The sequence below is a fragment of the Lepidochelys kempii genome, chromosome 6 (genome assembly GCF_965140265.1).
Source record: "Lepidochelys kempii isolate rLepKem1 chromosome 6, rLepKem1.hap2, whole genome shotgun sequence".
NCBI lineage: Eukaryota > Metazoa > Chordata > Testudines > Cheloniidae > Lepidochelys > Lepidochelys kempii.
Genome location: NC_133261.1, coordinates 15,821,618 through 15,891,051, shown reverse-complemented (window position 1 = coordinate 15,891,051; position 69,434 = coordinate 15,821,618). Strand labels below are relative to the sequence as shown.

The window sequence follows — 69,434 nt, the reverse complement described above, 5'->3', positions numbered from 1 at the left end:
AGTCACTGCGTTCTGTCTGAGTCAGTGTTGGAACAGGGCTCTGGCGTGGTGCCAGGGGCTGATGGAGGTGCCATTGTTCTGATGAGGTGTGGAACTGAGGCCCATGATTGTTAATGATTTTACAGCTCTTTTAAAATAAGATTAAGGGGGTTAGCCCTAGTGGCCGGTGCAGAGTGCAAGTTAGGGGTGAAACTAGTCATAAATTAGGGAGGCCTCATACCAGGCCTTGAAGAAACCTAACCTGGCCAAGTATGGAGCTCCACAGACCGAGGCAGGCCTCAGCCTGAGCTGTGTGAAACCTGAGGATGCGCTGCAAGGACACCTCAATAGGCTTAGGCCTCTTGAGCTTCTCTTGCCTGGTGGTTTTCCTAGGCTCCATCTGTCTTTTTCTCATGGCACTGCTACCCCTCAGTACGTTTACAGTACAAAATTATTTCAAAATTATTCTATTTGAATTTTCGGAAGCTATTTTATACATTCGGTCTTCTGTGTCCCTACTAAAGCGGGTGAATTTGGCAGATTGCGTCCACAGTACCAAGGCTGGCATCAAATGTCAGAGCGGTGCACTGTGGGTAGCTATCCCACAGTTCCCACAGTCCCTGCCGCCCATTGGAATTCTCTGTTAAGCTCCCAGTTAAGCATGATGGGGTAAAAACATTCTGGCGGGTGTTTCTGGGTGTGTGTCACCAGAAAGCTACAGCAGACAATCGTTTCGCCCCTTTTTGGCATGCAGACGCCATACTGCTTTCAGCAGACGGTGCACCGCTGCTCTCCTGCTACGATGAATCCACCTCTCCAACTCAACTCTGCTCGGCCATTGTGAATCGAGCAACACAGCTTCTGCCGCCAACTCTGCTCTCCCGCTATTGCCACGCTTGCAAGCTTCTCCATGTTGTCTGTCCTGGGCTCCCACCTCTGTGAAAGCCACAGAAGACAACCATTGTCAGTCTTTGTTCGGCTACCGTGACCCAAACAGCACAGCTTCCGCTGCCACTCTGCTCTCCTGCGTTTCGCACCCCTTTTCCAGGATTACCCATGCGAGCACCATAGCCATGGAGCCCGATCAGATCTCTGCTGCATTTTGACCATTGTAAATACCTCATGCATTATCCAGCAGTATGTGCAGTACCTGCAAGACTGGGCAAGGAAGTGATGACAGCACGATTACTATACTGATGAGGACACGGACACAGATGGCACGGCATGTGGCGATTGGGAGATCATGGTGCTAATGGGGCAGGTTCATGCGGTGGAACGCCGATTCTGGGCCCAGGAAACAAGCACAGACTGGTGGGACCGCATAGTGTTGCAGGTATGGGATGATTCCCAGTGGCTGCGAAACTTTCATATGCGTAAGGCCACTTTCATGGAACTTTGTGACTTGCTGTCCCCTGCCCTGAAGCGGAAAGACACCAAAATGAGAGCAGCCCTCACAGTTGAGAAGCAAGTGGCCATAGCCCTGTGGAAGCTTGCAATGCCCGACAGGTACCGGTCAGTCGGGAATCAATTTGGAGTGGGGAAATCTACTGTGGGGGCTGCTGTGCTGCAAGTAGCCAATGCAATCAATGACCAGCTGCTATCAAGGCGAGTGACTTGGGGAAACGTGCAGACCATTGTGGATGGCTTTAATGCGCTGGGATTCCCTAAGTGCGGCGGGCAATAGACGGAACACATATCCCCATCTTCGCCCTGGAACATCAGGGCAGCCAGTACATAAACCGCAAGGGGTACTTTTCCATGGTGCTGCAAGCACTGGTGGATCACAAGGAACGTTTCACTGACATCAATGTGGGATGACCTGGAAAGGTGCATGACACTCGCATCTTCAGGAACTCTGGTCTGTTTGAACAGCTGCAGGAAGGAACTTACTTCCCAGACCGAAAATTACTGTTGGGGATGTTGAAATGCCTATAGTTATCTTGGGGGACCCAGACTACCCCTAAATGCCATGGCTCATGAAGCCGTACATAGGCACCCTGGACAGTAGTAAGGAGCAGTTCAACTCTAGGCTGAGCAAGTGCAGAAAGGTGGCAGAATGTGCATTTGGACGTTTGAAAGCACGCTGGTGTAGTTTACTGACTCGGTTAGATCTCAGCACAACCAATATTCCAATTGTAATTGCTGCTTGTTGTGTGCTCCACAATATCTGTGAGAGTAAGGGGGAGACATTTATGGCGGGGTGGGAGGTTGAGGCAACTTGCCTGGCGACAAGTTTCACACAGCCAGACAACAGGGCGATTAGAAGAGCGCAGCAGGGCGCGCTGCAGATCAGAGAAGCTTTGAAAGCCAGTTTCATGACTGGCCAGGGTACGCTGTGAGAGGAGTTGTTGTTTCTCTTAAAGTTACCTGCCCCCCCCCATATATATATATGAAAGGAAATAAAGTCACAATTGTTTAAAAACCGTTCTGTATTAGTTGTTGCACAAAACATTGAGAGAAATCAGAAGCTAGAGGGGGGTATTGGGTTAGGGGGGTGGACGAGGAGGAGGGAAGGACTAGTCCAGAAACCAAATCAAAATTTAGGATATGCCAGCTTTCTGCTGCTTGTGCAATCCTCTGGGGTTGACTGTGTTGGTCCCCGCAGCCTCCCCCCCTCCCCCCCGCCATGTTCTTGGGCATCTGGGTGAGGAGGCTATCGAACTTGGGGAGGAGGGAGGGCGGTTATCCAGGGGCTGCAGTGGCAGTCTATGGTCTTGCTGCCTTTCCCGCATTAGATCCACCATACAGCGGAGCATATCAGTTTGCTCCCCCATGAGCTTGACCATAGCATCCTGCCTGCTCTCATCGCCCACGTCCTTCCTCTCTTCATATTCATGTAACGCTTTACACGACTCTGCAATTGTTTGCCTCCATACACTCAACTGGGCCCTATCAATGCGGGAGGACTGCAAGAGCTCAGCAATCGTTGTCCCGAGTTCATTTTTCCACCTTCTAATCTGGGACGGAGTAGATAGGGGCTGCATTGAAACATTTGCGCCTGCTGCAGGAGAAGAAAAAGGGAGGGTAGTATTTTAAAAGATACAGTTTAGAGAACAAAGGGGACGCTGTTTCTCAGTGAAACAGGCAATTCATAATACACAGCACGTGTTCTTTCTGTACAAGGTCTCATTTTGCCTCTCAGACTGAAGTGCTTGCCACTTTGGTGTGAGTAAGCCATCACATGCGGCCGGGCAACAGAATTCAGCTTGCAGCTCCTTGATTTTTTTTGTACGACACTGTTCTGTTTCCCTGGAGTAGCCTCTTTCCGTCATGGCAGTGGAGAGTTTAATGTACGTATTTGCGTTCCTTTTTTTGGAACATAGTTGTGCCAGAAGAGATTCGTCTCCCCAACATGCAATGAGATCCAGTACCTCCCGTTCAGACCAAGCTGGAGCTTGTCTGCGAATCCTGGACTGCGTGGTCTCTTGAGATGGTGGACTCTGCACGGTCTCCTGTGCTGGTGGACTGTGCTGATGGTGACCAAACAGGAAATTCAAAAGTTCCAGGGGCTTTTACTGTCTACTGACTTGTGCATTGGAGTTCAGAGAGTTGTCCGGAGCGGTCACAAGGGAGCATTCTGGGATAGCTCCTGGAGGCTAATATTGTCAAATTGCGTCCACAGTACCTCTAACCCGGAACTGCGATCTCAGTTTTAGTGTTACTCCACTTGCCAAGGTGGAGTACAGAAATTGGAGTAAAGAGCCCTTTAAATTGAAAAAACTGGTTTGGTCGTGTGGATGGAACCAGTTTTATTTCGAGGTAACTCGCCTAATTCTGAAATAACTGCGTACTGTAGACCAGGCCCAAGTCTCCCTACTTCAGCAGGAGAAACATTTGGCCATTTTTCTATCATACTCAGCACTTTTCCCCTAAGTGGAGAAGTTTCATCCTCTCCTCCAACTCTCTCCTGTCTGGTGTCTCTGCCCCAGAAGTCAATGGAAGGATTCCCATGGACTTTGAAGCAGACCTTTTCTGTCACGGGAAAATCATCCCTCACCTTCAGTGTCTGGAAGAAACCCCACGCAATGACGTTTTACACATCTTCAGAACTGGCCTTTCAGTAGACTACTGAGGCCTCCCTTCTTCTTCACCCTGCCTTTAGAATTAGGGATGGCCAGGTTTTTCCGTTTAAAGATTTTTATAGGGAGCAGTAGCAGAAATACAGAACTTACACCCTTGTGTCTGAAACTTGTTCTTCTGCTGCCACCCTATTGTATTGGCTCCAGGGTAGTTTGGTTAGCTAAGCCTTCCCCTTCCATCACTGTAGTCCTGGAAAGCACACTGCTGCCCCCTCCCCATAACTGCCCATCAGCCAGTATTGACCCCCAGTTTTGCATCATTTAAATACACCATTGAGTTGTTGGAGGAAACAGCTTATTGCTATTGTTCTATCCTGGCACAGATCAGTGCTGGCAATCCTCATTCAAACATTGTAGCTTGCACCACTCCCTTTGGATTGTTTCTGGTACCCTAAGGCAATTATATGTCTTACTTCTGTGCCAAGATGATACCAAGTCTTTCATGTGCAGGATTGTCTATGCTGACTGCATTGTCACATCATTTAGCTGGTAGAAGGAAAGTCACAGGCACCCATCCAGCTGCATGCAACTTGTATCTCCAGTGTTGCGTTACTGCTTATAGTTGGCTGTCCGCTGCCACTATTGAGCTTTCAGGGAACCCCCTCTCTTCTGTCACAGACTTTAAGGCCAGAAGGGACCTGAGCTCCTGAGTAGTCTGAGCCCCTGCACATTACAGGCTACAGAACCTCACCCACCCACTCCTGCAATAGACCCATGACCTCTGTCTGAGTTAGCGATGTCCTCAAATAATGATATAAAGACAAAACTAAACAGAATCCCCACATTTACATTAGTTTAAACCTGCAAGTGACCCGTGACCGGTGCTGGAGAGGACGGCAAACCCCCACCGACAGGGTCTCTGACATGGGGGAAATTACTTCCCAATCCCCAAAATGGTGATCAGTGAGACCCTGAACATGTGAGCAAGACCCACCAGCTAGATACCTTGGGGAAAGAATTCTCTATAGTAACTCAGAGCCCTCCCCATCTGGTGTCCTTTAAACCAGCCCTTGGAGATCTTTGCAGCTCGCAGTCACAGAGCGCTCGTGTGCCATTGTAGGCAGTCTCATCCTACCCTCCCCTCCATAAACTTATCAAGCTCAGTCTTGACGCCAGTTACGCTTTTTACCGCCCCCCCACTCCCTTTCAAAGGTTGCTCCAGAATCTCACTCCTCTGATAGAGAAACTTTTGTCTAATCTAAAGCCTAGACTTGCTTATGGCCAGTTTATATCCATTTGTTCTTGTGTCCACGTTGGTGCTTATGTTAATTCCTCTCTGATAGTAATCCCTCTGATGCATTTAGAGAGAGCAGTCATCTATCTCTCCTCAGCCTTCTTTTGGTTAGGCTAAATGAAAGTATTTCAGTCTCCTCTCCTAAGTGAGGTTATCCATTTCTCTGGATATACTAGTAGCCCTTCTCCATATCTGGTCCAGTTTGAATTCATCTTACACATGGGAGACCAGAATTGCACACAGTATTCCAGATGAGGTCTCACCAGTGCCTTGTATAATGGTACTAGCACTTCCCGCTCTCTACTGGAAATACCTCACCCGAGTATCCCATGACTGGGTTAGCCTTGTTGCCAGCTGCATCAGAGTGAAATCTCAGAGCGATCCTGTGATCAAGTAATACACCCAAGTCTCTCTCCTTCTCTGTTGCTTCTAGGAGATAAGTGCCCAGCTTTCAGCAATAATTCTCATGGTTAGTCTCCAAGTACATGATTTAAGCACAGAAGCAACGGCCTTTACAACTACAGCACGATCTTTATGCTACATTGAAATCTTAGCAAATGGCAAATTCATTGTCTCGTGCCTATAAACCACCAGGCTTCCATTCATTATTGTGCCAAGCCATCACACAATGCTTTTTGCAGAGAGTAACAAAAAGCATGATCCCTGCTGCCATCTTCTTACAGTCCAAGACTCTGACCTTGCAACACTCCATTTTGGGATGCAGGAGTACACATGTGCACCCAGTCAGGCAGAGCAGGGACTCAAACCAATGTCTCCTAGATCTCAGGCGAGTGCCCATGCATTTCTTGGATACACATGCCTTTCTGCTTTTTCCATGAAGAGTTTTGAGGCATTGGTTTTGCCTACTGCAGGATGAACATTGACATTTAATGAACAGTTTGTGTTGCTTGGCCAGCCCTCAGCACGTGCTTAACTCCATGCATGCGTGAAGTCATTACCACCTGCACATTAAGTGTTTGCAGGATCCGGTCCCACAGTAGGCTACCCTAGAAGATGGTAGTAGAGGGGTTAGAACAGTTACACCACGTTAGCGTGACAGTCCCTGTGGGTTCTACAGTAGGTGGAGGGTGTTGATGTGGTAGGAGCAGTGGGAGAGAGGATTTTAGCTGTTGGAAGGGGATTTGGAGAGGAGCTGGAGGGCTGTAGTTTCCCCAGGCGAGATAGAAGGAAACTAATGCCAAGGGAGAAGGGTAGATTGCCGTGTAGACAGAGGTGAGTGCGTAGATGTAGCCGAGGTAGCTTTGGCCTAGCCAGATCAAGCAGTAGAGCAACAGCAGCACAGGCTACCCACTGGAGTACGACCCAGAGTCCCAGCTAGTCTTGTATAGGCCATGCTTCCACTACCGTTATTTCAACTAGCTTGATGAAAGCTAGCTCACTTGGGTCTGTGTGTGCGCACTACAGCCATGCTTTGGAGTGCCCCAGAGATATAGCTTAAGGGTCAAGAAGCAGGAGATACCAGTTATGGGGCAGATCCCAGCTGTCAGGGAGGATGCTTAAGGTCTTGAAGCATCAGGTTTCCCAGTCACTAACACAATAGGGAAATCTTCTCCACCTCCTGCCAGCTAGGGGCTGGCCAGAGCCCCCACAGAAGACACAAGGGTTTCTAGTTACCAGACTTAGGCGTGTCCCCCAGCTGGCTCACATGGACTTCATGTGAGACTGGCAAGCGCCAGTAGTTCTTATTGCGTGCCCAGGGGAGTTAGAATCCAGCTATTCACAGTAAAGTTAATCAAAAAGTCTCTAGTTCGGCTGAGTGGCTTCCTCTCCCCCCAGATAGGACCCCAGGAGTGAGAGAAAGCCATTTGATTTACCTTGTCTAGTGCTAGCTTGCAGTCTTCTTCCTGTCCTCTATGCCACATCCTATTCTGGTGTCTATCCCTGCAGAGAGGTCTGTTCTGCTGCTGAATGGGGAAGAGCTACAAGGCTAGTAGCAGACCCCTGGCCTCAACAACTGCTGTTCCCTCCCCCAGAGGGACACACGCTACCACAAGACATTAGTGCACTCCAGAGATTTTATTTCTGCTCCTCTCCCTTATTTTACAGTCATCTGCCATGGAAGATTTGGGACCTTGTCATCCAGCTGCTTCTCCTATGGAGTAGTGTCACAGTAACGAGAGAAGCCACAGCCACCAATGAAAGCATGGCCAGAAGCACCAGGGTCAGGTCTAGTCTGGAGACAGGGTCTGAAGGAAGAGGAGAGGTTAAGACAATCCAGATTTCTGTAGGGTCTAAAGTGTGGAGATGACACCTAGACTTCCCTGCCCCAGTGGTGCTCCCCCTACCACTTAGGCCAGCCTTCATCAGAAAGATACTTGAATTGTCAACTCACTTTTTAGACTGTGAGCCAGCACCACCATCCCATTGATAGCCATCCAATAGAGGGCAGAGGCAATGCTAGCCCCAGTGCATTGAGTGCCACAGAGGCTCAGGGCATACAAGTCACCACTGAGGTGCCATAGTGTCCCCCCCGCTTCCCCCAAGTTTGCTGGTTTTTGAGACATCCTATGAATGTCCATAGGATAAGGATATAACCCAACATTGGCCCACTCATAGGAAGCACTCACAGGTATGGTGTCAGCCAGCATTAGCTTACATATGGATCATCAAGGAGTGACTTCTGCATGTAGCCCCCCTCCCCCCATGAACATTTATATTTGAACCCCCTAGACAGCATTGACTTGCTGTATTCCAGGTTACTGTGCAAGATGCCAGTTGTCCTACTAGGGTTTAACAGAAACCTCACCCTTGTTCTCATAGACGTGCTCTCTCCACGGCTCAGGGCTCTCCTGGAAGATCACAGGGCCAGGAGAACTCACCAGGTCCTGGGGCTCTCCTGTCCCATTGTTGATATCCAGGAACCGGCGGCCTCCTGGCAGATGGAATGGAGAGTTAGGGAGCTGTCTGTCCAGCGCACTCACAACCAGAGGGCCCATCGTGATGAAATGCAGCGTCACCATGGACTCAACCATGAGTCCTTACAGGCCTCCTGACAGGTTGTGGTACCAGGTATTAGATCTTCCTGAATTGCTTATTTGAAGTGTGGGAGAAGTTGGGAAGAAAGGCCATTTCATCAGGAGCAGCAGACACTCCACTCTCCAGAGGCAATTTCTAGTATTGTCTCCTACATAGGGCAGTTGTAGGAGATTAGGCCATTTACCTCTTCGTCTTAGCCCATCATACCCTAGCTAGCGCTACAGGACATGGTAGAGGTACATAACGAGCTGGGCTGAACGCCTTGCAGTCAGTGTATAGCACAGGGCTGGGCAAACTTTTTGGCCTGAGGGCCACATTAGCACTGTAAAACTATATGGAGGGCCAGGTAGGGAAGGCTGTGCCTCCCCAAAGAGCCTGGCTCCCTCCCAATTCCTGCCCCCCGACTGCCCACCTCAGAAACCCCCTCTGCCCCCCAACTCCTTGTCTCCTGACTGCCCCCTCCCAGGACCCCTGCCCCTAACTGCCCAATGGGACCACACCCCTATCCAACCCCCCGCTCCCTGACAGCCCCTGCTGGACTCCAATGACTATCCAATGCCCCCTGACTGCCCCCCCGAACCTCTGCCCAATCCAACCAGCCCCTGCCCCGACTGCCCCCTGACACCCTCTGCCCCTTCTCCAATCCCAACCCCCTTATGATGCTGCTCAGAGCAGTGGGAGCTCACAGCTCCTACCGGAGCAGAGTGCTGGAGGCGTGCTGAGGCTGCGAGGGAGAGGGACAGCACAGGAGGGGCTGGGGGCTTGCCTCCCCGGCCGGGAACTCAGGGGCTGGGCAGGATGGTCCTGTGGGTGGTAGTTTGCCCACCTCTGATATAGCAGGACAGGCAGATCTCTGTTCACTATGAGTCCTCTGGTATTTGGGATGGGAGCTTGTAGAAACCCACATGGATTTCAGACCACTCCGACTTACTTGTAGCAGCTCCTGATGGGCACAGGGTCCTGCAGGGCTCCAGCCGGGAGGGGTAGCAAGCTGAGGCGCTACAGTAAATGTACACCTAAAATCCACACAAGTGAGAATGGAGTTAGTGAGTGACTGGCCAGTGCTGGTAGGAGGCAGGAAGTAGATCCACAGCTATCGGTTTGGTTCTGCATGTGCAGCGCCTCAGCAGAGACTGAGGAGGTCAGGACCTGACTAAAATAGGAGCTCCTGCCCCTGCACTCCGACTTCCCCCTCCTCACCCGCTTTATATGTGGGCCCCTTCTCACCTCTCCCTCAAGTGCCACCTGGGAGGCGGAGTCCACAAAGGCAAAAGTGGAGAGGACGAAGCGCTGGTGGTGAGTCGGGAAGGGCAGCTCAGATGAGGCAGGGCCCACGGGCACAAGCTGGGTTCTGTAGTTGTCTCCCAGGAACGGGCACCTGGGAGCAAGACATGAGAGAAGGGTGGACCAAGGAAACCGCCTTCCTCCTCCCCAAGCCATGCTCCCCCTCCATCCCAGCCACTCACCCGTCCACCAGGATGGGCCACTGCGGCTGCTGCAGGGGGTTAGCGCTTGGGGTGGCCCAGCACTGGTGCAGAACCAGAACCAGGGACGGGTCTGTTCTGTGCAGGATGCGAACCTCCATGTAGACAGGGTCCCTGAGCACCTTCACCACAGGGTAGTCTCTCTCTGAGAGATAGGATCTGTAGCTCGGGTCTGTGGGGGAGAGGGTAGGAGGAGAGCAGAGCTGAGACACCTGTGGTCCTTCAGGGGGATGGGATCTCCGTGCTGGAGTGAGGGGTCACCTACCTGTGGCGATGCGCAGCTCAAGCCGGAGGGGTCCTGCCTGGGTGACTGGAGCAGGTGTGGGGGGCAAGAAGACCTCGACCTGGACTGGCAGAAAGTCACTGGCATTGTAGATGCAGCGAGCATGGAGGCTGCACAGGAGAGAGCAGAGGGAGGAGACAGGGGCTGATGCTCTGTGACTTCAGCTTGAGGCCACGTGGTGTCTGGCAGTGACCTTATTAGTGCTCGAGACAAGCAGGATCAGGCCCTATCAGTACTTGGATGGGAGACATCCAAGGATGCTAGTGGATCAACCCTTTTAGCAACTCAGATGTTCTTCCCTCCAACTCAGGGACTCAGCAGGAGTGTCTGAGCACGGCCACATGGGGGCCTTCTCAGACAGGCTAGAAGCACCTGCTTACTTGTCCTCACATCTCTTTTGGCAGCATTCTCAATGTAAGCAGGGGAATAGTCCTGCTCTTGTGGGGAACTTTCCTGGCTTCTGCACTACCCCGGTGAAGTGGGCTAGCGAAAGGATCCGAGTCCTCGCTCCCACTTCCTTTATCCAGTGGCCTCCCTGCCCTTCAGGGCTCCCCTCCACTCTCCTGTCTGGCAGAGTCCTCATAACCCCAACAAGGCTAGGCCCAGGATTCGGAGGGGGGGGGGGCTCGACCCCCAACCCTGCTGTGGTCACCTAGGACTGGGGCTAGGGTGTCCCCACTCCGGGGTACTCTCTGCACTGGGCACTTCTGAACCATGAGCATTGCATTTGCTTTACCTTGTATGGAAGTTATCTAATCAACTATTTTAGAAAGAAGGAAACATGGGAAAGGTTAAAGGAAACACATGACCTGACTCTGTGACCCAGGCAAATCCAGCTCACATGGAGGACAGGACCTCCCTGGCCTCCTGACTCTGATTAGCCTGCCCACCCTGTCAGTCAGGCTGACCTGGAGCATTGGCCTCTCCCCATTGTTCCTGGGGACTGTCACTCTCAGGGTCCTGATTTCCCAGAGATCCTTCCCCTTTTAGTACTGGGAGCTAGCCAACCAGTACACCTCACTGAATGTTAGTAAGGGGGCAACAGTCCCTACATCAAGCTTTCTTTCTACCAACCCTGTAGGGAGTTATTAGTCCCTCAGGGTGGCCCCATGGAGCCCTTCTCGGGTCAGGCTGGCTGTGCCTACTTGTCATTGGAGATCGCACAGCAAGTGGCATTTACAATCATAAGATTAGGATTGGAAGAGCCCTCAGGTGGTCAGCTAGTCCAACCTGCTGCTCAAAGCGGGACCAACCCCAACTAAATCATCCCAGCCAGGGCTTGGTCAAGCCAGGTATTCAGAACCTCTAAGGATGGAGATTCTGCCACTTCCCTAGGTAACCCATTCCAGTGCTTCACCACCCTCCTAGAGGGATAGTCCCGTCCCCAATAGCCATCCTAGACCTCCACCACTGCAGCTTGAGACCATTGCTCCTTGTTCGGTCATCTGCCATCACCGAGAACAGCCAAGCTCCATCCTCCTTGGAACCCCTTCAGGTAGTTGAAGGCTGCTATCAAATCCCCCCTCACTTGTCTCTTCTGCAGACTAAATAAGCCCAGGTCCCTCAGCCTCTCCTCATAAATTATGTGCCCCAGCCCCCTAATCATTTTTGTTGCCCTCTGCTGGGCAATCTCCAAATTTTTCCACATCCTTTCTGTTGGTGAGGGCCCAAAACTGGACACAGTACTCCGGATGGGCTTCACCACTGCTGGTGAGAGGGGAATCACTTCCCTCCATCTGCTGGCAATGCTCCTACTAATGCACCCCAATATACCAGTAGCTTTCTTGGCAAGAAGGGCCCACTATTCATTCGTAGCCAGCTGCTCGTACACTGTAATCCCCAGGTCCTTGTCTGTAGAACTGCTGCTTAGCCAGTCGGTCCCCAGCCTGTACCAGTGAATGGGATTCTTCCCTCCTAAGTGCAGGACTCTGCACTCGTCCTTATTGAAGCTCAGATTTCTTTTAGCCCAATTTTCAATTTTTCTAGATCTCTCCCCCCAACTTAGTGTTATCCATTAACTTACACCCTCAGCAAGCCATCCCATCATCCAGATCATTAATGATAATGAACAAAACCAACCCCAGGACAGACGCCTGGGGCATGCCGCTTGATACCAGCTGCCAACTAGACAGAGCTGTTGATTGCTACCCGTTGACCTTGATGATCTAGCCAGCTTTCGAGCCACCTTTAATTCATTCATCCAGCCCCTACTTCTTTAACTTGCTGTCAAGAACACTGTGGGAGACTGTAACAAAGTTTGTTAGAGTCAAGGTATATCATGTCCACCGCTTTCCCCACATGCGCAGAGCCAGTTCTCATCATAAAAAGCAATCAGGTTGGTCAGGCACGACTTGCCCTTGGTGAATCCATTTTGGCTGGTCCTGATCACCTTCCTCTCCTCCGAGAGGTTCAGAATGGATTCCTTGACAACCTGCTGCAGGATTTTTCCAGGGACTGAGGTGAGGCTGACCAATGTTGGCATTTGATCAGACAACGTAAAACCCTGACTCTTGGACAGTCAGCTGCACAGAGTGTCCTTCCCTTCACAAAGCAAGATTTTGCCCCATGCCCCATTAGGGATCAGGTGCATTCCCCCACTCAGAAAAGGGGATGTCTGTGACTGCAGGGAATCCATACCTGTAGAACATCCCCTAAGTCCTTTGGTGGTCAGGAGAGGCTGCTGGAAAATTGATGGATCAGATCTTTGCCAGGGGAAAGGATCTGGCCTCACGCTTCCACTGCGGAAGGGCTGAAGACTGCTCACCATCACTTCCTTGCTAGTCAACAGAGCAGGCCAACTTACATGAAGGTGCTGTCCCAGCCCTTCCACAGTGGAAGCGTGAGGCCAGAAGACTGCTCACCATCACTTCCTTGCTAGTCAACAGAGCAGGCCAACTTACATGAAGGTGCTGTCCCGGGTGATGGAGCCGTCCGGCCCAGTCCGGATGTCGATGCCAGAGATCAGCTGGTTCTCATAGATCAGTTTGTCATGGATCACCTGGAAGAGTGGAGACATGGGGCAGGTTAGTCCCCCAAACCCCTGAGCAGAGCACTCACCCTGGCTTCCCGTGGGTGTCCCCTCACCTGGACTGTGGTGCCGCACTGCATGAGGGGGAAGCGGAAGATCACAAAAGCCTCAGTCATCCTGATGGGGTCACACCCTGCCTGGGCATAGGCTAGCCGGACACTCTCCAGGATGATGGGGTGATCAGACATGTCCCTGGAGACCACCAGAACAAAGTGACCATCCAGGAGGCACTGAACAGTGACTGCAACACAAAGGAGCAGGATTAAGTATAGATGTTCCTGGTAGAGGAATTGGGCAAGAGTTCCATGCCACACTCAGGATGATAGATTGGAGAAGAGCCATGAGAAATATTAGAAAACAGGCCTTGTAGTGACCAAATTCTGTCTCTTTAGACAGAGAGAAGGTTAAGGGGTGACTTGATTACAGTCTAAGTATTTAAATAAGGTGTAGATCTGAGAGCGAGGGTAGTTAACTCTTGGAATGGTTTGTCCAGGGTCATGGTGGATTCTCCATCACTGACAAGGCAAGACTGGATGTCTGCCAAGAGATCTGCTGGAGGAATTATTTCAGGGAAATCCTATAGCTTGTGTTATACAGGAAATCAGACAGACTAATGATCACAATGGTCCCTTCTGGCTTTGGAATCTATCAAATGAAGCCCCATGGGGGTAAGTGGGTTTGTCTGAGACAGCATGATTGCAGCTCATGTTGTGCAGGAACGAGACACAAGCCGGCAAAGTTATCCATCGATCTGATGATGGAGCACCAGCCTGTACCGTCTGATGGGTCTTCCTCTGCCACCACACATTTGGTGTTGGCTCTCAAGATCTGCCAGGCATTGGGCAACTGAGGAGAGACCGTGATGTAGGAAGAATCCCTTTGCACACAACTGATGCCAGCTGCAGCCTAGGGTGAGAGTTAAAGACATTGCATCCAAGTCTAGTTCACCATGCTAGTAGGTGGTGACCAAACTCATCTGAGACGTACGGTGTGTCACCAAGCTTCCCAGGACAGAGATGACAAAAGGCTCCATAACCTGACATGAGGGCAGGTCTCCCACCTGTGTTGCCAAAGTAGCAGGGAGTGGTGAGGTCAGTCTCATCATAACAACAGCCAGCCTGGAAGCAAGCAGCTTGGCCTGGGGCATCCGCACAGGGCATCTTCCCAGCCACCACACGGCACTGCTCCTCTGTGAGATGCGCCCCTAGAACAGCAGGGTGTGGATTAAGGAGAGCTAGAGAGCCTCTAAAGAGATCACGAGAGACCCTTCCCCAGAGACTTTTTAAGATCTGTAGTGACCTCTGGACAAGTGGCTGACCTCAACACCAGTCCAACCCTCCTCCCCTTCCCCAAAGGGCTGCAAGAGCTCCCACAGTGGTCCTCCATCCCAGCTCACCCTGCCCCCCACAACCATAACCCCAAACCACATACCACCTCAGACAGCATTGTGCTCAGATCCCCACCCCTGTCCTCCAGATGTAGCATGTTGCCCTTCTCTGATAGCAGGCTTAACATGTCACTTGGAAATTCAGGCTCCTGATCTGCTGCTGTGTCAGAGGAGAGCCCCCACCTACACCCTACAGCCCCCTCAACACAGCCAGCAGTGTGGTCAACTGTAATTTATCACTTAGCAGTTCTGAGGTGGGTTTCTCTAGCCATCTCATGAAATAGTGAGCAGACGCCTGCTCTATGAATTTTTCCTTTATTGAAGTCACCATCTCCCTTTACGGACGATGGGGCAGAAGCTAGCAGGTTGGCCACCATTTCCCCATAGCCGATCAGAGGAAAGTGTCCCTCATAAACATGGCTGCGAATTTCTTTCATGAGACTGAAGCTGTACCTACAGGCAAAGTGGATGCCACTCTGGTTTAGGGGGAGGCCTAGACAGGACTCTAGGAGAGGGAGGGACTAAGAGCTGTGAAGAGCCTGTGAGAGACACATGGGGGGTGAAGGAGACAGATTGCAAACAGATGTGGGGGTGAGATACGAAGGGATACAACATCAGATCCCAAACCCTGGGATACTGGAGGAACAGGGGAAGCCCCTCTGAGCAGCCAATGGCAAGGACACATTGGTGCATGTGTGACTGGATTTTGAGCCAAAGAAGCTCACAGACTTTGGAAGCAAGTGCCTTCCCCCTAAACTTTGAAAAACCAGAAGGCAAATAGCCACCCCTTCCCCTTCAAATAAACTGGGGGCGGGTGGGGGAAGAGCATGATTTCTAAACGAATCTCATTTTTGATTATGGCTTACAACACTGTCAACACCAGCTCAAGACAAGGTTCAGCTCCTCTGAAGACCACCACAGGAGTGGAGCATGAAACCTTCCATTAGAGGGGACCCACATGCACTCAAACCAGTTAGAGGTCACAGACACCCCCACACACCTATGTTGCTTGGTGGAGGATATATTTGGGGCACCGGGCGCACCAGGCCCGGCTGCGGCTGGGGCACCGGGCGCACCAGGCCCGGCTGCGGCTGGGGCACCGGGCGCACCAGGCCCGGCTGCGGCTGGGGCACCGGGCGCACCAGGCCCGGCTGCGGCTGGGGCACCGGGCGCACCAGGCCCGGCTGCGGCTGGGGCACCGGGCGCACCAGGCCCGGCTGCGGCTGGGGCACCGGGCGCACCAGGCCCGGCTGCGGCTGGGGCACCGGGCGCACCAGGCCCGGCTGCGGCTGGGGCACCGGGCGCACCAGGCCCGGCTGCGGCTGGGGCACCGGGCGCACCAGGCCCGGCTGCGGCTGGGGCACCGGGCGCACCAGGCCCGGCTGCGGCTGGGGCACCGGGCGCACCAGGCCCGGCTGCGGCTGGGGCACCGGGCGCACCAGGCCCGGCTGCGGCTGGGGCACCGGGCGCACCAGGCCCGGCTGCGGCTGGGGCACCGGGCGCACCAGGCCCGGCTGCGGCTGGGGCACCGGGCGCACCAGGCCCGGCTGCGGCTGGGGCACCGGGCGCACCAGGCCCGGCTGCGGCTGGGGCACCGGGCGCACCAGGCCCGGCTGCGGCTGGGGCACCGGGCGCACCAGGCCCGGCTGCGGCTGGGGCACCGGGCGCACCAGGCCCGGCTGCGGCTGGGGCACCGGGCGCACCAGGCCCGGCTGCGGCTGGGGCACCGGGCGCACCAGGCCCGGCTGCGGCTGGGGCACCGGGCGCACCAGGCCCGGCTGCGGCTGGGGCACCGGGCGCACCAGGCCCGGCTGCGGCTGGGGCACCGGGCGCACCAGGCCCGGCTGCGGCTGGGGCACCGGGCGCACCAGGCCCGGCTGCGGCTGGGGCACCGGGCGCACCAGGCCCGGCTGCGGCTGGGGCACCGGGCGCACCAGGCCCGGCTGCGGCTGGGGCACCGGGCGCACCAGGCCCGGCTGCGGCTGGGGCACGTAGCGCATGGTCTCCTCTGGGGTTAAGTCACGTTCAGTGGGCTTGGGGCAGGTCATGTTCACATCATAGGTGGCAGCGACGGCCCTGGCGCTCAGCAGTTCCTCCACTCGGACTTGCAGGTGGTTACGCCCATCCTGCAATGAAGAGACACCAATCAGTCAGTATTGTGGCCTAACAGACTCTGTAGGCGCTAAGCGCAGCGCCCCCCAGCTGCACAGGCTGCTGTGACTGCAGGTATGGACCCATCTCCAGCTTCTTTTGTTGCTCAGGTACACTGGGGTGAGGCGTGCCAACCCCCCTCACCTTCTTCTGCACATGACAGCCATTGTAGCCAGCTGAGAAGATCATCGCTCCTTGCTCGCCAGATGTGACCCAATGGAGACAAATGGAGCAGTTGGTAACTTCGAAGGGTGTCCCAAACTCATCTGTGGAGAGAGTCATACAGGTCGTGGGTAAGGAAGAGTTAAAGCCCTTGATGAAGCTTAGCCAAGTAGCCATGTTTGGAACAGCGACAGTGGTTTGTCACATCCTTCAGTTTAGTGGAGTTTAGCATGGTGGGAAGCAGCTCCAAAGATACAGGACGGCCGTCATTTACCAAGTCTGACCTAGAGCCAGGAGTGTTAGGATATAGATATTCAGGCCTGTCTGTCAAGGCCTATACTCTCAGAATTTAGGTGTATTCTTATCACTTGGCTAGTTCTAGAGGTATAAGAGAAAGAATCAAAATCACTGTCTGCTGGTGTAAGGGCCTTCTCTTACTGTGACAGTCTGAGGCCCTGTTCTTAGGCTAAGGCCTTTGGCTAAGCAACAGAGGCAGCCATAAGTTGGGAAGCGAAGGGTCACATCCTCACATTCCAAACTAGTCACATTGAAATAAAGTGCCTAACAGCCCAATAGCACCATCAGGACAGGATTGTATTCCTATCACCTCCAGAGAAAGGGAAGTGCCTAGAAAATGTAAAAGGAAACTTAGTTTGATAGCATCCTGTCTGGCAAGCACTCACTCATCAATAGCTGGGATGTGAAATCCTCATTCCTGTATTGTTTTTGTCATTTATAGTTCCCACTTTCCTATTGTTTGTCTGTCTGTATAATCTCTGTCTGGTTCTGTGATGGTTTCTGTCTGCTGTATAATTAATTTTGCTGGGTGTAAACTCATTAAGGTGGTGGGATATAATTGGGCACATAATCATGTACCAATGTGTTAGGATTGGTTAGTTACATTTCAGGAAAATGATTGGTTAAGGTATAGCTAAGCAGAACTCAAGTTTGACTATATAATCTGTAGTCAATAAGGAAGTGAGTGGGCATGGGTGGGAGGGGATGGGAACAGGGGTGCGGAAATTGGAATCATGTTTTGCTAAAGGGGGAAATGGGAACAGGGAATGGGGGTAAGGAAATTGGAATCATGTTTGGCTATGGGCAGGAATGGGAACAGGGACACAGGTGTAAGGCTCTGTGGTGTCAGAGCTGGGAAGGAGGACACTAAGGAAGGAAACTGCAATCATGCTTGCTGGAAGTTCCCCCCAATAAACTTTGAATTGTTTGCATCTTTGGACTTCGGGTATTGTTGCTCTCTGTTCATGCGAGAAGGACCAGGGAAGTAAGTGGGTGAAGGAATAAACCCCCTAACAAGGAGGGCTGAGAGTGGCCGAGCCAGGCCAGGCCATCCCATCCCATCCCATGCTTGGGCATGACAACAGGGAGGTGATCGCCCACAGAGGGCGCAGGATCCAGGCGTCTGGAGCTCAAAGGGCCGAGTTACACCAGAGCTTGGGATACCCAGCCACATTTTGGTATGTCCTTTTACAGTCTCCCCCCAGCAGGGTTCCCTCTTTACCCTCTGCTATTTTGTGGGTCACGGTCAGCAGGCTGTTGTGAGGAAAGACTTAGCCCTAACCGTTGAATCCAGGTAGCAATCTCCAGTCTTTTCTCCAGGGGACAGAAGCCACAGACTCTCACTTCAGGAGACCAGGGTACTCAAGATTTGAGGGCAACAGCCAGGCCACCAAAAAGCACTAGAGTAGGACCTTCTTGTTCCCTTCCTAAAGCTCTCATTACATACTGTAGAAGTAAGAGGTTTCCACAAGAGACCCATAAAACCCGCCTGCATGTCTAAGAGGGCAGACGAGCAGGAGGCTTCTTAGCTTTCTCATGAAGCAGCCAGGCAGCTACTTACCCACAACTTTGAAGCGGACGGTGCGGCCCTGGCTGGGAAAGACCAGCAGCTGCATCCCATAGTCTCCACAGTCATACTCATGTTGCAAGACAGAGAAACTGATCCTGTGGAAGTCCCCCTGCCCAAGGGCTATCCTTAGGGACCAGAGCAGCACTAAGCCCACAAAATACCTACAGGCCAGCCCCATGGCTGAAGATGCTAAGAAAGAAGCCCTGTCTAGCAGCCACTTCTCATAAGGGGAGAGGCTGTGGGAGCGGGGCTTTGTAGGGTGAGTGAGTGGTGGGGAGGGGGCGGGGTGTGAATCAGATGAGCAGAGAGGCAGCACCTGGGGAGCTGCCTGGTGGTGGGGAGGGGCCGGATGAAAAGTGCAAAGCTCAGGGTGAAAGGGAAACATAACCATCGAACCCTTCAGCCCTAAGACCCCCCTCCCATTGAAGCCTCCTGTTACGCTACCTTTTCAGTGTTGCCAGCTCTCAGGATTTTATTGCAAGTCCCATGGTAACTGATGTTTTATTTCAAGCTCCATCTCCTGGAAACAAGGAACTAGCTGAGAACCTCAGTGTGCATTCAAAAGAAAAATAAGTTTCTTGCCCGCACAGTTGCAGAGAAAAGCATAAAAACAGGGCTCAAGCACACCCCAAGTGCCCCAAAAATCAGAAGGCCAAGTTGCCTGGAATCGAGGGGTCTAGTCAGTGTATCCTTCTGGGATCGGATGATTTAGTTGGGGATTGGTCCTGCTCTGAGCAGGGGGTTGGACTAGATGACCTCTTGAGGTCCCTTCCAAGCCTGATATTCTATGATTCGAAGCGGGCGGGCAGGCACAAGGTCGAGTCAGTGTGTAGGTGGCCATGGTATTGAATGAGGCCTTTTTCTTTCTTGTTCTGTGGGATTAGGTTATTGAAGAACTGGAGTGGATACAGAGAAGAGTCACAAATGCAATTTGCCGGCTGAAAGAAGTGCCGGCTAGCAAGAGATTCTCAGTGCTCAGTCAGTTTAGGTTATCGAAAAGGAGATCAAGAAGTAGCTCAAGTACAGTGCCCAAGTACATTCATAGGGCGAAAAGACTGGCTATTAAAGGGCTCTTTAATCGAGTGGAGAAGGGTAGAACAAGATCCAGCGGTTGGAAGTTGGAGCCAGCCAAATCCATGGACGATGCGTACAATAGCCTGGGGAGGCTGTACCTCCGCAAAGAGCCCCGCGTGGCCCTGCCCATGCTCTGCCCAAGGCCCCCTCCTTCTGCTGCTGGTAGTTGGCCCCAGCCCAGGCAAGCAGCCTGCTCCTCTTCCGGGAAGCCTGCTGGGCTGGGGCTGGGGCTAGGGCGGCTAGGACTTGGGGTGGCTGGGGCCGCACCACCCAGTTCTCCAGGGCTGGGGGGAAAAGGAGGGCTGCCCGACGCCCACCCAGTGGTCTGGTGCTGGGGAGCAGCCCACCCACCCAGTGCTGCGGGGCTGATGGGGCAGCCTGTCTGGTGCTCTGGGTGGGTGTGTGTGCCCTGGCGCTTTGGGGCTGGTGGTGCTTGGGCAACCCGGGATTGGAAGGGGGGGCTGGTAGCCGTGGAAGGGAGGGATTCTGGGCTTTGGGGTGGGGCCTCAGGCTGAAGGGTGGGCCGGGCCAGGGGCTAGCCTCCCCAAGCCTGTGGTTCACCCATCGTCCATGGCCAAATCTAAGGTAGACGTAAGGCACACATTTTGAAGGGTGACTAACCCTTGGAACAGACGACCACTGGAAGTGATGGAGTCTCAATCAGGCTATGTCTACACAGCTGCAGTGCTGCCCTGTAGTGCTGAGACATACTGCAGCAACGCTGTCGTAAATCCACCGCTCCGAGAGGTAGGACGATGGCAGAGTTCTTCCAGTGAGCTCATGGCATCTACCCTGGGAGAGAGGTTGGATTAACTACGTCTCTCAGGAGGGTGAATTTTTCACAGCCCTGAGGGACACACCTGGGTCAACCTAACTTTCTAGTGTAGACCAGCCCACAGGCGGCCTGTCTGGAAGACGCTTTACTTAGACACAAGTTATCGGGCTCCATGCAGAGGTAACAGGGTGACATTCTCTGGTCTGTGCTCTGCTGGAGGTCAGATTGGTTGATCTAAGGGTCCCTTCTGGCCTGAAAATCCATGAACCTATGAAAAAAATCGCTCAAGTGTATTTTTTGTGTGAAAAATCTCATGATTTTTGCAGCAATCTCTTGATTTTTGGCTCTTTGGGGTTGGGGCTCCCCGTCTCATCTCCCTCGCTCTTTCTGCCCTTCTCACTGCTGAGAATATCGCCAACCCTGAGCGCTCAAAAATCATGAGTCCCCCCAAACTCCTGAGCTTCCCTTAAAAATCATGAGATTTTAAAAATAACAAATTTGTGGCTATTTTAAAATGCTTTTCTGGCTTTTGAATCTGCGGAGGTCATGCTTTGAAGCTTCTCTGTCTCTACAGTTATTATGTATTTGTATTCCTGCAGTGCTTAAGAGCTCCTGTCATGGAGCAGGACCCCATTGGGCCAGGCGCCATACAAACATAAAACAAAAAGATGAGGCTTGAAACCCTTTTTTTAAAAGGAAAGCTGATGTTCTGGTATGTTCACCTGACTCCAGGAGCTGGAGCTTTAAGAAAAGCACAAAGTATTGCATCACTCACAATAACATGATGAGAGTTGGTAACTCCGTCTCTGCTTCTTCCCTACTTCCCTGTTGTGTTGTGAACACTGGGGCGGGGGGGCATCGGGGGAGGAATGTAAAACTCACTCAAAGATGCTTTATCTTTGCGGCAGGGCAAGCAAGGTGTGTAGAGAAACTGCTCCCGTGACTGGGGAATGGAGAACGGGCCCCTGAGCCTGATGCTAACAGCTGCCAAACACGCCTCCCCCACAGCTCTGCTTGTACTCTTAACTCTGACCTACACACATGCTGCTAGTCTGGTCTTCTGTCCCACTGCTCTGCACCCCCTTGCCCTGTATGTCAATCTCTGGCTTGCAATTTTAACTGCTCCTGCTTGGGCCCACACTGAGATTTAAACTCCATGATCTTCAGAGCAAAAACCAGGCGATTCTGAACGAAAAGGACTAACCATCTCTAGGGAGTGGCTGTAGCACACTCATTAACATCCATGTGAACCAGCCCCTAGAGAGCAACAGATCCCCAAGCTCCCCTCATGCGGGTGACATCGTCATCTCCGTACAGGTGTAGTCCTGGCCCCTAGTCACCCTGGTACTTTATCCCATCACCAACCCCATAAGGGACAGCTGCTGAGACCTAACATTACATGTCATACCTTTGGAAGGATCAGGCCTCCTCAGTGCTGAGTAGGGGGATCTGTGGGCAAAACCCTGGAGGTCCAGAAAACAGTGGTGTTAATTCACTAGGAGTCACTGCGTTCTGTCTGAGTCAGTGTTGGAACAGGGCTCTGGCGTGGTGCCAGGGGCTGATGGAGGTGCCATTGTTCTGATGAGGTGTGGAACTGAGGCCCATGATTGTTAATGATTTTACAGCTCTTTTAAAATAAGATTAAGGGGGTTAGCCCTAGTGGCCGGTGCAGAGTGCAAGTTAGGGGTGAAACTAGTCATAAATTAGGGAGGCCTCATACCAGGCCTTGAAGAAACCTAACCTGGCCAAGTATGGAGCTCCACAGACCGAGGCAGGCCTCAGCCTGAGCTGTGTGAAACCTGAGGATGCGCTGCAAGGACACCTCAATAGGCTTAGGCCTCTTGAGCTTCTCTTGCCTGGTGGTTTTCCTAGGCTCCATCTGTCTTTTTCTCATGGCACTGCTACCCCTCAGTATGTTTACAGTACAAAATTATTTCAAAATTATTCTATTTGAATTTTCGGAAGCTATTTTATACATTCGGTCTTCTGTGTCCCTACTAAAGCGGGTGAATTTGGCAGATTGCGTCCACAGTACCAAGGCTGGCATCAAATGTCAGAGCGGTGCACTGTGGGTAGCTATCCCACAGTTCCCACAGTCCCTGCCGCCCATTGGAATTCTCTGTTAAGCTCCCAGTTAAGCATGATGGGGTAAAAACATTCTGGCGGGTGTTTCTGGGTGTGTGTCACCAGAAAGCTACGGCAGACAATCGTTTCGCCCCTTTTTGGCATGCAGACGCCATACTGCTTTCAGCAGACGGTGCACCGCTGCTCTCCTGCTACGATGAATCCACCTCTCCAACTCAACTCTGCTCGGCCATTGTGAATCGAGCAACACAGCTTCTGCCGCCAACTCTGCTCTCCCGCTATTGCCACGCTTGCAAGCTTCTCCATGTTGTCTGTCCTGGGCTCCCACCTCTGTGAAAGCCACAGAAGACAACCATTGTCAGTCTTTGTTCGGCTACCGTGACCCAAACAGCACAGCTTCCGCTGCCACTCTGCTCTCCTGCGTTTCGCACCCCTTTTCCAGGATTACCCATGCGAGCACCATAGCCATGGAGCCCGATCAGATCTCTGCTGCATTTTGACCATTGTAAATACCTCATGCATTATCCAGCAGTATGTGCAGTACCTGCAAGACTGGTCAAGGAAGTGATGACAGCATGATTACTATACTGATGAGGACACGGACACAGATGGCATGGCATGTGGCGATTGGGAGATCATGGTGCTAATGGGGCAGGTTCATGCGGTGGAACGCCGATTCTGGGCCCAGGAAACAAGCACAGACTGGTGGGACCGCATAGTGTTGCAGGTATGGGATGATTCCCAGTGGCTGCGAAACTTTCATATGCGTAAGGCCACTTTCATGGAACTTTGTGACTTGCTGTCCCCTGCCCTGAAGCGGAAAGACACCAAAATGAGAGCAGCCCTCACAGTTGAGAAGCAAGTGGCCATAGCCCTGTGGAAGCTTGCAATGCCCGACAGGTACCGGTCAGTCGGGAATCAGTTTGGAGTGGGGAAATCTACTGTGGGGGCTGCTGTGCTGCAAGTAGCCAATGCAATCAATGACCAGCTGCTATCAAGGCGAGTGACTTTGGGAAACGTGCAGACCATTGTGGATGGCTTTAATGCGCTGGGATTCCCTAAGTGCGGCGGGCAATAGACGGAACACATATCCCCATCTTCGCCCTGGAACATCAGGGCAGCCAGTACATAAACCGCAAGGGGTACTTTTCCATGGTGCTGCAAGCACTGGTGGATCACAAGGAACGTTTCACTGACATCAATGTGGGATGACCTGGAAAGGTGCATGACACTCGCATCTTCAGGAACTCTGGTCTGTTTGAACAGCTGCAGGAAGGAACTTACTTCCCAGACCGAAAATTACTGTTGGGGATGTTGAAATGCCTATAGTTATCTTGGGGGACCCAGACTACCCCTAAATGCCATGGCTCATGAAGCCGTACATAGGCACCCTGGACAGTAGTAAGGAGCAGTTCAACTCTAGGCTGAGCAAGTGCAGAAAGGTGGCAGAATGTGCATTTGGACGTTTGAAAGCACGCTGGTGTAGTTTACTGACTCGGTTAGATCTCAGCACAACCAATATTCCAATTGTAATTGCTGCTTGTTGTGTGCTCCACAATATCTGTGAGAGTAAGGGGGAGACATTTATGGCGGGGTGGGAGGTTGAGGCAACTTGCCTGGCGACAAGTTTCACACAGCCAGACAACAGGGCGATTAGAAGAGCGCAGCAGGGCGCGCTGCAGATCAGAGAAGCTTTGAAAGCCAGTTTCATGACTGGCCAGGGTACGCTGTGAGAGGAGTTGTTGTTTCTCTTAAAGTTACCTGCCCCCCCCATATATATATATGAAAGGAAATAAAGTCACAATTGTTTAAAAACCGTTCTGTATTGGTTGTTGCACAAAACATTGAGAGAAATCAGAAGCTAGAGGGGGGTATTGGGTTAGGGGGGTGGACGAGGAGGAGGGAAGGACTAGTCCAGAAACCAAATCAAAATTTAGGATATGCCAGCTTTCTGCTGCTTGTGCAATCCTCTGGGGTTGATTGTGTTGGTCCCCGCAGCCTTCCCCCTTCCCCCCCGCCATGTTCTTGGGCATCTGGGTGAGGAGGCTATCGAACTTGGGGAGGAGGGAGGGCGGTTATCCAGGGGCTGCAGTGGCAGTCTATGGTCTTGCTGCCTTTCCCGCATTAGATCCACCATACAGCGGAGCATATCAGTTTGCTCCCCCATGAGCTTGACCATAGCATCCTGCCTGCTCTCATCGCCCACGTCCTTCCTCTCTTCATATTCATGTAACGCTTTACACGACTCTGCAATTGTTTGCCTCCATACACTCAACTGGGCCCTATCAATGCGGGAGGACTGCAAGAGCTCAGCAATCGTTGTCCCGAGTTCATTTTTCCACCTTCTAATCTGGGACGGAGTAGATAGGGGCTGCATTGAAACATTTGCGCCTGCTGCAGGAGAAGAAAAAGGGAGGGTAGTATTTTAAAAGATACAGTTTAGAGAACAAAGGGGACGCTGTTTCTCAGTGAAACAGGCAATTCATAATACACAGCACGTGTTCTTTCTGTACAAGGTCTCATTTTGCCTCTCAGACTGAAGTGCTTGCCACTTTGGTGTGAGTAAGCCATCACATGCGGCCGGGCAACAGAATTCAGCTTGCAGCTCCTTGATTTTTTTTGTACGACACTGTTCTGTTTCCCTGGAGTAGCCTCTTTCCGTCATGGCAGTGGAGAGTTTAATGTACGTATTTGCGTTCCTTTTTTTGGAACATAGTTGTGCCAGAAGAGATTCGTCTCCCCAACATGCAATGAGATCCAGTACCTCCCGTTCAGACCAAGCTGGAGCTTGTCTGCGAATCCTGGACTGCGTGGTCTCTTGAGATGGTGGACTCTGCACGGTCTCCTGTGCTGGTGGACTGTGCTGATGGTGACCAAACAGGAAATTCAAAAGTTCCAGGGGCTTTTACTGTCTACTGACTTGTGCATTGGAGTTCAGAGAGTTGTCCGGAGCGGTCACAAGGGAGCATTCTGGGATAGCTCCTGGAGGCTAATATTGTCAAATTGCGTCCACAGTACCTCTAACCCGGAACTGCGATCTCAGTTTTAGTGTTACTCCACTTGCCAAGGTGGAGTACAGAAATTGGAGTAAAGAGCCCTTTAAATTGAAAAAACTGGTTTGGTCGTGTGGATGGAACCAGTTTTATTTCGAGGTAACTCGCCTAATTCTGAAATAACTGCGTACTGTAGACCAGGCCCAAGTCTCCCTACTTCAGCAGGAGAAACATTTGGCCATTTTTCTATCATACTCAGCACTTTTCCCCTAAGTGGAGAAGTTTCATCCTCTCCTCCAACTCTCTCCTGTCTGGTGTCTCTGCCCCAGAAGTCAATGGAAGGATTCCCATGGACTTTGAAGCAGACCTTTTCTGTCACGGGAAAATCATCCCTCACCTTCAGTGTCTGGAAGAAACCCCACGCAATGACGTTTTACACATCTTCAGAACTGGCCTTTCAGTAGACTACTGAGGCCTCCCTTCTTCTTCACCCTGCCTTTAGAATTAGGGATGGCCAGGTTTTTCCGTTTAAAGATTTTTATAGGGAGCAGTAGCAGAAATACAGAACTTACACCCTTGTGTCTGAAACTTGTTCTTCTGCTGCCACCCTATTGTATTGGCTCCAGGGTAGTTTGGTTAGCTAAGCCTTCCCCTTCCATCACTGTAGTCCTGGAAAGCACACTGCTGCCCCCTCCCCATAACTGCCCATCAGCCAGTATTGACCCCCAGTTTTGCATCATTTAAATACACCATTGAGTTGTTGGAGGAAACAGCTTATTGCTATTGTTCTATCCTGGCACAGATCAGTGCTGGCAATCCTCATTCAAACATTGTAGCTTGCACCACTCCCTTTGGATTGTTTCTGGTACCCTAAGGCAATTATATGTCTTACTTCTGTGCCAAGATGATACCAAGTCTTTCATGTGCAGGATTGTCTATGCTGACTGCATTGTCACATCATTTAGCTGGTAGAAGGAAAGTCACAGGCACCCATCCAGCTGCATGCAACTTGTATCTCCAGTGTTGCGTTACTGCTTATAGTTGGCTGTCCGCTGCCACTATTGAGCTTTCAGGGAACCCCCTCTCTTCTGTCACAGACTTTAAGGCCAGAAGGGACCTGAGCTCCTGAGTAGTCTGAGCCCCTGCACATTACAGGCTACAGAACCTCACCCACCCACTCCTGCAATAGACCCATGACCTCTGTCTGAGTTAGCGATGTCCTCAAATAATGATATAAAGACAAAACTAAACAGAATCCCCACATTTACATTAGTTTAAACCTGCAAGTGACCCGTGACCGGTGCTGGAGAGGACGGCAAACCCCCACCGACAGGGTCTCTGACATGGGGGAAATTACTTCCCAATCCCCAAAATGGTGATCAGTGAGACCCTGAACATGTGAGCAAGACCCACCAGCTAGATACCTTGGGGAAAGAATTCTCTATAGTAACTCAGAGCCCTCCCCATCTGGTGTCCTTTAAACCAGCCCTTGGAGATCTTTGCAGCTCGCAGTCACAGAGCGCTCGTGTGCCATTGTAGGCAGTCTCATCCTACCCTCCCCTCCATAAACTTATCAAGCTCAGTCTTGACGCCAGTTACGCTTTTTACCGCCCCCCCACTCCCTTTCAAAGGTTGCTCCAGAATCTCACTCCTCTGATAGAGAAACTTTTGTCTAATCTAAAGCCTAGACTTGCTTATGGCCAGTTTATATCCATTTGTTCTTGTGTCCACGTTGGTGCTTATGTTAATTCCTCTCTGATAGTAATCCCTCTGATGCATTTAGAGAGAGCAGTCATCTATCTCTCCTCAGCCTTCTTTTGGTTAGGCTAAATGAAAGTATTTCAGTCTCCTCTCCTAAGTGAGGTTATCCATTTCTCTGGATATACTAGTAGCCCTTCTCCATATCTGGTCCAGTTTGAATTCATCTTACACATGGGAGACCAGAATTGCACACAGTATTCCAGATGAGGTCTCACCAGTGCCTTGTATAATGGTACTAGCACTTCCCGCTCTCTACTGGAAATACCTCACCCGAGTATCCCATGACTGGGTTAGCCTTGTTGCCAGCTGCATCAGAGTGAAATCTCAGAGCGATCCTGTGATCAAGTAATACACCCAAGTCTCTCTCCTTCTCTGTTGCTTCTAGGAGATAAGTGCCCAGCTTTCAGCAATAATTCTCATGGTTAGTCTCCAAGTACATGATTTAAGCACAGAAGCAACGGCCTTTACAACTACAGCACGATCTTTATGCTACATTGAAATCTTAGCAAATGGCAAATTCATTGTCTCGTGCCTATAAACCACCAGGCTTCCATTCATTATTGTGCCAAGCCATCACACAATGCTTTTTGCAGAGAGTAACAAAAAGCATGATCCCTGCTGCCATCTTCTTACAGTCCAAGACTCTGACCTTGCAACACTCCATTTTGGGATGCAGGAGTACACATGTGCACCCAGTCAGGCAGAGCAGGGACTCAAACCAATGTCTCCTAGATCTCAGGCGAGTGCCCATGCATTTCTTGGATACACATGCCTTTCTGCTTTTTCCATGAAGAGTTTTGAGGCATTGGTTTTGCCTACTGCAGGATGAACATTGACATTTAATGAACAGTTTGTGTTGCTTGGCCAGCCCTCAGCACGTGCTTAACTCCATGCATGCGTGAAGTCATTACCACCTGCACATTAAGTGTTTGCAGGATCCGGTCCCACAGTAGGCTACCCTAGAAGATGGTGGTAGAGGGGTTAGAACAGTTACACCACGTTAGCGTGACAGTCCCTGTGGGTTCTACAGTAGGTGGAGGGTGTTGATGTGGTAGGAGCAGTGGGAGAGGATTTTAGCTGTTGGAAGGGGATTTGGAGAGGAGCTGGAGGGCTGTAGTTTCCCCAGGCGAGATGGAAGGAAACTAATGCAAATGGAGAAGGGTAGATTGCCGTGTAGACAGAGGTGAGTGCGTAGATGTAGCCGAGGTAGCTTTGGCCTAGCCAGATCAAGCAGTAGAGCAACAGCAGCACAGGCTACCCACTGGAGTACGACCCAGAGTCCCAGCTAGTCTTGTATAGGCTATGCTTCCACTACCGTTATTTCAACTAGCTTGATGAAAGCTAGCTCACTTGGGTCTGTGTGTGCGCACTACAGCCATGCTTTGGAGTGCCCCAGAGATATAGCTTAAGGGTCAAGAAGCAGGAGATACCAGTTATGGGGCAGATCCCAGCTCTCAGGCAGGATGCTTAAGGTCTTGAAGCATCAGGTTTCCCAGTCACTAACACAATGGGGAAATCTTCTCCACCTCCTGCCACAGCCCCCACAGAAGACACAAGGGTTTCTAGTTACCAGACTTAGGCGTGTCCCCCAGCTGGCTCACATGGACTTCATATGAGACTGGCAAGCGCCAGTAGTTCTTATTGCGTGCCCAGGGGAGTTAGAATCCAGCTATTCACAGTAAAGTTAATCAAAAAGTCCCTAGTTCGGCTGAGTGGCTTCCTCTCCCCCCAGATAGGACCCCAGGAGTGAGAGAAAGCCATTTGATTTACCTTGTCTAGTGCTAGCTTGCAGTCTTCTTCCTGTCCTCTATGCCACATCCTATTCTGGTGTCTATCCCTGCAGAGAGGTCTGTTCTGCTGCTGAATGGGGAAGAGCTACAAGGCTAGTAGCAGACCCCTGGCCTCAACAACTGCTGTTCCCTCCCCCAGAGGGACACACGCTACCACAAGACATTAGTGCACTCCAGAGATTTTATTTCTGCTCCTCTCCCTTATTTTACAGTCATCTGCCATGGAAGATTTGGGACCTTGTCATCCAGCTGCTTCTCCTATGGAGTAGTGTCACAGTAACGAGAGAAGCCACAGCCACCAATGAAAGCATGGCCAGAAGCACCAGGGTCAGGTCTAGTCTGGAGACAGGGTCTGAAGGAGGAGGAGGAGGAGGAGAGGTTAAGACAATCCAGATTTCTGTAGGGTCTAAAGTGTGGAGATGACACCTAGACTTCCCTGCCCCAGTGGTGCTCCCCCTACCACTTAGGCCAGCCTTCATCAGAAAGATACTTGAATTGTCAACTCACTTTTTAGACTGTGAGCCAGCACCACCATCCCATTGATAGCCATCCAATAGAGGGCAGAGGCAATGCTAGCCCCAGTGCATTGAGTGCCACAGAGGCTCAGGGCATACAAGTCACCATTGAGGTGCCATAGTGTCCCCCCCGCTTCCCCCAAGTTTGCTGGTTTTTGAGACATCCTATGAATGTCCATAGGATAAGGATATAACCCAACATTGGCCCACTCATAGGAAGCACTCACAGGTATGGTGTCAGCCAGCATTAGCTTACATATGGATCATCAAGGAGTGACTTCTGCATGTAGCCCCCCTCCCCCCATGAACATTTATATTAGAACCCCCTAGACAGCATTGACTTGCTGTATTCCAGGTTACTGTGCAAGATGCCAGTTGTCCTACTAGGGTTTAACAGAAACCTCACCCTTGTTCTCATAGACGTGCTCTCTCCACGGCTCAGGGCTCTCCTGGAAGATCACAGGGCCAGGAGAACTCACCAGGTCCTGGGGCTCTCCTGTCCCATTGTCGATATCCAGGAACCGGCGGCCTCCTGGCAGATGGAATGGAGAGTTAGGGAGCTGTCTGTCCAGCGCACTCACAACCAGAGGGCCCATCGTGATGAAATGCAGCGTCACCATGGACTCAACCATGAGTCCTTACAGGCCTCCTGACAGGTTGTGGTACCAGGTATTAGATCTTCCTGAATTGCTTATTTGAAGTGTGGGAGAAGTTGGGAAGAAAGGCCATTTCATCAGGAGCAGCAGACACTCCACTCTCCAGAGGCAATTTCTAGTATTGTCTCCTACATAGGGCAGTTGTAGGAGATTAGGCCATTTACCTCTTCGTCTTAGCCCATCATACCCTAGCTAGCGCTACAGGACATGGTAGAGGTACATAACGAGCTGGGCTGAACGCCTTGCAGTCAGTGTATAGCACAGGGCTGGGCAAACTTTTTGGCCTGAGGGCCACATTAGCACTGTAAAACTATATGGAGGGCCAGGTAGGGAAGGCTGTGCCTCCCCAAAGAGCCTGGCTCCCTCCCAATTCCTGCCCCCCGACTGCCCACCTCAGAAACCCCCTCTGCCCCCCAACTCCTTGTCTCCTGACTGCCCCCTCCCAGGACCCCTGCCCCTAACTGCCCAATGGGACCACACCCCTATCCAACCCCCCGCTCCCTGACAGCCCCTGCTGGACTCCAATGACTATCCAATGCCCCCTGACTGCCCCCCCGAACCTCTGCCCAATCCAACCAGCCCCTGTCCCGACTGCCCCCTGACACCCTCTGCCCCTTCTCCAATCCCAACCCCCTTATGATGCTGCTCAGAGCAGTGGGAGCTCACAGCTCCTACCGGAGCAGAGTGCTGGAGGCGTGCTGAGGCTGCGAGGGAGAGGGACAGCACAGGAGGGGCTGGGGGCTTGCCTCCCCGGCCGGGAACTCAGGGGCTGGGCAGGATGGTCCTGTGGGTGGTAGTTTGCCCACCTCTGATATAGCAGGACAGGCAGATCTCTGTTCACTATGAGTCCTCTGGTATTTGGGATGGGAGCTTGTAGAAACCCACATGGATTTCAGACCACTCCGACTTACTTGTAGCAGCTCCTGATGGGCACAGGGTCCTGCAGGGCTCCAGCCGGGAGGGGTAGCAAGCTGAGGCGCTACAGTAAATGTACACCTAAAATCCACACAAGTGAGAATGGAGTTAGTGAGTGACTGGCCAGTGCTGGTAGGAGGCAGGAAGTAGATCCACAGCTATCGGTTTGGTTCTGCATGTGCAGCGCCTCAGCAGAGACTGAGGAGGTCAGGACCTGACTAAAATAGGAGCTCCTGCCCCTGCACTCCGACTTCCCCCTCCTCACCCGCTTTATATGTGGGCCCCTTCTCACCTCTCCCTCAAGTGCCACCTGGGAGGCGGAGTCCACAAAGGCAAAAGTGGAGAGGACGAAGCGCTGGTGGTGAGTCGGGAAGGGCAGCTCAGATGAGGCAGGGCCCACGGGCACAAGCTGGGTTCTGTAGTTGTCTCCCAGGAACGGGCACCTGGGAGCAAGACATGAGAGAAGGGTGGACCAAGGAAACCGCCTTCCTCCTCCCCAAGCCATGCTCCCCCTCCATCCCAGCCACTCACCCGTCCACCAGGATGGGCCACTGCGGCTGCTGCAGGGGGTTAGCGCTTGGGGTGGCCCAGCACTGGTGCAGAACCAGAACCAGGGACGGGTCTGTTCTGTGCAGGATGCGAACCTCCATGTAGACAGGGTCCCTGAGCACCTTCACCACAGGGTAGTCTCTCTCTGAGAGATAGGATCTGTAGCTCGGGTCTGTGGGGGAGAGGGTAGGAGGAGAGCAGAGCTGAGACACCTGTGGTCCTTCAGGGGGATGGGATCTCCGTGCTGGAGTGAGGGGTCACCTACCTGTGGCGATGCGCAGCTCAAGCCGGAGGGGTCCTGCCTGGGTGACTGGAGCAGGTGTGGGGGGCAAGAAGACCTCGACCTGGACTGGCAGAAAGTCACTGGCATTGTAGATGCAGCGAGCATGGAGGCTGCACAGGAGAGAGCAGAGGGAGGAGACAGGGGCTGATGCTCTGACACTTCAGCTTGAGGCCACGTGGTGTCTGGCAGTGACCTTATTAGTGCTCGAGACAAGCAGGATCAGGCCCTATCAGTACTTGGATGGGAGACATCCAAGGATGCTAGTGGATCAACCCTTTTAGCAACTCAGATGTTCTTCCCTCCAACTCAGGGACTCAGCAGGAGTGTCTGAGCACGGCCACATGGGGGCCTTCTCAGACAGGCTAGAAGCACCTGCTTACTTGTCCTCACATCTCTTTTGGCAGCATTCTCAATGTAAGCAGGGGAATAGTCCTGCTCTTGTGGGGAACTTTCCTGGCTTCTGCACTACCCCGGTGAAGTGGGCTAGCGAAAGGATCCGAGTCCTCGCTCCCACTTCCTTTATCCAGTGGCCTCCCTGCCCTTCAGGGCTCCCCTCCACTCTCCTGTCTGGCAGAGTCCTCGTAACCCCAACAAGGCTAGGCCCAGGATTCTTGGGGGGAGGGGGGGGAGAGGGGGCTCGACCCCCAACCCTGCTGTGGTCACCTAGGACTGGGGCTAGGGTGTCCCCACTCCGGGGTACTCTCTGCACTGGGCACTTCTGACCCATGAGCATTGCATTTGCTTTACCTTGTATGGAAGTTATCTAATCAACTATTTTAGAAAGAAGGAAACATGGGAAAGGTTAAAGGAAACACATGACCTGACTCTGTGACCCAGGCAAATCCAGCTCACATGGAGGACAGGACCTCCCTGGCCTCCTGACTCTGATTAGCCTGCCCACCCTGTCAGTCAGGCTGACCTGGAGCATTGGCCTCTCCCCATTGTTCCTGGGGACTGTCACTCTCAGGGTCCTGATTTCCCAGAGATCCTTCCCCTTTTAGTACTGGGAGCTAGCCAACCAGTACACCTCACTGAATGTTAGTAAGGGGGCAACAGTCCCTACATCAAGCTTTCTTTCTACCAACCCTGTAGGGAGTTATTAGTCCCTCAGGGTGGCCCCATGGAGCCCTTCTCGGGTCAGGCTGGCTGTGCCTACTTGTCATTGGAGATCGCACAGCAAGTGGCATTTACAATCATAAGATTAGGATTGGAAGAGCCCTCAGGTGGTCAGCTAGTCCAACCTGCTGCTCAAAGCGGGACCAACCCCAACTAAATCATCCCAGCCAGGGCTTGGTCAAGCCAGGTATTCAGAACCTCTAAGGATGGAGATTCTGCCACTTCCCTAGGTAACCCATTCCAGTGCTTCACCACCCTCCTAGAGGGATAGTCCCGTCCCCAATAGCCATCCTAGACCTCCACCACTGCAGCTTGAGACCATTGCTCCTTGTTCGGTCATCTGCCATCACCGAGAACAGCCAAGCTCCATCCTCCTTGGAACCCCTTCAGGTAGTTGAAGGCTGCTATCAAATCCCCCCTCACTTGTCTCTTCTGCAGACTAAATAAGCCCAGGTCCCTCAGCCTCTCCTCATAAATTATGTGCCCCAGCCCCCTAATCATTTTTGTTGCCCTCTGCTGGGCAATCTCCAAATTTTTCCACATCCTTTCTGTTGGTGAGGGCCCAAAACTGGACACAGTACTCCGGATGGGCTTCACCACTGCTGGTGAGAGGGGAATCACTTCCCTCCATCTGCTGGCAATGCTCCTACTAATGCACCCCAATATACCAGTAGCTTTCTTGGCAAGAAGGGCCCACTATTCATTCGTAGCCAGCTGCTCGTACACTGTAATCCCCAGGTCCTTGTCTGTAGAACTGCTGCTTAGCCAGTCGGTCCCCAGCCTGTACCAGTGAATGGGATTCTTCCCTCCTAAGTGCAGGACTCTGCACTCGTCCTTATTGAAGCTCAGATTTCTTTTAGCCCAATTTTTCTAGATCTCTCCCCCCAACTTAGTGTTATCCATTAACTTACACCCTCAGCAAGCCATCCCATCATCCAGATCATTAATGATAATGAACAAAACCAACCCCAGGACAGACGCCTGGGGCATGCCGCTTGATACCAGCTGCCAACTAGACAGAGCTGTTGATTGCTACCCGTTGACCTTGATGATCTAGCCAGCTTTCGAGCCACCTTTAATTCATTCATCCAGCCCCTACTTCTTTAACTTGCTGTCAAGAACACTGTGGGAGACTGTAACAAACTTTGTTAGAGTCAAGGTATATCATGTCCACCGCTTTCCCCACATGCGCAGAGCCAGTTCTCATCATAAAAAGCAATCAGGTTGGTCAGGCACGACTTGCCCTTGGTGAATCCATTTTGGCTGGTCCTGATCACCTTCCTCTCCTCCGAGTGCTTCAGAATGGATTCCTTGACAACCTGCTGCAGGATTTTTCCAGGGACTGAGGTGAGGCTGACCAATGTTGGCATTTGATCAGACAACGTAAAACCCTGACTCTTGGACAGTCAGCTGCACAGAGAGTGTCCTTCCCTTCACAAAGCAAGATTTTGCCCCATGCCCCATTAGGGATCAGGTGCATTCCCCCACTCAGAAAAGGGGATGTCTGTGACTGCAGGGAATCCATACCTGTAGAACATCCCCTAAGTCCTTTGGTGGTCAGGAGAGGCTGCTGGAAAATTGATGGATCAGATCTTTGCCAGGGGAAAGGATCTGGCCTCACGCTTCCACTGTGGAAGGGCTGAAGACTGCTCACCATCACTTCCTTGCTAGTCAACAGAGCAGGCCAACTTACATGAAGGTGCTGTCCCGGGTGATGGAGCCGTCCGGCCCAGTCCGGATGTCGATGCCAGAGATCAGCTGGTTCTCATAGATCAGTTTGTCATGGATCACCTGGAAGAGTGGCGACATGGGGCAGGTTAGTCCCCCAAACCCCTGAGCAGAGCACTCACCCTGGCTTCCCGTGGGTGTCCCCTCACCTGGACTGTGGTGCCGCACTGCATGAGGGGGAAGCGGAAGATCACAAAAGCCTCAGTCATCCTGATGGGGTCACACCCTGCCTGGGCATAGGCTAGTCGGACACTCTCCAGGATGATGGGGTGATCAGACATGTCCCTGGAGACCACCAGAACAAAGTGACCATCCAGGAGGCACTGAACAGTGACTGCAACACAAAGGAGCAGGATTAAGTATAGATGTTCCTGGTAGAGGAATTGGGCAAGAGTTCCATGCCACACTCAGGATGATAGATTGGAGAAGAGCCATGAGAAATATTAGAAAACAGGCCTTGTAGTGACCAAATTCTGTCTCTTTAGACAGAGAGAAGGTTAAGGGGTGACTTGATTACAGTCTAAGTATTTAAATAAGGTGTAGATCTGAGAGCGAGGGTAGTTAACTCTTGGAATGGTTTGTCCAGGGTCATGGTGGATTCTCCATCACTGACAAGGCAAGACTGGATGTCTGCCAAGAGATCTGCTGGAGGAATTATTTCAGGGAAATCCTATAGCTTGTGTTATACAGGAAATCAGACAGACTAATGATCACAATGGTCCCTTCTGGCTTTGGAATCTATCAAATGAAGCCCCATGGGGGTAAGTGGGTTTGTCTGAGACAGCATGATTGCAGCTCATGTTGTGCAGGAACGAGACACAAGCCGGCAGAGTTATCCATCGATCTGATGATGGAGCACCAGCCTGTACCGTCTGAGGGGTCTTCCTCTGCCACCACACATTTGGTGTTGGCTCTCAAGATCTGCCAGGCATTAGGCAACTGAGGAGAGACCGTGATGTAGGAAGGAACCCCTTTGTACACAACTGATGCCAGCTGCAGCCTAGGGTGAGAGTTACAAAGACATTGCATCCAAGTCTAGTTCACCATGCTAGTAGGTGGTGACCAAACTCATCTGAGACGTACGGTGTGTCACCAAGCTTCCCAGGACAGAGATGACAAAAGGCTCCATAAACTGACATGAGGGCAGGTCTCCCACCTGTGTTGCCAAAGTAGCAGGGAGTGGTGAGGTCAGTCTCATCATAACAGCAGCCAGCCTGGAAGCAAGCAGCTTGGCCTGGGGCATCCGCACAGGGCATCTTCCCAGCCACCACACGGCACTGCTCCTCTGTGAGATGCGCCCCTAGAACAGCAGGGTGTGGATTAAGGAGAGCTAGAGAGCCTCTAAAGAGATCACGAGAGACCCTTCCCCAGAGACTTTTTAAGATCTGTAGTGACCTCTGGACAAGTGGCTGACCTCAACACCAGTCCAACCCTCCTCCCCTTCCCCAAAGGGCTGCAAGAGCTCCCACAGTGGTCCTCCATCCCAGCTCACCCTGCCCCCCACAACCATAACCTCAAACCACATACCACCTCAGACAGCATTGTGCTCAGATCCCCACCCCTGTCCTCCAGATGTAGCATGTTGCCCTTCTCTGATAGCAGGCTTAACATGTCACTTGGAAATTCAGGCTCCTGATCTGCTGCTGTGTCAGAGGAGAGCCCCCACCTGCACCCTACAGCCCCCTCAACACAGCCAGCAGTGTGGTCAACTGTAATTTATCACTTAGCAGTTCTGAGGTGGGTTTCTCTAGCCATCTCATGAAATAGTGAGCAGACGCCTGCTCTATGAATTTTTCCTTTATTGAAGTCACCATCTCCCTTTACGGACGATGGGGCAGAAGCTAGCAGGTTGGCCACCATTTCCCCATAGCCGATCAGAGGAAAGTGTCCCTCATAAACATGGCTGCGAATTTCTTTCATGAGACTGAAGCTGTACCTACAGGCAAAGTGGATGCCACTCTGGTTTAGGGGGAGGGCTAGACAGGACTCTAGGAGAGGGAGGGACTAAGAGCTGAGAAGAGCCTGTGAGAGACACTTGGGTTGTGTGTGTGTGAAGGAGACAGATTGCAAGCAGATGTGGGGGTGAGATATGAAGGGATACAACATCAGATCCCAAACCCTGGGATACTGGAGGAACAGGGGAAGCCCCTCTGAGCAGCCAATGGCAAGGACACATTGGTGCATGTGTGACTGGATTTTGAGCCAAAGAAGCTCAGACTTTGGAAGCAAGTGCCTTCCCCCTAAACTTTGAAAAACCAGAAGGCAAATACCCACCCCTTCCCCTTCAAATAAACTGGGGGCGGGTGGGGGAAGAGCATGATTTCTAAACGAATCTCATTTTTGATTATGGCTTACAACACTGTCAACACCAGCTCTAACATGGCAGCCACAAGCAAGAGACAAGGTTCAGCTCCTCTGAAGGCCACCACAGGAGTCAGGAGTGGAGCATGAAACCTTCCATTAGAGGGGACCCACATGCACTCAAACCAGTTAGAGGTCACAGACACCCCCACACACCTATGTTGCTTGGTGGAGGATATAATAGGGGCACCGGGCGCACCAGGCCCGGCTGCGGCTGGGGCACCGGGCGCACCAGGCCCGGCTGCGGCTGGGGCACCGGGCGCACCAGGCCCGGCTGCGGCTGGGGCACCGGGCGCACCAGGCCCGGCTGCGGCTGGGGCACCGGGCGCACCAGGCCCGGCTGCGGCTGGGGCACCGGGCGCACCAGGCCCGGCTGCGGCTGGGGCACCGGGCGCACCAGGCCCGGCTGCGGCTGGGGCACCGGGCGCACCAGGCCCGGCTGCGGCTGGGGCACCGGGCGCACCAGGCCCGGCTGCGGCTGGGGCACCGGGCGCACCAGGCCCGGCTGCGGCTGGGGCACCGGGCGCACCAGGCCCGGCTGCGGCTGGGGCACCGGGCGCACCAGGCCCGGCTGCGGCTGGGGCACCGGGCGCACCAGGCCCGGCTGCGGCTGGGGCACCGGGCGCACCAGGCCCGGCTGCGGCTGGGGCACCGGGCGCACCAGGCCCGGCTGCGGCTGGGGCACCGGGCGCACCAGGCCCGGCTGCGGCTGGGGCACGTAGCGCATGGTCTCCTCTGGGGTTAAGTCACGTTCAGTGGGCTTGGGGCAGGTCATGTTCACATCATAGGTGGCAGCGACGGCCCTGGCGCTCAGCAGTTCCTCCACTCGGACTTGCAGGTGGTTACGCCCATCCTGCAATGAAGAGACACCAATCAGTCCGTATTGTGGCCTAACAGACTCTGTAGGCGCTAAGCGCAGCGCCCCCCAGCTGCACAGGCTGCTGTGACTGCAGGTATGGACCCATCTCCAGCTTCTGTTGTTGCTCAGGTACACTGGGGTGAGGTGTGCCAACCCCCCTCACCTTCTTCTGCACATGACAGCCATTGTAGCCAGCTGAGAAGATCATCGCTCCTTGCTCGCCAGATGTGACCCAATGGAGACAAATGGAGCAGTTGGTAACTTCGAAGGGTGTCCCAAACTCATCTGTGGAGAGAGTCATACAGGTCGTGGGTAAGGAAGAGTTAAAGCCCTTGATGAAGCTTAGCCAAGTAGCCATGTTTGGAACAGCGACTGTGGTTTGTCACATCCTTCAGTTTAGTGGAGTTTAGCATGGTGGGAAGCAGCTCCAAAGATACAGGACGGCCGTCATTTACCAAGTCTGACCTAGAGCCAGGAGTGTTAGGATATAGATGTTCAGGCCTGTCTGTAAAGGCCTATACTCTCAGTATTTAGGTGTATTCTTATCACTTGGCTAGTTCTAGAGGTATAAGAGAAAGAATCAAAATCACTGTCTGCTGGTGTAAGGGCCTTCTCTTACTGTGACAGTCTGAGGCCCTGTTCTTAGGCTAAGGCCTTTGGCTAAGCAACAGAGGCAGCCATAAGCTGGGAAGTGAACGGTCACATCCTCACATTCCAAACTAATCACATTGAAATAAGGTGCTATTGGGCTGTTAGGCACTATCAGGACAGGATTGTATTCCTATCGCCTCCAGAGAAAGGGAAGTGCCTAGAAAATGTAAAAGGAAACTTAGTTTGATAGCATCCTGTCTGGCAAGCACTCACTCATCAATAGCTGGGATGTGAAATCCTCACTTCTGTATTGTTTTGTCATTTATAGTTCCCACTTTCCTATTGTTTGTCTGTCTGTATAATCTCTGTCTGGTTCTGTGATTGTTTCTGTCTGCTGTATAATTAATTTTGCTGGGTGTAAACTCATTAAGGTGGTGGGATATAATCGGGCACATAATCATGTACCAATATGTTAGGATTGGTTAGTTACATTTCAGGAAAATGATTGGTTAAGGTATAGCTAAGCAGAACTCAAGTTTGACTATATAATCTGTAGTCAATAAGGAAGTGAGTGGGCGTGGGTGGGAGGGGATGGGAACAGGGGTGCGGAAATTGGAATCATGTTTGGCTATGGGCAGGAATGGGAACAGGGACACAGGTGTAAGGCTCTGTGGTGTCAGAGCTGGGAAGGCGGACACTAAGGAAGGAAACTGCAATCATGCTTGCTGGAAGTTCCCCCCAATAAACTTTGAATTGTTTGCATCTTTGGACTTCGGGTATTGTTGCTCTCTGTTCATGCGAGAAGGACCAGGGAAGTAAGTGGGTGAAGGAATAAGCCCCCTAACAAGGAGGGCTGAGAGTGGCCGAGCCAGGCCAGGCCAGGCCATCCCATGCTTGGGCATGACAACAGGGAGGTGATCACCCACAGAGGGCGCAGGATCCAGGTGTCTGGAGCTCAAAGGGCCGAGTTACACCAGAGCTTGGGATACCCAGCCACATTTTGGTATGTCCTTTTACAGTCTCCCCCCAGCAGGGTTCCCTCTTTACCCTCTGCTATTTTGTGGGTCACGGTCAGCAGGCTGTTGTGAGGAAAGACTTTGCTACCTGGATTCAACGGTTAGGGCTATCTCCAGTCTTTTCTCCAGGGGACAGAAGCCACAGACTCTCACTTCAGGAGACCAGGGTACTCAAGATTTGAGGGCAACAGCCAGGCCACCAAAAAGCACTAGAGTAGGAGCTTCTTGTTCCCTTCCTAAAGCTCTCATTACATACTGTAGAAGTAAGAGGTTTCCACAAGAGACCCATAAAACCCGCCTGCATGTCTAAGAGGGCAGACGAGCAGGAGGCTTCTTAGCTTTCTCATGAAGCAGCCAGGCAGCTACTTACCCACAACTTTGAAGCGGACGGTGCGGCCCTGGCTGGGAAAGACCAGCAGCTGCATCCCATAGTCTCCACAGTCATACTCATGTTGCAAGACAGAGAAACTGATCCTGTGGAAGTCCCCCTGCCCAAGGGCTATCCTTAGGGACCAGAGCAGCACTAAGCCCACAAAATACCTACAGGCCAGCCCCATGGCTGAAGATGCTAAGAAAGAAGCCCTGTCTAGCAGCCACTTCTCATAAGGGGAGAGGCTGTGGGAGCGGGGCTTTGTAGGGTGAGTGAGTGGTGGGGAGGGGGCGGGGTGTGAATCAGATGAGCAGAGAGGCAGCACCTGGGGAGCTGCCTGGTGGTGGGGAGGGGCCGGGTGAAAAGTGCAAAGCTCAGGGTGAAAGGGAAACATAACCATCGAACCCTTCAGCCCTAAGACCCCCCTCCCATTGAAGCCTCCTGTTACGCTACCTTTTCAGTGTTGCCAGCTCTCAGGATTTTATTGCAAGTCCCATGGTAACTGATGTTTTATTTCAAGCCCCATCTCCTGGAAACAAGGAACTAGCTGAGAACCTCAGTGTGCATTCAAAAGAAAAATAAGTTTCTTGCCCGCACAGTTGCAGAGAAAAGCTTAAAAACAGGGCTCAAGCACACCCCAAGTGCCCCAAAAATCAGAAGGCCAAGTTGCCTGGAATCGAGGGGTCTAGTCAGTGTATCCTTCTGGGATCGGATGATTTAGTTGGGGATTGGTCCTGCTCTGAGCAGGGGGTTGGACTAGATGACCTCTTGAGGTCCCTTCCAAGCCTGATATTCTATGATTCGAAGCGGGCGGGCAGGCACAAGGTCGAATCAGTGTGTAGGTGGCCATGGTATTGAATGAGGCCTTTTTCTTTCTTGTTCTGTGGGATTAGGTAATTGAAAAACTGGAGTGGATACAGAGAAGAGTCACAAATGCAATTTGCCGGCTGGAAGAAGTGCCGGCTAGCAAGAGATTCTCAGTGCTCAGTCAGTTTAGGTTATCGAAAAGGAGATCAAGAAGTAGCTCAAGTACAGTGCCCAAGTACATTCATAGGGCGAAAAGACTGGCTATTAAAGGGCTCTTTAATCGAGTGGAGAAGGGTAGAACAAGATCCAGCGGTTGGAAGTTGGAGCCAGCCAAATCCATGGACGATGCGTACAATAGCCTGGGGAGGCTGTACCTCCGCAAAGAGCCCCGCGTGGCCCTGCCCATGCTCTGCCCAAGGCCCCCTCCTTCTGCTGCTGGTAGTTGGCCCCAGCCCAGGCAAGCAGCCTGCTCCTCTTCCGGGAAGCCTGCTGGGCTGGGGCTGGGGCTAGGGCGGCTAGGACTTGGGGTGGCTGGGGCCGCACCACCCAGTTCTCCAGGGCTGGGGGGAAAAGGAGGGCTGCCCGACGCCCACCCAGTGGTCTGGTGCTGGGGAGCAGCCCACCCACCCAGTGCTGCGGGGCTGATGGGGCAGCCTGTCTGGTGCTCTGGGTGGGTGTGTGTGCCCTGGCGCTTTGGGGCTGGTGGTGCTTGGGCAACCCGGGATTGGAAGGGGGGGCTGGTAGCCGTGGAAGGGAGGGATTCTGGGCTTTGGGTTGGGGCCTCAGGCTGAAGGGTGGGCCGGGCCGGGCCAGGGGCTAGCCTCCCCAAGCCTGTGGTTCACCCACCGTCCATGGCCAAATCTAAGGTAGACGTAAGGCACACATTTTGAAGGGTGACTAACCCTTGGAACAGACGACCACTGGAAGTGATGGAGTCTCAATCAGGCTATGTCTACACAGCTGCAGTGCTGCCCTGTAGTGCTGAAACATACTGCAGCAACGCTGTCGTAAATCCACCGCTCCGAGAGGTAGGACGATGGCAGAGTTCTTCCAGTGAGCTCATGGCATCTACCCTGGGAGAGAGGTTGGATTAACTACGTCTCTCAGGAGGGTGAATTTTTCACAGCCCTGAGGGACACACCTGGGTCAACCTAACTTTCTAGTGTAGACCAGCCCACAGGCGGCCTGTCTGGAAGACGCTTTACTTAGACACAAGTTATCGGGCTCCATGCAGAGGTAACAGGGTGACATTCTCTGGTCTGTGATCTGCTGGAGGACAGATTGGTTGATCTAAGGGTCCCTTCTGGCCTGAAAATCCATGAACCTATGAAAAAAACCGCTCAAGTGTATTTTTTGTGTGAAAAATCTCATGATTTTTGCAGCAATCTCTTGATTTTTGGCTCTTTGGGGTTGGGGCTCCCCGTCTCATCTCCCTCGCTCTTTCTGCCCTTCTCACTGCTGAGAATATTGCCAACCCTGAGCGCTCAAAAATCATGAGTCCCCCCAAACTCCTGAGCTTCCCTTAAAAATCATGAGATTTTAAAAATAACAAATTTGTGGCTATTTTAAAATGCTTTTCTGGCTTTTGAATCTGCGGAGGTCATGCTTTGAAGCTTCTCTGTCTCTACAGTTATTATGTATTTGTATTCCTGCAGTGCTTAAGAGCTTCAGTCATGGAGCAGGACCCCATTGGGCCAGGTGTCATACAAACATAAAACAAAAAGATGAGGCTCAAACCCTTTTTTTAAAAGGAAAGCTGATGTTCTTGTATGTTCACCTGACTCCAGGAGCTGGAGCTTTAAGAAAAGCACAAAGTATTGCATCACTCACAATAACATGATGAGAGTTGGTAACTCCGTCTCTGCTTCTTCCCTACTTCCCTGTTGTGTTGTGAACACTGGGGCGGGGGGGCATCGGGGGAGGAATGTAAAACTCACTCAAAGATGCTTTATCTTTGCGGCAGGGCAGGCAAGGTGTGTAGAGAAACTGCTCCTGTGACTGGGGAATGGAGAACGGGCCCCTGAGCCTGATGCTAACAGCTGCCAAACACGCCTCCCCCACAGCTCTGCTTGTACTCTTAACTCTGACCTACACACATGCTGCTAGTCTGGTCTTCTGTCCCACTGCTCTGCACCCCCTTGCCCTGTATGTCAATCTCTGGCTTGCAATTTTAACTGCTCCTGCTTGGGCCCACACTGAGATTTAAACTCCATGATCTTCAGAGCAAAAACCAGGCGATTCTGAACGAAAAGGACTAACCATCTCTAGGGAGTGGCTGTAGCACACTCATTAACATCCATGTGAACCAGCCCCTAGAGAGCAACAGATCCCCAAGCTCCCCTCATGCGGGTGACATCGTCATCTCCGTACAGGTGTAGTCCTGGCCCCTAGTCACCCTGGTACTTTATCCCATCACCAACCCCATAAGGGACAGCTGCTGAGACCTAACATTACATGTCATACCTTTGGAAGGATCAGGCCTCCTCAGTGCTGAGTAGGGGGATCTGTGGGCAAAACCCTGGAGGTCCAGAAAACAGTGGTGTTAATTCACTAGGAGTCACTGCGTTCTGTCTGAGTCAGTGTTGGAACAGGGCTCTGGCGTGGTGCCAGGGGCTGATGGAGGTGCCATTGTTCTGATGAGGTGTGGAACTGAGGCCCATGATTGTTAATGATTTTACAGCTCTTTTAAAATAAGATTAAGGGGGTTAGCCCTAGTGGCCGGTGCAGAGTGCAAGTTAGGGGTGAAACTAGTCATAAATTAGGGAGGCCTCATACCAGGCCTTGAAGAAACCTAACCTGGCCAAGTATGGAGCTCCACAGACCGAGGCAGGCCTCAGCCTGAGCTGTGTGAAACCTGAGGATGCGCTGCAAGGACACCTCAATAGGCTTAGGCCTCTTGAGCTTCTCTTGCCTGGTGGTTTTCCTAGGCTCCGTCTGTCTTTTTCTCATGGCACTGCTACCCCTCAGTACGTTTACAGTACAAAATTATTTCAAAATTATTCTATTCGAATTTTCGGAAGCTATTTTATACGTTCGGTCTTCTGTGTCCCTACTAAAGCGGGTGAATTTGGCAGATTGTGTCCACAGTACCAAGGCTGGCATCAAATGTCAGAGCGGTGTACTGTGGGTAGCTATCCCACAGTTCCCACAGTCCCTGCTGCCCATTGGAATTCTCTGTTAAGCTCCCAGTTAAGCATGATGGGGCAAAAACATTCTGGCGGGTGTTTCTGGGTGTGTGTCACTAGAAAGCTACGGCAGACAATCGTTTCGCCCCTTTTTGGCATGCAGACGCCATACTGCTTTCAGCAGACGGTGCACTGCTGCTCTCCTGCTACGATGAATCCACCTCTCCAACTCAACTCTGCTCGGCCATTGTGAATCGAGCAACACAGCTTCTGCCGCCAACTCTGCTCTCTCGCTATTGCCACGCTTGCAAGCTTCTCCATGTTGTCTGTCCTGGGCTCCCACCTCTGTGAAAGCCACAGAAGACAACCATTGTCAGTCTTTGTTTGGCTACCGTGACCCAAACAGCACAGCTTCCGCTGCCACTCTGCTCTCCTACGTTTCGCACCCCTTTTCCAGGATTACCCATGCAAGCGCCATAGCCATGGAGCCCGATCAGATCTCTGCTGCATTTTGACCATTGTAAATACCTCATGCATAATCCAGCAGTATGTGCAGTACCTGCAAGACTGGGCAAGGAAGTGATGACAGCACGATTACTATACTGATGAGGACACGGACACAGATGGCACGGCATGTGGCGATTGGGAGATCATGGTGCTAATGGGGCAGGTTCATGCGGTGGAACGCCGATTCTGGGCCCAGGAAACAAGCACAGACTGGTGGGACCGCATAATGTTGCAGGTATGGGATGATTCCCAGTGGCTGCGAAACTTTCATATGCGTAAGGCCACTTTCATGGAACTTTGTGACTTGCTGTCCCCTGCCCTGAAGCGGAAAGACACCAAAATGAGAGCAGCCCTCACAGTTGAGAAGCAAGTGGCCACAGCCCTGTGGAAGCTTGCAATGCCCGACAGGTACCGGTCAGTCGGGAATCAGTTTGGAGTGGGGAAATCTACTGTGGGGGCTGCTGTGCTGCAAGTAGCCAATGCAATCAATGACCAGCTGCTATCAAGGCGAGTGACTTTGGGAAACGTGCAGACCATTGTGGATGGCTTTAATGCGCTGGGATTCCCTAAGTGCGGCGGGCAATAGACGGAACACATATCCCCATCTTCGCCCTGGAACATCAGGGCAGCCAGTACATAAACCGCAAGGGGTACTTTTCCATGGTGCTGCAAGCACTGGTGGATCACAAGGAACGTTTCACCGACATCAATGTGGGATGACCTGGAAAGGTGCATGACGCTCGCATCTTCAGGAACTCTGGTCTGTTTGAACAGCTGTAGGAAGGAACTAGGGGCTGCATTGAAACATTTGCGCCTGCTGCAGGAGAAGAAAAAGGGAGAGTAGTATTTTAAAAGATACAGTTTAGAGAACAAAGGGGACGCTGTTTCTCAGTGAAACCGGCAATTCATAATACACAGCACGTGTTCTTTCTGTACAAGGTCTCATTTTGCCTCTCATACTGAAGTGCCTGCCACTTTGGTGTGAGTAAGCCATCACATGCGGCCGGACAACAGAATTCAGCTTGCAGCTCCTTGATTTTTTGTACGACACTGTTCTGTGTCCCTGGAGTAGCCTCTTTCCGTCATGGCAGTGGAGAGTTTAATGTACGTATTTGCGTTCTTTTTTTTGGAAAATAGTTGTGCCAGAAGAGATTCGTCTCCCTAACACGCAATGAGATCCAGTACCTCCTGTTCGGACCAAGCTGGAGCTCGTCTGTGAATCTGGGACTGCGTGGTCTCTTGAGATGGTGGACTCTGCATGATCTCCAGGCGGGGGGGCCAAGGACACTTGGGCCTAGTACGCAGAGCTGCTGCAAGTGCCTCCAGGCAGGAGGGGGGCCAAGGACACCTGGGCCTAGTACGAGGGGGCTTTATCGACACTCGTGGTCTTCCATCCCCTCGAGTTACCTAGTGGCCATGCCCCAGTGTCCCCAACATTCTTATCACTTGGCTAGTTCCAGAGGTATAAAAGAAAGAATCAAAACCACTGTCTGCGAGTGTAAGGGCCTTCTCTTACTGTGACAGTTTGGGCCCTGTGCTTAGGCTTAGGCCTTTGGCTAAGCAGCAGAGGCAGCCATAAGCTGGGAAGCGAACAGTCACATCCTCACATTCCAAACTAGTCACATTGAAATAAGGTGCTATTGGGCTGTTAGGCACTATCAGGACAGGATTGTATTCCTATCACCTCCAGAGAAAGGGAAGTGCCTAGCAAATGTAAAAGGAAACTTAGTTTGATAGCATCCTGTCTGGCAAGAACTCACTTATCAATAGCTGGGATGTGAAATCCTCACTTCTGTCAGGTTTCAGAGTAACAGCCGTGTTAGTCTGTATTCGCAAAAAGAAAAGGAGTACTTGTGGCACCTTAGAGACTAACCAATTTATTTGAGCATAAGCTTTCGTGAGCTACAGCTCACTTCATCGGATGCATACCGTGGAAACTGCAGCAGACTTCATATATACACAGAGAATATGAAACAATACCTCCTCCCACCCCACTGTCCTGCTGGTAATAGCAAATACTCACCAACAACCACATACCACACAACAGAACCACTAACCCAGGAACTTATCCTGGCAACAAAGCCCGTTGCCAACTGTGTCCACATATCTATTCAGGGGACACCATCACAGGGCCTAATAACATCAGCCACACTATCAGAGGCTCGTTCACCTGCACATCCACCAATGTGATATATGCCATCATTTGCCAGCAATGCCCCTCTGCCATGTACATTGGTCAAACTGGACAGTCTCTACGTAAAAGAATAAATGGACACAAATCAGATGTCAAGAATTATAACATTCATAAACCAGTCGGAGAACACTTCAATCTCTCTGGTCACGCAATCACAGACATGAAGGTCGCTATCTTAAAACAAAAAAACTTCAAATCCAGACTCCAGCGAGAAACTGCTGAATTAGAATTCATTTGCAAATTGGATACTATTAATTTAGGCTTAAATAGAGACTGGGAGTGGCTAAGTCATTATGCAAGGTAGCCTGTGTCCTCTTGTTTTTTCCTACCCCGCCCCCAAGATGTTCTGGTTTAACTTGGATTTAAACTTGGAGAGTGGTCAGTTTGGATGAGCTATTACCAGCAGGAGAGTGAGTTTGTGTGTGTATGGGGGTGGGGGGGATGTGAGAAAACCTGGATTTGTGCAGGAAATAGCCCAACTTGATTGTCATGCACATTGTGTAAAGAGTTGTCACTTTGGATGGGCTATCACCAGCAGGAGAGTGAATTTGTGGGGGGGGGGGGGGGTGGAGGGTGAGAAAACCTGGATTTGTGCTGGAAATGGCCCACCTGATGGTCACTTTAGATAAACTATTACCAGCAGGACAGTGGGGTGGGAGGAGGTATTGTTTCATATTCTCTGTGTATATATGAAGTCTGCTGCAGTTTCCACGGTATGCATCCGATGAAGTGAGCTGTAGCTCACGAAAGCTTATGCTCAAATAAATTGGTTAGTCTCTAAGGTGCCACAAGTACTCCTTTCCTCACTTCTGTGTTGTCTTGTCATTGTAGTTCCCACTTTGCTATTGTTTGTCTGTATAATCTCTGTCTGGTTCTGTGATTGTTCCTGTCTGCTGTATAATTAATTTTGCTGGGTGTAAACTAATTAAGGTGGTGGGATATAATTGGTTACATAATCATGTTACAATATGTTAGGATTGGTTAGTTAAATTTCAGGAAAATGATTGGTTAAGGTATAGCTAAGCAGAACTCAAGTTTTACTATATAATCTGTAGTCAATGAGGAAGTGACTGGGTGTGGGTGTGGGTGGGCATGGGGGTGTGGGAAATGGGAGCAGGGAATGGGGGTAAGAAAATTGGAATCATGTTTTGCTAAAGGGGGAAATGGGAACAGGGAATGGGAGTAAGGAAGTTGGAATCATGTTTGGCTAAGGGTAGGAATGGGAACAGGGACACAGGTGTAAGGCTCTGTGGTGTCAGACCTGGGAAAGGAGGATACTAAGGGAGGAAACTGGAATCATGCTTGCTGGAAGTTCACCCTAATAAACATCGAATTGTTTGCACCTTTGGACTTCGGGTATTATTGCTCTCTGTTCATGCGAGAAGGACCAGGGAAGTAAGTGGGCGAAGGAATAAGCCCCCTAGCAAATACACCTAAATTCTTAAAGTACAGGCCTTTGCAGACAGGCCTGAATATCTATATCCTAACAAGGTTATCCATTTCTCTGGATATACGAGTAGCCCTTCTCCATATCCGGTCCAGTTTGAATTCATCTTACACATGGGAGACCAGAATTGCACACAGTATTCCAGATGAGGTCTCACCAGTGCCTTGTATAATGGTACTAGCACTTCCCGGTCTCCACTGGAAATACCTCACCCGAGTATCCCATGACTGGGTTAGCCTTGTTCCCAGCTGCATCAGAGTGAAATCTCAGAGTCATCCTGTGATCAAGCAATACACCCAAGTCTTTCTCCTTCTCTGTTGCTTCTAGGAGATAAGTGCCCAGCTTTCAGCAATAATTCTCATGGTTAGTCTCCAAGTACATGATTTAAGCACAGAAGCAAAGGCCTTTACAACTACAGCACGATCTTTATGCTACTTTGAAATTTTAGCAAATGGCAAATTCATTGCCTTGTGCCTATAAACCACCAGGCTTCCATTCATTATTGTGCCAAGCCATCACACAATGCTTTTTGCGGAGAGTAACAAAAAGCATGATCCCTGCTGCCATCTTCTTACAGTCCAAGACTCTGACCTTGCAACACTCCATTTTGGGATGCAGGAGTACACACGTGCACCCAGTCAGGCAGAGCAGGGACTCAAACCCATGTCTCCTAGATCTCAGGCGAGTGCCCATGCATTTCTTGGATACACATGCCTTTCTGCTTTTTCCATGAAGAGTTTTGAGGCATTGGTTTTGCCTACTGCAGGATGAACATTGACATTTAATGAACCGTTTGTGTTGCTTGGCCAGCCCTCAGCACGTGCTTAACTCCATGCATGCGTGAAGTCATTACCACATGCACATTAAGTGTTTGCAGGATCCGGTCCCACAGTAGGCTACCCTAGAAGATGGTAGTAGAGGGGTTAGAACAGTTACACCACGTTAGCGTGACAGTCCCTGTGGGTTCTACAGTAGGTGGAGGGTGTTGATGTGGTAGGAGCAGTGGGAGAGGATTTTAGCTGTTGGAAGGGGATTTGGAGAGGAGCTGGAGGGCTGTAGTTTCCCCAGGTGAGATGGAAGGAAACTAATGCAAATGGAGAAGGGTAGATTGCCGTGTAGACAGAGGTGAGTGCGTAGATGTAGCCGAGGTAGCTTTGGCCTAGCCAGATCAAGCAGTAGAGCAACAGCAGCACAGGCTACCCACTGGAGTACGACCCAGAGTCCCAGCTAGTCTTGTATAGGCCATGCTTCCACTACCGTTATTTCAACTAGCTTGATGAAAGCTAGCTCACTTGGGTCTGTGTGTGCGCACTACAGCCATGCTTTGGAGTGCCCCAGAGATATAGCTTAAGGGTCAAGAAGCAGGAGATACCAGTTATGGGGCAGATCCCAGCTGTCAGGGAGGATGCTTAAGGTCTTGAAGCATCAGGTTTCCCAGTCACTAACACAATGGGGAAATCTTCTCCACCTCCTGCCACAGCCCCCACAGAAGACACAAGGGTTTCTAGTTACCAGACTTAGGCGTGTCCCCCAGCTGGCTCACATGGACTTCATGTGAGACTGGCAAGCGCCAGTAGTTCTTATTGCGTGCCCAGGGGAGTTAGAATCCAGCTATTCACAGTAAAGTTAATCAAAATGTCTCTAGTTCGGCTGAGTGGCTTCCCCTCCCCCTAGATAGGACCCCAGGAGTGAGAGAAAGCCATTTGATTTACCTTGTCTAGTGCTAGCTTGCAGTCTTCTTCCTGTCCTCTATGCCACATCCTATTCTGGTGTCTATCCCTGCAGAGAGGTCTGTTCTGCTGCTGAATGGGGAAGAGCTACAAGGCTAGTAGCAGACCCCTGGCCTCAACAACTGCTGTTCCCTCCCCCAGAGGGACACACGCTACCACAAGACATTAGTGCACTCCAGAGATTTTATTTCTGCTCCTCTCCCTTATTTTACAGTCATCTGCCATGGAAGATTTGGGACCTTGTCATCCAGCTGCTTCTCCTATGGAGTAGTGTCACAGTAACGAGAGAAGCCACAGCCACCAATGAAAGCATGGCCAGAAGCACCAGGGTCAGGTCTAGTCTGGAGACAGGGTCTGAAGGAGGAGGAGGAGGAGAGGTTAAGACAATCCAGATTTCTGTAGGGTCTAAAGTGTGGAGATGACACCTAGACTTCCCTGCCCCAGTGGTGCTCCCCCTACCGCTTAGGCCAGCCTTCATCAGAAAGATACTTGAATTGTCAACTCACTTTTTAGACTGTGAGCCAGCACCACCATCCCATTGATAGCCATCCAATAGAGGGCAGAGGCAATGCTAGCCCCAGTGCATTGAGTGCCACAGAGGCTCAGGGCATACAAGTCACCACTGAGGTGCCATAGTGTCCCCCCCGCTTCCCCCAAGTTTGCTGGTTTTTGAGACATCCTATGAATGTCCATAGGATAAGGATATAACCCAACATTGGCCCACTCATAGGAAGCACTCACAGGTATGGTGTCAGCCAGCATTAGCTTACATATGGATCATCAAGGAGTGACTTCTGCATGTAGCCCCCCTCCCCCCATGAACATTTATATTTGAACCCCCTAGACAGCATTGACTTGCTGTATTCCAGGTTACTGTGCAAGATGCCAGTTGTCCTACTAGGGTTTAACAGAAACCTCACCCTTGTTCTCATAGACGTGCTCTCTCCACGGCTCAGGGCTCTCCTGGAAGATCACAGGGCCAGGAGAACTCACCAGGTCCTGGGGCTCTCCTGTCCCATTGTCGATATCCAGGAACCGGCGGCCTCCTGGCAGATGGAATGGAGAGTTAGGGAGCTGTCTGTCCAGCGCACTCACAACCAGAGGGCCCATCGTGATGAAATGCAGCGTCACCATGGACTCAACCATGAGTCCTTACAGGCCTCCTGACAGGTTGTGGTACCAGGTATTAGATCTTCCTGAATTGCTTATTTGAAGTGTGGGAGAAGTTGGGAAGAAAGGCCATTTCATCAGGAGCAGCAGACACTCCACTCTCCAGAGGCAATTTCTAGTATTGTCTCCTACATAGGGCAGTTGTAGGAGATTAGGCCATTTACCTCTTCGTCTTAGCCCATCATACCCTAGCTAGCGCTACAGGACATGGTAGAGGTACATAACGAGCTGGGCTGAACGCCTTGCAGTCAGTGTATAGCACAGGGCTGGGCAAACTTTTTGGCCTGAGGGCCACATTAGCACTGTAAAACTATATGGAGGGCCAGGTAGGGAAGGCTGTGCCTCCCCAAAGAGCCTGGCTCCCTCCCAATTCCTGCCCCCCGACTGCCCACCTCAGAAACCCCCTCTGCCCCCCAACTCCTTGTCTCCTGACTGCCCCCTCCCAGGACCCCTGCCCCTAACTGCCCAATGGGACCACACCCCTATCCAACCCCCCGCTCCCTGACAGCCCCTGCTGGACTCCAATGACTATCCAATGCCCCCTGACTGCCCCCCCGAACCTCTGCCCAATCCAACCAGCCCCTGTCCCGACTGCCCCCTGACACCCTCTGCCCCTTCTCCAATCCCAACCCCCTTATGATGCTGCTCAGAGCAGTGGGAGCTCACAGCTCCTACCGGAGCAGAGTGCTGGAGGCGTGCTGAGGCTGCGAGGGAGAGGGACAGCACAGGAGGGGCTGGGGGCTTGCCTCCCCGGCCGGGAACTCAGGGGCTGGGCAGGATGGTCCTGTGGGTGGTAGTTTGCCCACCTCTGATATAGCAGGACAGGCAGATCTCTGTTCACTATGAGTCCTCTGGTATTTGGGATGGGAGCTTGTAGAAACCCACATGGATTTCAGACCACTCCGACTTACTTGTAGCAGCTCCTGATGGGCACAGGGTCCTGCAGGGCTCCAGCCGGGAGGGGTAGCAAGCTGAGGCGCTACAGTAAATGTACACCTAAAATCCACACAAGTGAGAATGGAGTTAGTGAGTGACTGGCCAGTGCTGGTAGGAGGCAGGAAGTAGATCCACAGCTATCGGTTTGGTTCTGCATGTGCAGCGCCTCAGCAGAGACTGAGGAGGTCAGGACCTGACTAAAATAGGAGCTCCTGCCCCTGCACTCCGACTTCCCCCTCCTCACCCGCTTTATATGTGGGCCCCTTCTCACCTCTCCCTCAAGTGCCACCTGGGAGGCGGAGTCCACAAAGGCAAAAGTGGAGAGGACGAAGCGCTGGTGGTGAGTCGGGAAGGGCAGCTCAGATGAGGCAGGGCCCACGGGCACAAGCTGGGTTCTGTAGTTGTCTCCCAGGAACGGGCACCTGGGAGCAAGACATGAGAGAAGGGTGGACCAAGGAAACCGCCTTCCTCCTCCCCAAGCCATGCTCCCCCTCCATCCCAGCCACTCACCCGTCCACCAGGATGGGCCACTGCGGCTGCTGCAGGGGGTTAGCGCTTGGGGTGGCCCAGCACTGGTGCAGAACCAGAACCAGGGACGGGTCTGTTCTGTGCAGGATGCGAACCTCCATGTAGACAGGGTCCCTGAGCACCTTCACCACAGGGTAGTCTCTCTCTGAGAGATAGGATCTGTAGCTCGGGTCTGTGGGGGAGAGGGTAGGAGGAGAGCAGAGCTGAGACACCTGTGGTCCTTCAGGGGGATGGGATCTCCGTGCTGGAGTGAGGGGTCACCTACCTGTGGCGATGCGCAGCTCAAGCCGGAGGGGTCCTGCCTGGGTGACTGGAGCAGGTGTGGGGGGCAAGAAGACCTCGACCTGGACTGGCAGAAAGTCACTGGCATTGTAGATGCAGCGAGCATGGAGGCTGCACAGGAGAGAGCAGAGGGAGGAGACAGGGGCTGATGCTCTGTGACTTCAGCTTGAGGCCACGTGGTGTCTGGCAGTGACCTTATTAGTGCTCGAGACAAGCAGGATCAGGCCCTATCAGTACTTGGATGGGAGACATCCAAGGATGCTAGTGGATCAACCCTTTTAGCAACTCAGATGTTCTTCCCTCCAACTCAGGGACTCAGCAGGAGTGTCTGAGCACGGCCACATGGGGGCCTTCTCAGACAGGCTAGAAGCACCTGCTTACTTGTCCTCACATCTCTTTTGGCAGCATTCTCAATGTAAGCAGGGGAATAGTCCTGCTCTTGTGGGGAACTTTCCTGGCTTCTGCACTACCCCGGTGAAGTGGGCTAGCGAAAGGATCCGAGTCCTCGCTCCCACTTCCTTTATCCAGTGGCCTCCCTGCCCTTCAGGGCTCCCCTCCACTCTCCTGTCTGGCAGAGTCCTCGTAACCCCAACAAGGCTAGGCCCAGGATTCTTGGGGGGAGGGGGGGGAGAGGGGGCTCGACCCCCAACCCTGCTGTGGTCACCTAGGACTGGGGCTAGGGTGTCCCCACTCCGGGGTACTCTCTCTGCACTGGGCACTTCTGACCCATGACCATTACATACAAGGTAAAGCAAATGCAAGTTATCTAATCAACTATTTTAGAAAGAAGGAAACATGGGAAAGGTTAAAGGAAACACATGACCTGACTCTGTGACCCAGGCAAATCCAGCTCACACGGAGGACAGGACCTCCCTGGCCTCCTGACTCTGATTAGCCTGCCCACCCTGTCAGGCTGACCTGGAGCACTGGCCTCTCCCCATTGTTCCTGGGGACTGTCACTCTCAGGGTCCTGATTTCCCATAGATCCTTCCCCTTTTAGTACTGGGAGCTAGCCAACCAGTACACCTCACTGAATGTTAGTAAGGGGGCAACAGTCCCTACATCAAGCTTTCTTTCTACCAACCCTGTAGGGAGTTATTAGTCCCTCAGGGTGGCCCCATGGAGCCCTTCTCGGGTCAGGCTGGCTGTGCCTACTTGTCATTGGAGATCGCACAGCAAGTGGCATTTACAATCATAAGATTAGGATTGGAAGAGCCCTCAGGTGGTCAGCTAGTCCAACCTGCTGCTCAAAGCGGGACCAACCCCAACTAAATCATCCCAGCCAGGGCTTGGTCAAGCCAGGTATTCAGAACCTCTAAGGATGGAAATTCTGCCACTTCCCTAGGTAACCCATTCCAGTGCTTCACCATCCTCCTAGAGGGATAGTCCCGTCCTCAATAGCCATCCTAGACCTCCCCCACTGCAGCTTGAGACCATTGCTCTTTGTTCGGTCATCTGCCATCACTGAGAACAGCCAAGCTCCATCCTCCTTGGAACCCCTTCAGGTAGGGGAAGGCTGCTATCAAATCCCCCCTCACTTGTCTCTTCTGCAGACTAAATAAGCCCAGGTCCCTCAGCCTCTCCTCATAAATTATGTGCCCCAACCCCCTAATCATTTTTGTTGCCCTCTGCTGGGCAATCTCCCAATTTTTCCACATCCTTTCTGTTGGTGAGGGCCCAAAACTGGACACAGTACTCCAGATGGGCTTCACCACTGCTGGTGAGAGGGGAATCGTCACTTCCCTCCATCTGCTGGCAATGCTCCTACTAATGCACCCCAATATACCAGTAGCTTTCTTGGCAAGAAGGGCCCACTATTCATTCGTAGCCAGCTGCTCGTACACTGTAATCCCCAGGTCCTTGTCTGTAGAACTGCTGCTTAGCCAGTCGGTCCCCAGCCTGTACCAGTGAATGGGATTCTTCCCTCCTAAGTGCAGGACTCTGCACTCGTCCTTATTGAAGCTCAGATTTCTTTTAGCCCAATTTTTCTAGATCTCTCCCCCCAACTTAGTGTTATCCATTAACTTACACCCTCAGCAAGCCATCCCATCATCCAGATCATTAATGATAATGAACAAAACCAACCCCAGGACAGACGCCTGGGGCATGCCGCTTGATACCAGCTGCCAACTAGACAGAGCTGTTGATTGCTACCCGTTGACCTTGATGATCTAGCCAGCTTTCGAGCCACCTTTAATTCATTCATCCAGCCCCTACTTCTTTAACTTGCTGTCAAGAACACTGTGGGAGACTGTAACAAACTTTGTTAGAGTCAAGGTATATCATGTCCACCGCTTTCCCCACATGCGCAGAGCCAGTTCTCATCATAAAAAGCAATCAGGTTGGTCAGGCACGACTTGCCCTTGGTGAATCCATTTTGGCTGGTCCTGATCACCTTCCTCTCCTCCGAGTGCTTCAGAATGGATTTCTTGACAACCTGCTGCAGGATTTTTCCAGGGACTGAGGTGAGGCTGACCAATGTTGGCATTTGATCAGACAACGTAAAACCCTGACTCTTGGACAGTCAGCTGCACAGAGTGTCCTTCCCTTCACAAAGCAAGATTTTGCCCCATGCCCCATTAGGGATCAGGTGCATTGCCCCACTCAGAAAAGGGGATGTCTGTGACTGCAGGGAATCCATACCTGTAGAACATCCCCTAAGTCCTTTGGTGGTCAGGAGAGGCTGCTGGAAAATTGATGGATCAGATCTTTGCCAGGGGAAAGGATCTGGCCTCACGCTTCCACTGTGGAAGGGCTGAAGAGTGCTCACCATCACTTCCTTGCTAGTCAACAGAGCAGGCCAACTTACATGAAGGTGCTGTCCCAGCCCTTCCACAGTGGAAGCGTGAGGCCAGAAGACTGCTCACCATCACTTCCTTGCTAGTCAACAGAGCAGGCCAACTTACATGAAGGTGCTGTCCCGGGTGATGGAGCCGTCCGGCCCAGTCCGGATGTCGATGCCAGAGATCAGCTGGTTCTCATAGATCAGTTTGTCATGGATCACCTGGAAGAGTGGAGACATGGGGCAGGTTAGTCCCCCAAACCCCTGAGCAGAGCACTCACCCTGGCTTCCCGTGGGTGTCCCCTCACCTGGACTGTGGTGCCGCACTGCATGAGGGGGAAGCGGAAGATCACAAAAGCCTCAGTCATCCTGATGGGGTCACACCCTGCCTGGGCATAGGCTAGCCGGACACTCTCCAGGATGATGGGGTGATCAGACATGTCCCTGGAGACCACCAGAACAAAGTGACCATCCAGGAGGCACTGAACAGTGACTGCAACACAAAGGAGCAGGATTAAGTATAGATGTTCCTGGTAGAGGAATTGGGCAAGAGTTCCATGCCACACTCAGGATGATAGATTGGAGAAGAGCCATGAGAAATATTAGAAAACAGGCCTTGTAGTGACCAAATTCTGTCTCTTTAGACAGAGAGAAGGTTAAGGGGTGACTTGATTACAGTCTAAGTATTTAAATAAGGTGTAGATCTGAGAGCGAGGGTAGTTAACTCTTGGAATGGTTTGTCCAGGGTCATGGTGGATTCTCCATCACTGACAAGGCAAGACTGGATGTCTGCCAAGAGATCTGCTGGAGGAATTATTTCAGGGAAATCCTATAGCTTGTGTTATACAGGAAATCAGACAGACTAATGATCACAATGGTCCCTTCTGGCTTTGGAATCTATCAAATGAAGCCCCATGGGGGTAAGTGGGTTTGTCTGAGACAGCATGATTGCAGCTCATGTTGTGCAGGAACGAGACACAAGCCGGCAAAGTTATCCATCGATCTGATGATGGAGCACCAGCCTGTACCGTCTGATGGGTCTTCCTCTGCCACCACACATTTGGTGTTGGCTCTCAAGATCTGCCAGGCATTGGGCAACTGAGGAGAGACCGTGATGTAGGAAGAATCCCTTTGCACACAACTGATGCCAGCTGCAGCCTAGGGTGAGAGTTAAAGACATTGCATCCAAGTCTAGTTCACCATGCTAGTAGGTGGTGACCAAACTCATCTGAGACGTACGGTGTGTCACCAAGCTTCCCAGGACAGAGATGACAAAAGGCTCCATAACCTGACATGAGGGCAGGTCTCCCACCTGTGTTGCCAAAGTAGCAGGGAGTGGTGAGGTCAGTCTCATCATAACAACAGCCAGCCTGGAAGCAAGCAGCTTGGCCTGGGGCATCCGCACAGGGCATCTTCCCAGCCACCACACGGCACTGCTCCTCTGTGAGATGCGCCCCTAGAACAGCAGGGTGTGGATTAAGGAGAGCTAGAGAGCCTCTAAAGAGATCACGAGAGACCCTTCCCCAGAGACTTTTTAAGATCTGTAGTGACCTCTGGACAAGTGGCTGACCTCAACACCAGTCCAACTCTCCTCCCCTTCCCCAAAGGGCTGCAAGAGCTCCCAGAGTGGTCCTCCATCCCAGCTCACCCTGCCCCCCACAACCATAACCCCAAACCACATACCACCTCAGACAGCATTGTGCTCAGATCCCCACCCCTGTCCTCCAGATGTAGCATGTTGCCCTTCTCTGATAGCAGGCTTAACATGTCACTTGGAAATTCAGGCTCCTGATCTGCTGCTGTGTCAGAGGAGAGCCCCCACCTACACCCTACAGCCCCCTCAACACAGCCAGCAGTGTGGTCAACTGTAATTTATCACTTAGCAGTTCTGAGGTGGGTTTCTCTAGCCATCTCATGAAATAGTGAGCAGACGCCTGCTCTATGAATTTTTCCTTTATTGAAGTCACCATCTCCCTTTACGGACGATGGGGCAGAAGCTAGCAGGTTGGCCACCATTTCCCCATAGCCGATCAGAGGAAAGTGTCCCTCATAAACATGGCTGCGAATTTCTTTCATGAGACTGAAGCTGTACCTACAGGCAAAGTGGATGCCACTCTGGTTTAGGGGGAGGCCTAGACAGGACTCTAGGAGAGGGAGGGACTAAGAGCTGTGAAGAGCCTGTGAGAGACACATGGGGGGTGAAGGAGACAGATTGCAAACAGATGTGGGGGTGAGATACGAAGGGATACAACATCAGATCCCAAACCCTGGGATACTGGAGGAACAGGGGAAGCCCCTCTGAGCAGCCAATGGCAAGGACACATTGGTGCATGTGTGACTGGATTTTGAGCCAAAGAAGCTCACAGACTTTGGAAGCAAGTGCCTTCCCCCTAAACTTTGAAAAACCAGAAGGCAAATAGCCACCCCTTCCCCTTCAAATAAACTGGGGGCGGGTGGGGGAAGAGCATGATTTCTAAACGAATCTCATTTTTGATTATGGCTTACAACACTGTCAACACCAGCTCTAACATGGCAGCCACAAGCAAGAGACTAGTTTCAGCTCCTCTGAAGGCCACCACAGGAGTCAGGAGTGGAGCATGAAACCTTCCATTAGAGGGGACCCACATGCACTCAAACCAGTTAGAGGTCACAGACACCCCCACACACCTATGTTGCTTGGTGGAGGATATATTTGGGGCACCGGGCGCACCAGGCCCGGCTGCGGCTGGGGCACCGGGCGCACCAGGCCCGGCTGCGGCTGGGGCACCGGGCGCACCAGGCCCGGCTGCGGCTGGGGCACCGGGCGCACCAGGCCCGGCTGCGGCTGGGGCACCGGGCGCACCAGGCCCGGCTGCGGCTGGGGCACCGGGCGCACCAGGCCCGGCTGCGGCTGGGGCACCGGGCGCACCAGGCCCGGCTGCGGCTGGGGCACCGGGCGCACCAGGCCCGGCTGCGGCTGGGGCACCGGGCGCACCAGGCCCGGCTGCGGCTGGGGCACCGGGCGCACCAGGCCCGGCTGCGGCTGGGGCACCGGGCGCACCAGGCCCGGCTGCGGCTGGGGCACCGGGCGCACCAGGCCCGGCTGCGGCTGGGGCACCGGGCGCACCAGGCCCGGCTGCGGCTGGGGCACCGGGCGCACCAGGCCCGGCTGCGGCTGGGGCACCGGGCGCACCAGGCCCGGCTGCGGCTGGGGCACCGGGCGCACCAGGCCCGGCTGCGGCTGGGGCACCGGGCGCACCAGGCCCGGCTGCGGCTGGGGCACCGGGCGCACCAGGCCCGGCTGCGGCTGGGGCACCGGGCGCACCAGGCCCGGCTGCGGCTGGGGCACCGGGCGCACCAGGCCCGGCTGCGGCTGGGGCACCGGGCGCACCAGGCCCGGCTGCGGCTGGGGCACCGGGCGCACCAGGCCCGGCTGCGGCTGGGGCACCGGGCGCACCAGGCCCGGCTGCGGCTGGGGCACCGGGCGCACCAGGCCCGGCTGCGGCTGGGGCACCGGGCGCACCAGGCCCGGCTGCGGCTGGGGCACGTAGCGCATGGTCTCCTCTGGGGTTAAGTCACGTTCAGTGGGCTTGGGGCAGGTCATGTTCACATCATAGGTGGCAGCGACGGCCCTGGCGCTCAGCAGTTCCTCCACTCGGACTTGCAGGTGGTTACGCCCATCCTGCAATGAAGAGACACCAATCAGTCAGTATTGTGGCCTAACAGACTCTGTAGGCGCTAAGCGCAGCGCCCCCCAGCTGCACAGGCTGCTGTGACTGCAGGTATGGACCCATCTCCAGCTTCTGTTGTTGCTCAGGTACACTGGGGTGAGGCGTGCCAACCCCCCTCACCTTCTTCTGCACATGACAGCCATTGTAGCCAGCTGAGAAGATCATCGCTCCTTGCTCGCCAGATGTGACCCAATGGAGACAAATGGAGCAGTTGGTAACTTCGAAGGGTGTCCCAAACTCATCTGTGGAGAGAGTCATACAGGTCGTGGGTAAGGAAGAGTTAAAGCCCTTGATGAAGCTTAGCCAAGTAGCCATGTTTGGAACAGCGACAGTGGTTTGTCACATCCTTCAGTTTAGTGGAGTTTAGCATGGTGGGAAGCAGCTCCAAAGATACAGGACGGCCGTCATTTACCAAGTCTGACCTAGAGCCAGGAGTGTTAGGATATAGATATTCAGGCCTGTCTGTCAAGGCCTATACTCTCAGAATTTAGGTGTATTCTTATCACTTGGCTAGTTCTAGAGGTATAAGAGAAAGAATCAAAATCACTGTCTGCTGGTGTAAGGGCCTTCTCTTACTGTGACAGTCTGAGGCCCTGTTCTTAGGCTAAGGCCTTTGGCTAAGCAACAGAGGCAGCCATAAGTTGGGAAGCGAAGGGTCACATCCTCACATTCCAAACTAGTCACATTGAAATAAGGTGCTATTGGGCTGTTAGGCACTATCAGGACAGGATTGTATTCCTATCACCTCCAGAGAAAGGGAAGTGCCTAGCAAATGTAAAAGGAAACTTAGTTTGATAGCATCCTGTCTGGCAAGCACTCACTCATCAATAGCTGGGATGTGAAATCCTCATTCCTGTATTGTTTTTGTCATTTATAGTTCCCACTTTCCTATTGTTTGTCTGTCTGTATAATCTCTGTCTGGTTCTGTGATGGTTTCTGTCTGCTGTATAATTAATTTTGCTGGGTGTAAACTCATTAAGGTGGTGGGATATAATTGGGCACATAATCATGTACCAATGTGTTAGGATTGGTTAGTTACATTTCAGGAAAATGATTGGTTAAGGTATAGCTAAGCAGAACTCAAGTTTGACTATATAATCTGTAGTCAATAAGGAAGTGAGTGGGCATGGGTGGGAGGGGATGGGAACAGGGGTGCGGAAATTGGAATCATGTTTTGCTAAAGGGGGAAATGGGAACAGGGAATGGGGGTAAGGAAATTGGAATCATGTTTGGCTATGGGCAGGAATGGGAACAGGGACACAGGTGTAAGGCTCTGTGGTGTCAGAGCTGGGAAGGAGGACACTAAGGAAGGAAACTGCAATCATGCTTGCTGGAAGTTCCCCCCAATAAACTTTGAATTGTTTGCATCTTTGGACTTCGGGTATTGTTGCTCTCTGTTCATGCGAGAAGGACCAGGGAAGTAAGTGGGTGAAGGAATAAACCCCCTAACAAGGAGGGCTGAGAGTGGCCGAGCCAGGCCAGGCCATCCCATCCCATCCCATGCTTGGGCATGACAACAGGGAGGTGATCGCCCACAGAGGGCGCAGGATCCAGGCGTCTGGAGCTCAAAGGGCCGAGTTACACCAGAGCTTGGGATACCCAGCCACATTTTGGTATGTCCTTTTACAGTCTCCCCCCAGCAGGGTTCCCTCTTTACCCTCTGCTATTTTGTGGGTCACGGTCAGCAGGCTGTTGTGAGGAAAGACTTAGCCCTAACCGTTGAATCCAGGTAGCAATCTCCAGTCTTTTCTCCAGGGGACAGAAGCCACAGACTCTCACTTCAGGAGACCAGGGTACTCAAGATTTGAGGGCAACAGCCAGGCCACCAAAAAGCACTAGAGTAGGACCTTCTTGTTCCCTTCCTAAAGCTCTCATTACATACTGTAGAAGTAAGAGGTTTCCACAAGAGACCCATAAAACCCGCCTGCATGTCTAAGAGGGCAGACGAGCAGGAGGCTTCTTAGCTTTCTCATGAAGCAGCCAGGCAGCTACTTACCCACAACTTTGAAGCGGACGGTGCGGCCCTGGCTGGGAAAGACCAGCAGCTGCATCCCATAGTCTCCACAGTCATACTCATGTTGCAAGACAGAGAAACTGATCCTGTGGAAGTCCCCCTGCCCAAGGGCTATCCTTAGGGACCAGAGCAGCACTAAGCCCACAAAATACCTACAGGCCAGCCCCATGGCTGAAGATGCTAAGAAAGAAGCCCTGTCTAGCAGCCACTTCTCATAAGGGGAGAGGCTGTGGGAGCGGGGCTTTGTAGGGTGAGTGAGTGGTGGGGAGGGGGCGGGGTGTGAATCAGATGAGCAGAGAGGCAGCACCTGGGGAGCTGCCTGGTGGTGGGGAGGGGCCGGATGAAAAGTGCAAAGCTCAGGGTGAAAGGGAAACATAACCATCGAACCCTTCAGCCCTAAGACCCCCCTCCCATTGAAGCCTCCTGTTACGCTACCTTTTCAGTGTTGCCAGCTCTCAGGATTTTATTGCAAGTCCCATGGTAACTGATGTTTTATTTCAAGCCCCATCTCCTGGAAACAAGGAACTAGCTGAGAACCTCAGTGTGCATTCAAAAGAAAAATAAGTTTCTTGCCCGCACAGTTGCAGAGAAAAGCATAAAAACAGGGCTCAAGCACACCCCAAGTGCCCCAAAAATCAGAAGGCCAAGTTGCCTGGAATCGAGGGGTCTAGTCAGTGTATCCTTCTGGGATCGGATGATTTAGTTGGGGATTGGTCCTGCTCTGAGCAGGGGGTTGGACTAGATGACCTCTTGAGGTCCCTTCCAAGCCTGATATTCTATGATTCGAAGCGGGCGGGCAGGCACAAGGTCGAGTCAGTGTGTAGGTGGCCATGGTATTGAATGAGGCCTTTTTCTTTCTTGTTCTGTGGGATTAGGTTATTGAAAAACTGGAGTGGATACAGAGAAGAGTCACAAATGCAATTTGCCGGCTGAAAGAAGTGCCGGCTAGCAAGAGATTCTCAGTGCTCAGTCAGTTTAGGTTATCGAAAAGGAGATCAAGAAGTAGCTCAAGTACAGTGCCCAAGTACATTCATAGGGCGAAAAGACTGGCTATTAAAGGGCTCTTTAATCGAGTGGAGAAGGGTAGAACAAGATCCAGCGGTTGGAAGTTGGAGCCAGCCAAATCCATGGATGATGCGTACAATAGCCTGGGGAGGCTGTACCTCCGCAAAGAGCCCCGCGTGGCCCTGCCCATGCTCCGCCCAAGGCCCCCTCCTTCTGCTGCTGGTAGTTGGCCCCAGCCCAGGCAAGCAGCCTGCTCCTCTTCCGGGAAGCCTGCTGGGCTGGGGCTGGGGCTAGGGCGGCTAGGACTTGGGGTGGCTGGGGCCGCACCACCCAGTTCTCCAGGGCTGGGGGGAAAAGGAGGGCTGCCCGACGCCCACCCAGTGGTCTGGTGCTGGGGAGCAGCCCACCCACCCAGTGCTGCGGGGCTGATGGGGCAGCCTGTCTGGTGCTCTGGGTGGGTGTGTGTGCCCTGGCGCTTTGGGGCTGGTGGTGCTTGGGCAACCCGGGATTGGAAGGGGGGGCTGGTAGCCGTGGAAGGGAGGGATTCTGGGCTTTGGGGTGGGGCCTCAGGCTGAAGGGTGGGCCGGGCCAGGGGCTAGCCTCCCCAAGCCTGTGGTTCACCCATCGTCCATGGCCAAATCTAAGGTAGACGTAAGGCACACATTTTGAAGGGTGACTAACCCTTGGAACAGACGACCACTGGAAGTGATGGAGTCTCAATCAGGCTATGTCTACACAGCTGCAGTGCTGCCCTGTAGTGCTGAGACATACTGCAGCAACGCTGTCGTAAATCCACCGCTCCGAGAGGTAGGACGATGGCAGAGTTCTTCCAGTGAGCTCATGGCATCTACCCTGGGAGAGAGGTTGGATTAACTACGTCTCTCAGGAGGGTGAATTTTTCACAGCCCTGAGGGACACACCTGGGTCAACCTAACTTTCTAGTGTAGACCAGCCCACAGGCGGCCTGTCTGGAAGACGCTTTACTTAGACACAAGTTATCGGGCTCCATGCAGAGGTAACAGGGTGACATTCTCTGGTCTGTGCTCTGCTGGAGGTCAGATTGGTTGATCTAAGGGTCCCTTCTGGCCTGAAAATCCATGAACCTATGAAAAAAATCGCTCAAGTGTATTTTTTGTGTGAAAAATCTCATGATTTTTGCAGCAATCTCTTGATTTTTGGCTCTTTGGGGTTGGGGCTCCCCGTCTCATCTCCCTCGCTCTTTCTGCCCTTCTCACTGCTGAGAATATCGCCAACCCTGAGCGCTCAAAAATCATGAGTCCCCCCAAACTCCTGAGCTTCCCTTAAAAATCATGAGATTTTAAAAATAACAAATTTGTGGCTATTTTAAAATGCTTTTCTGGCTTTTGAATCTGCGGAGGTCATGCTTTGAAGCTTCTCTGTCTCTACAGTTATTATGTATTTGTATTCCTGCAGTGCTTAAGAGCTCCTGTCATGGAGCAGGACCCCATTGGGCCAGGCGCCATACAAACATAAAACAAAAAGATGAGGCTTGAAACCCTTTTTTTAAAAGGAAAGCTGATGTTCTGGTATGTTCACCTGACTCCAGGAGCTGGAGCTTTAAGAAAAGCACAAAGTATTGCATCACTCACAATAACATGATGAGAGTTGGTAACTCCGTCTCTGCTTCTTCCCTACTTCCCTGTTGTGTTGTGAACACTGGGGCGGGGGGGCATCGGGGGAGGAATGTAAAACTCACTCAAAGATGCTTTATCTTTGCGGCAGGGCAAGCAAGGTGTGTAGAGAAACTGCTCCCGTGACTGGGGAATGGAGAACGGGCCCCTGAGCCTGATGCTAACAGCTGCCAAACACGCCTCCCCCACAGCTCTGCTTGTACTCTTAACTCTGACCTACACACATGCTGCTAGTCTGGTCTTCTGTCCCACTGCTCTGCACCCCCTTGCCCTGTATGTCAATCTCTGGCTTGCAATTTTAACTGCTCCTGCTTGGGCCCACACTGAGATTTAAACTCCATGATCTTCAGAGCAAAAACCAGGCGATTCTGAACGAAAAGGACTAACCATCTCTAGGGAGTGGCTGTAGCACACTCATTAACATCCATGTGAACCAGCCCCTAGAGAGCAACAGATCCCCAAGCTCCCCTCATGCGGGTGATATCGTCATCTCCGTACAGGTGTAGTCCTGGCCCCTAGTCACCCTGGTACTTTATCCCATCACCAACCCCATAAGGGACAGCTGCTGAGACCTAACATTACATGTCATACCTTTGGAAGGATCAGGCCTCCTCAGTGCTGAGTAGGGGGATCTGTGGGCAAAACCCTGGAGGTCCAGAAAACAGTGGTGTTAATTCACTAGGAGTCACTGCGTTCTGTCTGAGTCAGTGTTGGAACAGGGCTCTGGCGTGGTGCCAGGGGCTGATGGAGGTGCCATTGTTCTGATGAGGTGTGGAACTGAGGCCCATGATTGTTAATGATTTTACAGCTCTTTTAAAATAAGATTAAGGGGGTTAGCCCTAGTGGCCGGTGCAGAGTGCAAGTTAGGGGTGAAACTAGTCATAAATTAGGGAGGCCTCATACCAGGCCTTGAAGAAACCTAACCTGGCCAAGTATGGAGCTCCACAGACCGAGGCAGGCCTCAGCCTGAGCTGTGTGAAACCTGAGGATGCGCTGCAAGGACACCTCAATAGGCTTAGGCCTCTTGAGCTTCTCTTGCCTGGTGGTTTTCCTAGGCTCCATCTGTCTTTTTCTCATGGCACTGCTACCCCTCAGTACGTTTACAGTACAAAATTATTTCAAAATTATTCTATTTGAATTTTCGGAAGCTATTTTATACATTCGGTCTTCTGTGTCCCTACTAAAGCGGGTGAATTTGGCAGATTGCGTCCACAGTACCAAGGCTGGCATCAAATGTCAGAGCGGTGCACTGTGGGTAGCTATCCCACAGTTCCCACAGTCCCTGCCGCCCATTGGAATTCTCTGTTAAGCTCCCAGTTAAGCATGATGGGGTAAAAACATTCTGGCGGGTGTTTCTGGGTGTGTGTCACCAGAAAGCTACAGCAGACAATCGTTTCGCCCCTTTTTGGCATGCAGACGCCATACTGCTTTCAGCAGACGGTGCACCGCTGCTCTCCTGCTACGATGAATCCACCTCTCCAACTCAACTCTGCTCGGCCATTGTGAATCGAGCAACACAGCTTCTGCCGCCAACTCTGCTCTCCCGCTATTGCCACGCTTGCAAGCTTCTCCATGTTGTCTGTCCTGGGCTCCCACCTCTGTGAAAGCCACAGAAGACAACCATTGTCAGTCTTTGTTCGGCTACCGTGACCCAAACAGCACAGCTTCCGCTGCCACTCTGCTCTCCTGCGTTTCGCACCCCTTTTCCAGGATTACCCATGCGAGCACCATAGCCATGGAGCCCGATCAGATCTCTGCTGCATTTTGACCATTGTAAATACCTCATGCATTATCCAGCAGTATGTGCAGTACCTGCAAGACTGGGCAAGGAAGTGATGACAGCACGATTACTATACTGATGAGGACACGGACACAGATGGCACGGCATGTGGCGATTGGGAGATCATGGTGCTAATGGGGCAGGTTCATGCGGTGGAACGCCGATTCTGGGCCCAGGAAACAAGCACAGACTGGTGGGACTGCATAGTGTTGCAGGTATGGGATGATTCCCAGTGGCTGCGAAACTTTCATATGCGTAAGGCCACTTTCATGGAACTTTGTGACTTGCTGTCCCCTGCCCTGAAGCGGAAAGACACCAAAATGAGAGCAGCCCTCACAGTTGAGAAGCAAGTGGCCATAGCCCTGTGGAAGCTTGCAATGCCCGACAGGTACCGGTCAGTCGGGAATCAATTTGGAGTGGGGAAATCTACTGTGGGGGCTGCTGTGCTGCAAGTAGCCAATGCAATCAATGACCAGCTGCTATCAAGGCGAGTGACTTGGGGAAACGTGCAGACCATTGTGGATGGCTTTAATGCGCTGGGATTCCCTAAGTGCGGCGGGCAATAGACGGAACACATATCCCCATCTTCGCCCTGGAACATCAGGGCAGCCAGTACATAAACCGCAAGGGGTACTTTTCCATGGTGCTGCAAGCACTGGTGGATCACAAGGAACGTTTCACTGACATCAATGTGGGATGACCTGGAAAGGTGCATGACACTCGCATCTTCAGGAACTCTGGTCTGTTTGAACAGCTGCAGGAAGGAACTTACTTCCCAGACCGAAAATTACTGTTGGGGATGTTGAAATGCCTATAGTTATCTTGGGGGACCCAGACTACCCCTAAATGCCATGGCTCATGAAGCCGTACATAGGCACCCTGGACAGTAGTAAGGAGCAGTTCAACTCTAGGCTGAGCAAGTGCAGAAAGGTGGCAGAATGTGCATTTGGACGTTTGAAAGCACGCTGGTGTAGTTTACTGACTCGGTTAGATCTCAGCACAACCAATATTCCAATTGTAATTGCTGCTTGTTGTGTGCTCCACAATATCTGTGAGAGTAAGGGGGAGACATTTATGGCGGGGTGGGAGGTTGAGGCAACTTGCCTGGCGACAAGTTTCACACAGCCAGACAACAGGGCGATTAGAAGAGCGCAGCAGGGCGCGCTGCAGATCAGAGAAGCTTTGAAAGCCAGTTTCATGACTGGCCAGGGTACGCTGTGAGAGGAGTTGTTGTTTCTCTTAAAGTTACCTGCCCCCCCCCATATATATATATGAAAGGAAATAAAGTCACAATTGTTTAAAAACCGTTCTGTATTAGTTGTTGCACAAAACATTGAGAGAAATCAGAAGCTAGAGGGGGGTATTGGGTTAGGGGGGTGGACGAGGAGGAGGGAAGGACTAGTCCAGAAACCAAATCAAAATTTAGGATATGCCAGCTTTCTGCTGCTTGTGCAATCCTCTGGGGTTGACTGTGTTGGTCCCCGCAGCCTCCCCCCCTCCCCCCCGCCATGTTCTTGGGCATCTGGGTGAGGAGGCTATCGAACTTGGGGAGGAGGGAGGGCGGTTATCCAGGGGCTGCAGTGGCAGTCTATGGTCTTGCTGCCTTTCCCGCATTAGATCCACCATACAGCGGAGCATATCAGTTTGCTCCCCCATGAGCTTGACCATAGCATCCTGCCTGCTCTCATCGCCCACGTCCTTCCTCTCTTCATATTCATGTAACGCTTTACACGACTCTGCAATTGTTTGCCTCCATACACTCAACTGGGCCCTATCAATGCGGGAGGACTGCAAGAGCTCAGCAATCGTTGTCCCGAGTTCATTTTTCCACCTTCTAATCTGGGACGGAGTAGATAGGGGCTGCATTGAAACATTTGCGCCTGCTGCAGGAGAAGAAAAAGGGAGGGTAGTATTTTAAAAGATACAGTTTAGAGAACAAAGGGGACGCTGTTTCTCAGTGAAACAGGCAATTCATAATACACAGCACGTGTTCTTTCTGTACAAGGTCTCATTTTGCCTCTCAGACTGAAGTGCTTGCCACTTTGGTGTGAGTAAGCCATCACATGCGGCCGGGCAACAGAATTCAGCTTGCAGCTCCTTGATTTTTTTTGTACGACACTGTTCTGTTTCCCTGGAGTAGCCTCTTTCCGTCATGGCAGTGGAGAGTTTAATGTACGTATTTGCGTTCCTTTTTTTGGAACATAGTTGTGCCAGAAGAGATTCGTCTCCCCAACATGCAATGAGATCCAGTACCTCCCGTTCAGACCAAGCTGGAGCTTGTCTGCGAATCCTGGACTGCGTGGTCTCTTGAGATGGTGGACTCTGCACGGTCTCCTGTGCTGGTGGACTGTGCTGATGGTGACCAAACAGGAAATTCAAAAGTTCCAGGGGCTTTTACTGTCTACTGACTTGTGCATTGGAGTTCAGAGAGTTGTCCGGAGCGGTCACAAGGGAGCATTCTGGGATAGCTCCTGGAGGCTAATATTGTCAAATTGCGTCCACAGTACCTCTAACCCGGAACTGCGATCTCAGTTTTAGTGTTACTCCACTTGCCAAGGTGGAGTACAGAAATTGGAGTAAAGAGCCCTTTAAATTGAAAAAACTGGTTTGGTCGTGTGGATGGAACCAGTTTTATTTCGAGGTAACTCGCCTAATTCTGAAATAACTGCGTACTGTAGACCAGGCCCAAGTCTCCCTACTTCAGCAGGAGAAACATTTGGCCATTTTTCTATCATACTCAGCACTTTTCCCCTAAGTGGAGAAGTTTCATCCTCTCCTCCAACTCTCTCCTGTCTGGTGTCTCTGCCCCAGAAGTCAATGGAAGGATTCCCATGGACTTTGAAGCAGACCTTTTCTGTCACGGGAAAATCATCCCTCACCTTCAGTGTCTGGAAGAAACCCCACGCAATGACGTTTTACACATCTTCAGAACTGGCCTTTCAGTAGACTACTGAGGCCTCCCTTCTTCTTCACCCTGCCTTTAGAATTAGGGATGGCCAGGTTTTTCCGTTTAAAGATTTTTATAGGGAGCAGTAGCAGAAATACAGAACTTACACCCTTGTGTCTGAAACTTGTTCTTCTGCTGCCACCCTATTGTATTGGCTCCAGGGTAGTTTGGTTAGCTAAGCCTTCCCCTTCCATCACTGTAGTCCTGGAAAGCACACTGCTGCCCCCTCCCCATAACTGCCCATCAGCCAGTATTGACCCCCAGTTTTGCATCATTTAAATACACCATTGAGTTGTTGGAGGAAACAGCTTATTGCTATTGTTCTATCCTGGCACAGATCAGTGCTGGCAATCCTCATTCAAACATTGTAGCTTGCACCACTCCCTTTGGATTGTTTCTGGTACCCTAAGGCAATTATATGTCTTACTTCTGTGCCAAGATGATACCAAGTCTTTCATGTGCAGGATTGTCTATGCTGACTGCATTGTCACATCATTTAGCTGGTAGAAGGAAAGTCACAGGCACCCATCCAGCTGCATGCAACTTGTATCTCCAGTGTTGCGTTACTGCTTATAGTTGGCTGTCCGCTGCCACTATTGAGCTTTCAGGGAACCCCCTCTCTTCTGTCACAGACTTTAAGGCCAGAAGGGACCTGAGCTCCTGAGTAGTCTGAGCCCCTGCACATTACAGGCTACAGAACCTCACCCACCCACTCCTGCAATAGACCCAT

At 52.1% G+C, this 69,434-nt stretch overlaps 3 protein-coding genes across 3 annotated transcripts; all 3 read right to left on the bottom strand.

The window, feature by feature from the left end:
* Positions 1-7,359: 7,359 nt before the first annotated feature.
* Positions 7,360-22,379, bottom strand: LOC140913261 (zona pellucida sperm-binding protein 1-like). The gene is made up of 14 exons (XM_073349332.1): positions 22,242-22,379; positions 18,643-18,868; positions 16,767-16,888; positions 16,463-16,597; positions 15,472-15,952; positions 14,145-14,288; positions 13,141-13,325; positions 12,957-13,054; positions 10,039-10,166; positions 9,756-9,945; positions 9,517-9,667; positions 9,221-9,305; positions 8,060-8,185; positions 7,360-7,499 (listed from the first exon to the last, which is right to left on the bottom strand). Exons 1-14 carry the CDS (start codon positions 22,377-22,379, stop codon positions 7,360-7,362), a joined length of 2,349 nt encoding a protein of 782 aa, XP_073205433.1.
* A 6,962-nt stretch (positions 22,380-29,341) lies between these two features.
* Positions 29,342-43,844, bottom strand: LOC140913260 (zona pellucida sperm-binding protein 1-like). Its single transcript, XM_073349331.1, has 14 exons — positions 43,692-43,844; positions 40,089-40,314; positions 38,275-38,396; positions 37,971-38,105; positions 37,409-37,889; positions 36,048-36,191; positions 35,041-35,225; positions 34,857-34,954; positions 32,030-32,157; positions 31,747-31,936; positions 31,508-31,658; positions 31,212-31,296; positions 30,051-30,176; positions 29,342-29,481 (listed from the first exon to the last, which is right to left on the bottom strand). The coding sequence occupies exons 1-14, from the start codon at positions 43,842-43,844 to the stop codon at positions 29,342-29,344; spliced, it is 2,364 nt and encodes a 787-aa protein (XP_073205432.1).
* Positions 43,845-50,112: 6,268 nt separating this feature from the next.
* LOC140913257 (zona pellucida sperm-binding protein 1-like) lies at positions 50,113-62,515 on the bottom strand. The gene is made up of 14 exons (XM_073349316.1): positions 62,484-62,515; positions 61,303-61,547; positions 59,427-59,548; positions 59,123-59,257; positions 58,264-58,744; positions 56,909-57,052; positions 55,905-56,089; positions 55,721-55,818; positions 52,798-52,925; positions 52,515-52,704; positions 52,276-52,426; positions 51,980-52,064; positions 50,819-50,944; positions 50,113-50,252 (listed from the first exon to the last, which is right to left on the bottom strand). The coding sequence occupies exons 1-14, from the start codon at positions 62,513-62,515 to the stop codon at positions 50,113-50,115; spliced, it is 2,262 nt and encodes a 753-aa protein (XP_073205417.1).
* Between the last annotated feature and the right edge of the window lie 6,919 nt (positions 62,516-69,434).

Excerpts from the sequence above, each read along its gene's own strand:
- LOC140913261 (XM_073349332.1), bottom strand. The coding sequence starts at position 22,379 with ATGGAGCCTAGGAAAACCACCAGGCAAGAGAAGCTCAAGAGGCCTAAG. Across the intron at positions 9,668-9,755 it reads TGGCCCATCCTGGTGGACGG|GTGCCCGTTCCTGGGAGACA; the intron begins GTGAGTGGCTGG and ends TCTTGCTCCCAG. Across the intron at positions 8,186-9,220 it reads CCCATCAGGAGCTGCTACAA|GAGGCCGCCGGTTCCTGGAT; the intron begins GTAAGTCGGAGT and ends TCCATCTGCCAG.
- LOC140913260 (XM_073349331.1), bottom strand. The coding sequence starts at position 43,844 with ATGAGAAAAAGACAGACGGAGCCTAGGAAAACCACCAGGCAAGAGAAG. Across the intron at positions 37,890-37,970 it reads CAGAGGAGACCATGCGCTAC|CCGGGCCTGGTGCGCCCGGT; the intron begins GTGCCCCAGCCG and ends CCCCAGCCGCAG. Across the intron at positions 32,158-34,856 it reads ACCCGGGACAGCACCTTCAT|CCTCCATGCTCGCTGCATCT; the intron begins GTAAGTTGGCCT and ends TCTCCTGTGCAG.
- LOC140913257 (XM_073349316.1), bottom strand. The coding sequence starts at position 62,515 with ATGGGCAGGGCCACGCGGGGCTCTTTGCGGAG. Across the intron at positions 59,549-61,302 it reads CGTCCGCTTCAAAGTTGTGG|ATGAGTTTGGGACACCCTTC; the intron begins GTAAGTAGCTGC and ends CTCTCTCCACAG. Across the intron at positions 52,926-55,720 it reads ACCCGGGACAGCACCTTCAT|CCTCCATGCTCGCTGCATCT; the intron begins GTAAGTTGGCCT and ends TCTCCTGTGCAG.